The sequence below is a fragment of the Dipteris shenzhenensis genome, chromosome 5, assembly GCF_047967505.1.
Source record: "Dipteris shenzhenensis isolate YYH24624 ecotype China chromosome 5, Dip_SZ_1.0, whole genome shotgun sequence".
Classification (NCBI taxonomy): Eukaryota; Viridiplantae; Streptophyta; class Polypodiopsida; order Gleicheniales; family Dipteridaceae; genus Dipteris; species Dipteris shenzhenensis.
Genome location: NC_141600.1, coordinates 55,828,025 through 55,900,113, shown reverse-complemented (window position 1 = coordinate 55,900,113; position 72,089 = coordinate 55,828,025). Strand labels below are relative to the sequence as shown.

Here is a 72,089-nt window from a genome sequence, read left to right as displayed (position 1 = left end):
GATACATTTACCCATGACTATCAAAATATTCTCAAATAGGTTTGAGAAGCCATTGCAATCACTTAAGAGAAGTACACAAAAAAAGCTAATAACACATGCTTTTTAAAGAAGGTGATTATGTATTTCTTCGGATTGAGAAAAGATTGAAGAGTGTCATGAAATGGCCAGTAATCAAGATGTCCCCTCCTTTTTATGGACCTTTCAAGGTGATTCAAAAAATCAATGATCTAGCTTATAGGCTTGAATTACCTGATAATTGGAAAATACATAATGCTTTTCATATCAGCCTCTTGAAGCCCTTCAAAGGACCTTTACCTATTCATCATAAACCCTTGAACTGCCATGGAGGCGAGAGCCTCCACCCATCGTTGTGATCCATCCCTCGGTCTCACTTACGCAAGTACAAGAGCTACTTTCCATGCTTCCCCCTACACCTCTCACCAAAATGTGATTGGAGGGCCTATGCTACACTTGTGTGCACATATGCTAAAATGAACAACAACATGACCAACACCTGAACTTGGGAGAGACTATGACAACAAAGCAGTGGGAAACAATTGTAGCAAATGGCAAAAAATGATTGCACAACAACTCTAACTCTAAGAGAGAAACTCACATCCCTAGAATTTAATCTTGTCAGCGAGAAGGTTTGAGCTGATGGGCTAGAAAGGTGCTATGTAAAAATTGAAGAAAGCTTCGAGACATACCAGACTAACTTTGGGAGGTCTGATGCTACTCAGCAGGAACAAATTGAATCTCTCTGCATGGACTTGCATGAATAGCATGAGAAATTCCTAGACCTACCTTATTAGCTAGATATGGCTCGCTACTAGCCTCAAGAAGAGCTTAAAATCAAGATCCAAGGGGGGGAGAAATATGAATGAGTCCTCTAGGCATCTATAGACTTAAGCACACATGACTTAAAGCCATGCATAATGGAAGACACCTTCCACTTCCACCTAAATATACTTAGAATCACCTCCGTTCAATACCATTTAGATCTCACTAATGCCCTCTCTCCTAGCTATCTTCTGGATGTTCTTTGCCATAACTCTACTCGCACCCACCCCATTTTGGCAATGGTAGTATTAAACATAGGTTCTACTAGCACTTTGCAATATGCTATTGCACATGGTTAGAAATCATACTATCGTGTCCCAATGATGGGCCGAACCAAGATGCCACTCAAGTATTCATATCATAATCATATAAGTGCCACTTTTTCCTTTACCTATCATTTTGTACCCTTGAATGCAATAGCTCACCCTTGGAGAACCCTCAATCAACAAGTTAGCTTTCATATTTGACAATACTATGTACTATTTGCGTGTTCACATATAACTATTTGCTTTCACCCTTGGAAGGGAAAAACAGGGAAAGAAAGAGAGAAGAAGAGGGAAAGGAAAGAGGGAAAGGAAAGAGGAAAAAAGACGAAAAGAGATAAGAAGAGGGAAAGAAAGAGAGAAGAAGAGGGAAAGGAAAGAGGTAAAAAGAGACATATGCTCATGCTTATGCATGAGCATATGTCTACTTCTCTTATGCTCATGCATAAGCATAAGCATGAGCATAAGAGAAGGGGGAAAGAGAGAAGAAGAGGGAAAGGAAAGAGGGAAAAAGAGGGAAAGAAAGAGAGAAGAAGAGGGAAAGGAAAGAGGGAAAGAGAGAAGAAGAGGGAAAGGAAAGAGGGAAAAAGAGGAAAAGAGAGAAGAAGAGGGAAAGAAAGAGAGAAGAAGAGGGAAAGGAAAGAGGGGAAAAGAGGAGGAAAGAGATTGAAAGACTGAAGGAGAGAAGAAGGAAAGGAGGGAAAGAAGAGGAGAGAAGAGGGAAAGAAGAGGAAAGAGAGGGGAAGAGAGGGTTCCTACGCCCATCACTGTAGCTAGCACTTAAGGTGCTAGCTACATGCCAATGCAAATAACAAAAATAACAAATGGAAAAAAGAGGAAGCACTTACCTGAAATAGTACGTCCCGCTCGATGTTGTGGACTGGCCCTACAAAAGAGAGGAAACATACCATTTTTTAAATAAGATGTTAGAGGAAGGAGGAGATTACAAAAGTAACTTCTTGAAAGGAGGAGATTGAGGAGACAAGGAGAAAGAGAAGGAAGAGAAATACAAAAAAGGGAAAGAAGAGGTGAGTCTTCTTTCTTTCTTGAAATCTCATTTTTTGTTTCAATCCTTTGAAAACAAGCATGAAAACTAGTTTACAGGTTTAGCAATACAAGGAGAAGCACTCACAAAACTAAGGCTAACAAACAAATAACCTACATTGTTGAAATAGACTCACCTCTTGAAAAACTTCCTTTCAAGAAACTAAAGAGGGAGAAGGGTGGAGAGGGGGCACAAGAGCTAGGAGAAGAGTGAGGAGTGGAGAATAGAGTGGGAGGTTGTCAGAAATAGGTGGGAGGTCGTCGGAAATAGGTGGGAGGAGAGATTGCCTTGCTTACTTGAAAGATTAGAGAGTGCTAAAGAAAGCACCGCATGTAGTGTCGGGTTTTGATTTTAACCCACAGTGTCGCTATATAGCGACACTTGTTTGTCACTATATAGCGACGTTTTTAATTAAAAGCATCACTATATAGCAATAGGACAGAGCAAAACGTCGCTATATAGCGATGCTTTAAGACACTTTTTGTTCTAAGTTGAAGGGAAGCTCATAGATGCTATTTTATAACTATTAATATATTTTCTTGTAACTTATGTTGTGATTTTATAAGTGTAGATGGAAGGGATGAGTGGAAGCTCTTTCGATGATGTGCCAATGCCTGGGAGCACAAAGTGGCTTACGGAGAGGTTATACTGTCATTGCACTCATTGCAAGCAAGAAGTACGACATCAATGTCATATTATCATGCGCCACTTGCGGATGTATGGGGAGGCCAGTACCCATCATTGGTGTTGCACGTGTTGATGGACTATCGGTAAGTCAAAGCTATTTAAGTTCACAGTCTTATTGGATACCTGGAAATACAAGATCTTATATTTACACGAAATCTTAAAATAGGATGAGGAGGCTGACAAGGGTACGCATATACCTTCACACTTTGAGGAAGACTATAGTCTCCCGGATGATGACGAGGGTATGGTCGACATGATGGATTCTATTTTTAGGGGCACTACATCCCATCTACATGTGATGTCAGAGTCTGAGGTCAAAATGCGAGAGTTACAATCAACACAATTGTACGTGGGTGCTAGGATGTCTAAACTATGTGCTTGTCTCTCAATCTTGAATCTGCAAGTAAAGTATGGGTGGTCGGATACAAGTGTCTCGGCCTTAATGAGGTTAGCTCTTGCTTTAATTTGACTCATTATTTGGATATTGTTTGTTTTGAGAATCATCATTTCGATAGTGTATACCGAATCATCATTGTTCGAAGCCTATGTATGTTTGAATTGTCATAGGTTGCTCCAGAAGATGTTCCCTACACCAAATACCATGCCCGCATTAAGAGATGAAGTGAAAAAGATGCTAACAATGGTGGGTATGGATTATGATACCATCCATGCTTGCCGTAATGATTGTATTCTCTTTCATCCTGAGCATGGAGATTTGGCTAGTTGTCCAAAGTGTGGGGAAAAATGATATAGAGATGACTTGCAGGGTGAGCGAATACTAGTAAAGGTCTTGAGACACTTTCCCATCATTGCAAGAATACAACACATGTTCCGATGCAAATCCATAGTGGAGTTGATGACATGGCATGCATCTCATCAGTCCAACAATGACACATTAAGGATTCCCGTAGATTGTGCAGCTTGGAAGCACATAGATAATCAGTTTTCGGACTTTGCGAGGGAGCCACACAACTTTAATCTTGGGGTCGGGGTCGCCATGGATGGCGTGAATCCTTTCGGGTTATGCTCGACATCTTGGTCAACATGGCCCATAGTCGTGGTGAATTACAATATCCCACCATGGCTAACAATAAAAAAGGGACACCTCATGCTTGCACTACTTGTGCCAGGAAAGTACAAGGCAAAAAATATGGACGTGTACATGGCACCTTTGATAGAGGAGTTACAGATATTATGGACAGGAGTGCAGGTCTTTGATATTTCCAGAGCTCCTAGATATAACAATGATATTTTGGTCAGGGGTATCTTGTTGATGTGGACCATGCATGACTACCCAGGATATGGAGAGTGTGCAAGTATGTGGTTGTGTCTCTACATGTATAATGAGGGATTGTGCTTTTATGACTCTCTTTCGCATGCATGTCTTATACTAACACATTCATGCACGCCTGCAGGACTTGTTACAAGTGGGTACCATGCTTGTCCTATTTGTGGACCGGGTTTGAAATCGCTTGCACGCTTCTCCAAACATATGAGGAAAAATGTTTATGAAGGTCATGCTCGATACCTTCCGCTCGACCATCTCGCACGTGGAGGTCAACTTGATCCACCACCATCATATTTGAAGGCAAGTGACTGGCAAGCTTGGAGGGTGAATGGAGAGGAACCTCCTCCTGGTATGAAGAGGTTATCGATCTTTCACGAGCTTCCTTATTGGGGTCAGTTACAAATCAATCATCTCTTGGATTCCATGCATATCTTCAAGAATGTGGGGGCTACTATTTGGGAGAACGTGGTTGGTTCCAAAGACTCAAGAGGAGCTAGAAGACTCGCATGCTATGAATAGGATGTCTCATTTGTGGCCCCAAGTGCATGCTTCAGGAAAAGTTGTCCTCCCGAAAGCAACGTGGATCCTCTCTACGAGGGAGGAGGCAGTGATAAAGGTAGACATTGCCTCTTTTCAAACATCGACAAGGTACATGTGTTGCTTGAAAGGAGCATTTTCAAAGGACAATAAGCTTAGTGGGCTCAAGTCCCATGATTGGCACAAGGTCTTACAGGTATTCTAAGTAGAATTAGTGTACCGATAATCGTGATGCGTTAGCGTAATTATGATTATGTTATATTGTTGACATGACTTCTTTGTTGCTTTGATAGTTCATCCTCCCAATTACAATGAAAGAGTGCTTACAAGAAGATGTTAGAAATGCTATATTCAAGATCGGTGGTATTGTGAGGTATGCTTACTATCAAATCGCATTGATTGCATTTTCTTCAATTCAAGCTGATTAATCTGTAGACTGATTATGAAAATATCTTACATGGACATGTGAAATATGTGGATATCTCAAAAAGAGATCTCCATATCGAGCATCAAGAAGGCTAGGGTGGAATCCATCGAAGCCGTATGCTTGCTTGAGAAGCACTTTCCCTCGAGCATTATGACAACTCAAGTCCACTTGCTTGTGCACATAGTTGATGAGGTGGCTATTGCAGGTACCGTTCATAGTCGATGGATGTTTTTTCTCGAGCGGTTTATGAAAACTTTAAAGGGATTTGTAAGATAAAGAGCAAGACCAGAAGCAAGCATGGCAGAGGGATGGCTTGTGCAAGAGTCATTAGTATATATCACAGAGTTTCTTGCATCTACAGATCCTGATATGCTGCAAGCTTGGCATAACAAGGATGATGATCGCATCGTTGGCGAGGCTCCCCAAGGAAAAGGGATTGATAGAAAGATGAGCGAATGGCAAATGGAGAAATTCAATAAGTTTTGTATCCTCAATAGCCCTGAGATGCAGAAGTGGATTTTGAGAGGTATGAAGTGGCCAAAGCAGAAAGAATAAATGCAAGGACGAGATTCAGAGTAATGTATAGGCGATCACAACCATATCCAAGGGATCTGGCTCTTCTCCCCACTCACATGTCACTTGATTGGCTACAACTGGCTCTACATAAAGCCGAACGCGATGGAGAGACAATAAATGAGCATGAGTAAGAGTTATCATTTGGATATATGGTGCATGTAAGTTTCTTACCTTTTGATGTAATTAAGTAATTATTTGTGGCAATATATGCTATAAAATAGATGCATCTTCATTGTTATTTATATTTCAAAAAGTACAGTGCATTATGGTCATATGGAAGACATTTTCACGTGGAACGCATCGATTCAAAGAGAGTCACATATGATTGTGGAGTCATGGCTAACTTCACACAAGATAGCCGAGCAAGTGCTTCGGATACCAATCTTCTCTCCTCACAATTGGATTATTGTGGAACCATACGCGACATCTATGAAGTTGATTTCTCTATATCTCCTATCTCATGATCATCCTCCTCTCTCGTATCACGGTCATCATCACGTCCATGGCCATGATCATCCTCCATATGCTCCATATTAGTAAATGTACTATACATCATTTTGGAATGTGGCATAATAGGTATGACATGCCACCATCTATTATTATCCACCATTGGTTGATAGATAACCTAATTTAAACACAAATACAATCATGTTATTTTCCTTGCATCAAATATTCAAAAGTGAGTATTTTTATATGTGTGCACAATACCTGTTCACATTGTTGCGGTAGTACTAGTGTGTCCTTCCTACTTTGCCAAAATTTTGTGGAGTCAATAGTTACAAAGCCACTTGCATGGCATTTGATTGTTGTATTAGGGCCTCTTTCCACCACGTCCTTAAACCACTTTACATCCAAAACATACACAAAGAAGCATCGAAAGTCAAGCTTAATATCTTGGATTATGCTACAATAATCATCCATGGCTCCATTGGCTCCCTCAAAGCTAGCAATGACGCTGCAATCTTGTGTGTTTCTCTTATCATCAATCCGTTGTGTTTGAAAATGCTTGCCCTCACACCATTTAGCATTGAACATAGTGTACTACACCAAGAAAAAATCAATTAAATAAGCAATCTAAATTATTGAAAGCTCCTAACTTATGCATAACATTCTATATACTGACCTTGCTCATGCATCCCCTAGCATACTCCCATTCTTCTATTGTGATATGCATCCCCTCATCTTTCTCTGCTTTCTCCATTTCATCAAGTAGCCAATCCACATGAATATCCTTTGGAAGTGCTCTTAGATACTGAGTGTATGGCACGGAGATCCATGGTGTGTACGAAAGAGGGCCCTTTCTTCTTGTCTTCTTGCCTTTGCATCCTCGTATCTTGTCATCCATCTTTTCATCACATCACTATTAAGCATGCAATAGAGGTTGATACTATTATGCAACTTCGTGTCTATTACTTTGTTGCGTCCTCTCCCTTGAGGCACAATAGAGGTCATCCTTAGGTCTTCATCATCTCTCCATAGTCGTGGGAGAGAGCTATCCACATCAACAAGAAACTCAGAAATATATACAAGTGATTCTTGTACCAACCAACCCTCGGCCATGCTACCTTCGGGTCTTGCATTTTGTCTCATGAAGCCCTTCAAGGTCTTCATGAAGCACTCGAGGAAGAACAACCATCGTGCACGTATAGTACCGCATATAGCAATCTCATCCACCAAATGCACTATAAGATGTAGTTGGCTTGTGAGAATAGAATGTGGAAATGTCTCCTCCACTAAACAAACCACCTCCACTTACATAACTCGAGCATTCTCAAGCATGGTGGGATCTATTTCCTTTGAGCTCACATACCTAGAAATGAAAAACTACACCATATTAGCAATATGAACACCTCGCATGGAGCATTGATACGCATCATATTTTGTATCATGTAAAGTACCTCACAAGCTCGCCCATCTTGTAAATACAATCTTTCACGTCCTTCGATGCACTATGTGAAATGCTAGTAGGTAGTATGAATTGGACCCATGAGGAGGTGGTTGATTAGTTGCTTATAATTATTCACTCACAAATTTGAAAGGAAAAAGATATTATGCACATAAAATACTTACTTGGAGCATCTTGTGCCAATCATGAGATTTCAAGCCATATAATTGCTCTACACCTCTTTTCTTGCTCTTTGTAAAGGCTCCCTTCAAACACCTCATGCATCCAATAGGAGTACAAATTGTAGTAATAGAGCACTTCACCGCCGCCATCTCTAGCTTTGATAACCTCCACGGTGCACGAGGTAAAAAAACACGCCCATTTGGTCTCTCTTGTGGCCAAGCTTCACGCATCCTCCTTGTGGTACGTAGATCCTCCCTTATGCCTACGGAATCTCATGTCCCATTCAAATGCTCCCAAATGGTAGATGCCACATTCTTGAAGATATGCATGGGATCAAGCAGGTGATTGATCTTGAGGTGGGACCAATATGGTAAACGATAAAAGATGGAGTATCTAAACAAAATAAAGTGTTGGCAAGCAATCTTTATTTTCAGCCAATATAGCACACAATAGTTACAAACCCTTACCAGCTCATGCCAAGTGGTGGAGGAGTCATGGAACCATCCCAAATTCTCATCCAATCTCCCGTGGTGAGTGATTGTGGGAGCACTTCATTCCAAGGGGAAACATATCTAGGATGATCAGGTGGGAGAAATTGATGGTGATTCTCATAGATGACCTTCAATGCATCTGCCCGTGAGGCAACTAACGAAGGACCACAAACAGGACATGCATGGTAACCCGATGTATGAACAATAGATGCAATTAAGAGTTGAAGGTGGGTTTAGGGTGCCACATCCTTTGCCTATTCATAGTTAGAAGTGAAATGCTTACCTGAACACTCGCCATAGCCTGGGAAGTCATGCATCATCCACATCAAGACTACTTTGCAGTTGAAGTCTCGTGACGAGGGAGGCCTGCTCACATCATGCACCTCGATACCTCTCCAAAGTATCTCTAGCTCGTCAATCAAAGACTCCAAATAAACATCAGGATTTTTGACTTTATGTTTTCCTAGAATTAGAAGGGACAGCATAACATGTCCTTTCTTAAAAGCCATAGAGGGTGGAAGATTATAATTCACCAATATCACTGGCCATACACTATAAGAGGTGCTTTTGAGACCAAATGGGTTCACATTGTCCATACCCAATCCAAGTCTCAAGCTCCTAGGTTCTACCTTGAAGCTTGGCCATGTGTCTTCAATATGCTTCCACACAGGAGAGTCTACGGAAGTTCTCCACTTACCATCAATTGATCAATGGGAGGAATGCCATGACATGAGCTCTACAATGTATTTGCACTTGAACATATGTTGGATGTGAGGGATTATGGAAAAATGTCATAGAACCTTATGAGGCACGTCCAAAGTTTTGAGATCTGCTCTATATCTTGCCTCTCCACAAGTAGGGCACTCTTTTGCATCCTTATGTAGTCCACAAAACAAAACGCAATCGTTGACACATGCATGGATGCGCTTGTAATCTAATCCTCCAAGAGAGGTCAGGTGTTGCCTTGCCATATCTCTTGAGGTCGGTAATTTATTCTCCCTTGGAAGCATTTTACACAATAGCCTGCACGTGAAGACCATAAATGAGGAAAAGCATTCGAGTAATTGACCCACTAGCATAATTCACCATGTTTGCAAAATAGACTTTAAAGCTTACTTGAGTAACGCATTCAAACTTGCATTGCTCCATCCATAGATGGTTTGCAAGTTTAGTAACTCAAGGGAGGCACGTAGAACAGAGAATGTGCACCCCTCAAATAGTGGAGTCGATGCTGCAGTAAAAAGATCATCCTGCTCCATGCTATCATCCCTCCCTTGATGGACATATAAATCCCGCACCATATCATTAAACACCTCCTCCTCTAGGGCTTCATGAGGTAATGGCAGAGCACTACTATCACCATCACTCCATGCATCCGTAACGGTCCCTCTTGAAGATCCCACCTCATATCACGGATGCTTCGCCTCCTCGTGGCAAGCATAGGGCAACATATGCACATGTGGCACTGCATCCTGTATATCAAATTAAAACGGAATCATAACTCAAACATATGAACACCCATAGGTATCTCAATCAACCTTAACTCTTTAACATTTACCATCTTTACGGTCGCATCCCATTCTCCATACTTTGAGATGTGATTGAGTGTAATTCTGCGTGCATGATACATGTTTCCTCGACATCGATCACACATACATTTGATTTCTTGCTCCAACCTCATTTCACGATGGTGGATACGGAGGGATTCATCCTCACTAGAGGTACTTGTTGAAGATGAAGACATCCTGCAAACAAACAACCCAAAAAAATTTGCTTTTCTTCAAATATTTAATTTTAAACTCTGTGATGCATCTAAAGGTGCGTCTAAAACCGCGTTTGTCTATTCTGTGGTGCGGGTCTACAAGCATGGCTAAAACCACGTCTGTCTGTTTTGTGGTGCGCGTCTACAAGCGCATCTAAAACCGCATCTGCTCTGTGTATTCAGACGCATGTATAGACGTGCTATTAGATGCGCTTATAGATGCGACTTTTAAATCTGCTTTTAGCATGCTCACTTTGCTTTTCTTCACATTACTTATACTTCGCGTAGCTTGCTTGCTTTGCTATTAGAAGATCCACAGTTTCGATGCTTAAGAGGAAGGCACCCACACTTACTTCCAAGCTTACACTTAAGAGGAAGGCACCCACACTTACTTCCAAGCTTAAAGGAGAAGAGGGTGAACAAGGAAAAGAAGCAACTTTGAAAAAGGAGAAGAACCTTCCATACCTCTATCCAAGGTAAGTATTTTTGCAGTTGATCTTTTTTGGAAGTTTGCTCTCTTTGGATCTGTACTTTCTCGTATCCAAGAAACGCATGATTTTGGTATCAGTGTTATGTTTTTGTGTCAGGCGCATATCCTTTTCTAACTTTTAGAAAAGTCCGTCTGTCAGAGTGCGTCTATAAGCGTGTCTCAGAGCGCATCTAAAACCGCATCTATAGGCACGTCTAGACGCATGTCTAGCCTATGTGCAGACATAGACAGCCGCATGTATAGACACGTTGTTATACGTAAAAATAGACGCACTTCTTTGATGCATCTATAGATGTGCTCCGACAGTAATCTTTTCTTCCCATCCCCTTTCTTCTCAGCTCATCAATAGTCGTCTTTTTTCCTTTCTTCCAGTTCATCATGTGGCCAGGAAGCTCTTCGGGCTCACCTGATCTCCGAGAGTCTATTTTTAGGGACTTATATAACCTTTTAGGGCACCCTCCTAGTCTTGCAGAGTTATATGGGTATATGACGGGTACTCTAAACACCCCAAGGAGTCGGCACTACAGACTCCAAACCACCCCACACCAGCTGAGATTACCCCAACGGAGTCAGCACAGCCCAGCCAGCTACACAGTGTGGGTCCATCTCCCATGCCATCTTATGCCCCTTCCCCCACGCCATCTTATGCCCCTTTTGCCATGCTGTCTTATGCCCCTTCCTCCATGCCGTCAGGAGGTCCTTATGTCTCGCAGAGCCGTTGGTGTACTCTTGTGCAGTCGAGACTCGGTTCTCTAGCTACGAGTGGTCCACATAGTCCTCTGCAGTCTCCAGCTATGAGTGGCCAGCGTACTAGCTTGACACGACACGGTAGCAGGTGTAGTAGTAGGGAGAGCGGTGGGGGATGCATGGCATAGTGCTTTGGGAGGGGTGGTGGTGGGGACGATGATGATTCAGATGATTTAGATGTGCCTTCGGGTGATGGTATGATATTCTATGACATCACTTAGACAGGAGGCATCTTGATGGATGCACGGGGGAAGGACATCATGGCCTTCATGTGCTCTATAATTGCTAACAATTATAGAGATTGCTTTATCCACTACAAAGACCAGCCAAAGAGGTTGGCTGATGAGACCCTCGCTGCTGTTCGCTCTAGGTATCCTAACCCCCCAATCACCAGTTCACAGATAAATGGGCCAAGTCAAAGATTGTTACTATACTTGGCAATAAAAGATCTTCGCTTAAGAGGCAGGCACTAGCGGAGCTTGGCAGGCTCGAGGGAGGTCAACCACCAAGGGGCCCGCCCCACACCACTCACAAGTGTGAGTGGAAGAAAGCAATGAAGTCAGCGAGGGAGGACCCCAGTCTGCAACACGTGGAGGCACGAAGGATCAAAATGGAGCAATATGGAAGCGTGCATTTTGGAGCAGGGGGTGTTGATTCATGGGAGGCCCAATTTGTAAGTATCGATCTCAAATTATATTACTTATGTAGTTTATTAGGAGGTTGTTTCTTTTTACTAACCCCTCCGCAAATTGTATCGTATTGCATCTTGATATCATGGGCAGATACCCTACTCTTGTCAAGACAGCCTACCACCACCACCATTGCAGAGGAGATACATGGAGGCACTTCTATCATGATGGGTTGATTACTAAGGAGCAGTATATCCAGGCTACTGGAGCGGCTTCCGAGGTATTTGAAAGTAATTAAATAATGTCAATATTATAAGTAAAGATTTGATCTTTCATACATTGATATATGTTGTCCCTTGTTTATAGGTCCCTGTACAAGAAGACGAGAAAGAAGACGAGGAAGGAGGCGGAGAAGGGAGCGCAGAAGAGAGCATGGAAGGGAGCGAGGATTAGTCGTAGAAGTAGTGCTAGCTACTCTTTTTTATACTTAAAGCCATTGGCTTGGCGAAGCCTCTTGTATATACACTCCTCTTATTTTTTGTACTTGGAGCCACATGACGTGGCTTAGCTTCGTGCTATATGTACATACAAGCACTTTTTGAGCTTTCAATTTTATTGCGTTTTGGAGTTGTAATATTTTATTTGGAATTGTAATTAAAATGTGGTTGGCTGTAAGAATTGAATTACACAATGTGGAAATGGGATTCTTGTAACCATATAGCATACACAACATAACATTCTGTAAATTTAAAAAAATATATTATATAGCGCGTCTATCAGTGCATCTATATACGCATCTGTCTATTCGAGAAGCGTTTATTTACGCATCTATAAATGCATCTATAAGACCGTTTATAAACACGTCTATACACATTTAACGATGCGTTTGTCTATTTTTAAAAATTTTTAGCAGAGCATCTATTTACGCATCTAAATGCGTGTCTTCACATGCATCTGTCTGCTATATAGATGCAGGTCTCTAGACACAGAAATAGACGCGCAAATAGACACACCCGTAATTTTTTTTTAGTTCAGTAAACGCATCTGTGTGCACATCTGTGGGTGCTTTGTCTTGTTGTGCTACTTCTTTTGGTCATCTTGATATCGCCAATTGGTAGCAATGCCGCTCTTAAAGTGATGGATCATCAATTGCCTCATGGTGGCCATCACTACTTTGCCCTTTCTATCTTCTATTATCTCTCCGCAGCCGTGATTTGATAGGAGAGATTCCCTGATGAGTAAGGAAGACTGATGGTAGCAGAGTCAGAAGGAGTGGAAGCTATGCGAGCGCTTCCGGAGCGAGGATTAGCAGTGGGAGTAGGAGAGGGCAAGGACATGACTGATACTTGTCTCCGGACCAAGTGGAGACCTGTAGGAATGTGAGTGTGTTGACTCGTCTACATCTCCCGAGTCAGCACAACATAAGCTGCCCTTCCTACTCTTCCTTCCCTTATGAGAGGCATGCGCAGGTGATGACCCCTCGGTCGAAAGGGCACGAGGGGATGGCTGGGTAGTATGTCCAGCCTTCAGTGTTGGGGAGGGAATTGCTGAGGTCCTCTGAGATAGCAGAGAGAAGAATCTCACTGCCTCCTCATTGCTCATCTATGCTACAAACTCGTCCGGACTCCCGACAAAGCCATGCGCGGCTGGCAAAGGAGTTCCCTGAGGGGTAGTCGCAGTGCTACATCTGAGAGGAGTCGGTAGTCGCAGTGCTAGGTTTGAGAGGAGTCGGACTAGGGGTAGTCCTCGGGGTAGTCGCCTGAGAGGAATCAAAGTCCTCTGGAGCATATAGATCGTGAGCTCTCCTCCTGCGAGGCTACCCATACTCGTCGGATGTGCGACGTGATCCCATGTCTAACATAGACACAAACACAAAAACAAAAAACAAAAAACAAAAAACAAACATAAGCATAGGCATACGCATAGGCATAGGCAAAGGAAAAGAGGAAGAAGAGGGAAAGGAAAAGAGGAGACATATGCATGATAAGCATAAGCATAAGAGATGGAGACATATGCTCATGCTTATGCTTATGCATGAGCATAAGAGAAGGGGGAAATGAAAGAGACATTGGAAAAGGGGAAATAGGGAAAGAAAGAGAGAAGAAGTCGGAAAGAAAAGAGGGAAAAAGAGACATATGCTCATGCTTATGCATGAGCACATGTCTACTTCTCTTATGCTCATGCATAAGCATAAGCATGAGCATATGCTCATGCTTATGCTTATGCATGAGCATAAGAGAAGGGGGAAAGAGAGAAGAAGAGGGAAAGGAAAGAGGGACAAAGAGGGAAAGAAAGAGAGAAGAAGAGGGAAAGTAAAGAGGGAAAAAGAGACATATGCTCATGCTTATGCATGACCATATGTCTACTTCTCTTATGCTCATGCTTATGCATAAGCATGAGCATATGCTCATGCTTATGCTTACGCATGAGCATACGAGAAGGGGGAAAGAGAGAAGAAGAGAGAAAGAGGGAAAGTAAAGAGGGAAAAAGAGACATATGCTCATGCTTATGCATGAGCATATGTCTACTTCTCTTATGCTCATGCATAAGCATAAGCATGAGCATATGCTCATGCTTATGCTTATGCATGAGCATAAGAGAATGGGGAAAGAGAGAAGAAGAGGTAAAGGAAAGAGGGAAAAAGAGGGAAAGAAAGAGAGAAGAAGAGGGAAAGAGGGAAAGTAAAGAGGGAAAAAGAGACATATGTTGATGCTTATGCATAAGAATATGTCTACTTCTCTTATGCTCATGCATAAGCATAAGCAGGAGCATATGATCGTGCTTATGCTTAAGCATGAGCATAAGAGAAGGGGGAAAGAGGGAAGAAGAGGGAAAGGAAAGAGGGAAAGAAAGAGAGAAGAAGAGGGAAAGTAAAGAGGGAAAAAGAGACATATGCTCATGCTTATGCATGAGCATATGTCTACTTCTCTTATGCTCATGCATAAGCATAAGCATGAGCATATGCTCATGCTTATGCTTATGCATGAGCATAAGAGAAGGCGGAAAGAGAGAAGAAGAGGGAAAGGAAAGAGGGAAAAAGAGGGAAAGAAGGAGAGAAGAAGAGGGAAAGGAAAGAGGGAAAAAGAGGGAAAGGAAAGAGGGAAAAAGAGGAAAAGAGAGAAGAAGAGGGAAAGGAAAGAGAGATTGAAAAATGAGAAAGAGGAAAAGAAAGAGAGAAGAAGAGGGAAAGGAAAGAGGGAAAAAGAGACATATGCTCATGCTTATGCATGAGCATATGTCTACTTCTCTTATGCTCATGTATAAGCATAAGCATGAGCATATGCTCATGCTTATGCTTATGCATGAGCATAAGAGAAGGGGGAAAGAGAGAAGAAGAGGGAAAGAGGGAAAGTAAAGAGGGAAAAAGAGACATATGCTCATGCTTATGCATGAGCATATGTCTACTTCTCTTATGCTCATGCATAAGCATAAGCATGAGCATATGCTCATGCTCATGCTTATGCATGAGCATAAGAAAAGGGGGAAAGAGAGAAGAACAGGGAAACAGGGAAAGTAAAGAGGGAAAAAGAGACATATGCTCATGCTTATGCATGAGCATATGTCTACTTCTCTTATAAAGGAAAGAGGGAAAAAGAGGGAAAGAAAGAGAGAAGAAGAGGGAAAGAGGGAAAGTAAAGAGGGAAAAAGAGACATATGCTCATGCTTATGCATGAGCATATGTCTACTTCTCTTATGCTCATGCATAAGCATAAGCATGAGCATATGATCATGCTTATGCTTATGCATGAGCATAAGAGAAGGGGGAAAGAGAGAAGAAGAGGCGAAGGAAAGAGGGAAAAAGAGGGAAAGAAAGAGAGAAGAACAGGGAAAGTAAAGAGGGAAAAAGAGACATATGCACATCATATGCATGAGCATATGTCTACTTCTCTTATGCTCATGCATAAGCATAAGCATGAGCATATGCTCATGCTTATGCTTATGCATGAGCATAAGAGAAGGGGGAAAGAGAGAAGAAGAGGGAAAGGAAAGAGGGAAAGGAAAGAGGGAAAAAGAGGGAAATAAAGAGAGAAGAAGAGGGAAAGTAAAGAGGGAAAAAGAGACATATGCTCATGCTTATGCATGAGCATATGTCTACTTCTCTTATGCTCATGCATAAGCATAAGCATGAGCATATGCTCATGCTTATGCTCATGCATGAGCATAAGAGAAGTGGGAAAGAGAGAAGCAGAGGGAAAGGAAAGAGGGAAAAAGAGGGAAAGAAAGAGAGAAGAAGAGGGAAAGAGGGAAAGTAAAGAGGGAGAAAGAGACATATGCTCATGCTTATGGATGAGCATATGTCTACTTCTCTTATGCTCATGCATAAGTATAAGAGAAGGGGGAAAGAGAGAAGAAGAGTTGATTTTCTTTTCCAATCTCTCCCTATGCTCACGCTCATCGGCCAATTGTGCCTGAAGTGCATCTAACTGCTCTTGAAGCATGGGTGGTTGTGGCTGATGCGCCATGCTAATGCGATAAATACAAATAAAGCGGAGTGGAGGAAAAATAAGGATAATAAGTCTATGAGAATTAAATGGATGAAAGAAAAGTGTGATTCGAGTGTATGGTAGGAAACGGATGGCATAAGATACTAAGTGTATGAAATATAAAGCAAAATAAAGCACTTATCTCGCTCTTTGATCGGAGGTAGAAAGACTAGAGTGGGAGATATATGACCGATGATATTGCTTCTAGTCATTTTTTAGCTCAACCGATCTCCAATTAATTGCTTGATGATTTCATGGTTCCAATCGCCTTCTTGATTTGAGCTTCTTGAGATTTTGCTTTGATCTTTTTTTTAAAAATAAAAGGAGTAAAATATGGACCTTAGTGTCTTTAACCTTGTATATAGTCAAAGCGACCTTTGACTTGGCAGCAGTCAATAGACACAGGCTCACACAACGTGGTCGCGTAGATGTCAAAATGATGCAGATTCGTGGAATCGAGAACTGCTTTGATGTGCTACTTGAATGCACAGTGGCACTATGCATGGAGTCAAAGGACTAGAGTGGCAGGCCACAGTCTTGAAGAGAGAGGCTCCAAGAGAGTCTGTAGCTGACCCGTAGGCTCCCTTGTTCACTTGACGAAGGACCAATAGCGCTTGTGAGGATGGGACTAGCCACATAGAATCTACTCTTCAATGCTGCAGACTATCTGTGCAAACTGTCACGGTGTGCAAAATCAAAAGAACAAGGCACGCGAGTTGACGCGGCACGTGGGTAGAGAGGAGAGTAATTCATGGCCTTTGTTGTAGCCTATAGGAGGGCAACAGGCTACTGGGAACCTGGTGGCCGAGAAGTCTATGCACATCAAAAGAACAGGATGCAATTGGCTGTAAGAATTGAATTGCACAATCTGGAAGTGGGATTCTTGTAACTACATAGCATACACAACATACACAACATTCTATTCAAGCACACAAAATTCTACTTTTATTAACAAAAAATATTATGTAGAGCATCTATCAGAGCATCTATAAACACATCTATGTACGTGTCTCTCTGTTCAAGAGGGCATCTATTTGTGCATCTATAAATGTGTCTATATACACATCTCTCTATTCTAGTAGAGCATCTATTGGCATGTCTATAGACGCATATGTCTATTATATAGATGCACCTTTAGATGTGGGTCTGTAGATGTGCCAATAGATACACCAATAAGTTTTTTTTTAAGTTATGGAAACACGTCTGTGTGTGCATTTGTAGATGCTTTGTCTTATCATTAATACACAAGCCCTATACAAGGTAATGAATAGATTCAAAAATAGTTGTTACGAAAATTATATTTTTGGTATATCTTGCTTTGGACATTATTACTTTAGTCAAGTGTGACTATGGCAAAGTACTCCATAGGAGCGCACCGGACACGGCAGGGGTCCTAGTGGATATTTTGTGTGGTTAGTTGGGGATGCCTGACTAGCTTGTGTTTTGCAATGCTAGATGGTTGGTATTGTGGGTGATTCCATGTTAATACTAATGTCGCTAGTGTTATTGGTGTTGTGCTTGATTATTGTGCTTTGAGCGCGGTTATGTTGGGATCGGTTGATTCGGCTGCTTCTCTTTCTTCTCTTCCTTGTTCACCCTCTGCTTCTCTTTCTTCTCTTCCTTGTTCACCCTCTTCTCTTGTGTGCTTGGGGATGATTGTGTAAGCCTGGAGATGAGTGTGGGTGCTTGGAGATGAGTGTGGATTCCCGGAGCTATGTTTGTTAATAGCAAATCAAGCTGCGTGACATTAAAAGTATGTGAAGAAAAGCAAGCGCGCTAAAAGTAGGTTTGAAAATCAGCTCACAGTCTGTGCTAAAAGTGCATCTATATGTGTGTCTAAAAGCGTGTCTAAAAGGGCATCTAAACACGCATCTAAACATGCGTCTACAATATGTTTTAGATGTGCCTATAGATGTGCACCACAGTACAGCTGTGCTTTTAGATGCGCCACAGAGTTTTTTAACATTTACAACTCATGCAAGAGCAAAATTTTTGGGTTATTTATTTATAGGATGTCTTCATCTTCAACAAGTAACTCGAGTGAGGATGAATCCCTCTGTATCCACCATCGCGAAATATGGTTGGAGCAAAAAATCAAATGTATGTGTGATCAATGTTAAGGAAACATGTATCGTGCACGCAGAATTACACTCAATCATGTCTCAAAGTATGGAGAATGGGATGCGACCGTAAATATGGTAATTTTTAAAGAGTTAAGGTTGATTGAGATACTTATGGGTGTTCATGTGTTTAAGTTATGATCCCGTTTTAATTTGATATAGGATGCAGTGCCACACCCGCATATGTTGCCCTATGCTCGTTGTAAGTAATTTATGTGCATAATATATTTTTCCTTCCAAATTTGTGAGTGAATTAGAAGCAACTAATCAACCATTCCTTGTGTGTTTAGTTCATACTGCCTACTAGCATTTCTCGCAATGCATTGAAGGACGTGAAGGATTGTATTTTGCAGGATGGGCGAGCTTGTGAGGTACTTTATAGGATACAAAATGTGAATATTGTATTTACAAGATGGGCGAGCTTGTGAGATACTTTATAGGATGCAAGGTGTTCATATTGCTAATATTTCATACTTTTTCCTTTCTAGGTATGTGAGCTCAAAGGAAATAGATCCCACCGCTCTTGAGAATGTTCGAGTTATGTCAATGGAGGTGGTTTGTTTAGTGGAAGAGACATTTCCACATTCTATTCTCACAAGCCAACTACATCTCGTAGTGCATTTGGTGGATGAGATTGCTATATGCGGTAATGTACATGCACAATGGTTCTTCTTCCTCGAGCACTTCATGAAGACCTTGAAGGGTTTCATGAGACAAAATGCAAGACCTAAAGGTAGCATGGCCGAGGGTTGGTTGGTACAAGAATCACTTGTATATATTTCTGAGTTTCTTGTTGATGTGGATATCTCTCTCCCATAACTATGGAGAGATGATGAAGATCTAAGGATGACCTCTATTGTGCCTCAAGGGAAATGATGCAGCAAAGTAATAGACATGGAGTTGCTTAATAATGTCAACCTCTATTGCATGCTTAATAGTGATGTGATGAAAACATGGGTGATAAGATACGAGGATGCAAAGGCAAGAAGACAAGAAGAAAGGGCCCTCTTTCGTACCCACCATAGATCTCATGTGCCATACCCTCAGTATCTAAGAGCACTTCCAAAGGATATTCATGTGGATTGGCTACTTGATGAAATGGAGAGAGCAGAGAGAGACGAGGGGATGCATATCACAATGGAAGAATGGGAGTATGCTAGGGGATGCATGAGCAAGGTCAATATATAGAATGTTATGCATAAGTTAGGAGCTTTCAATAATTTAGATTGCTTATTTAATTGATTTTGTCTTGGTGTAGTGTACTATGTTCAATGCTATATGGTGTAAGGGCAAGCATTTTCGAACACAATGGATTGATGATAAGAGAAACACACAAGATTCCAGCATCATTGCTAGCTTTGAGGGAGCTAATGGAGCCATGGATTATTATTGTGGCATAATCCAAGATATTATTAAGCTTTATTTTCAACGATTCTTTGTGCATTAGGGGAGAATTGGGGTCTCAAAAGGGCCCCCAATTAGTGTTTCCTAATTTCAAGGGATTAGATAGGGATTTGAGGTGTACCAACGAGAGTGCTCAAAGGTGTGGGGTAATGCCATGTTGAGGTCGCATGTGCATTTACTCCATAGGTTGTTTCAATTAAAAAAAGGTGGTTTCAATTTGAAAAAGAGAGAAGAAATACCATGGAATTTGAAAAGAAAACCACTTGGATGGGGAGGGAGAACCGTGTGATGCATGTGTTCAAAAATCCAAAAGGGGGGAGAGGGGGTGTGCATTTAATGTATGTGTAAGTGGGGGTTGCAAGTGGGTTTTAAATGGCGGCTACAAGTGGCGACTGTACACGGGTAGGAGGACCATAATAGCCATGCCTCATGCGCTCTTGATACGTGTCCCGGTGCGCCACTTGATGAAGGAGGCACCCACCAAAACTTTAAGGCCTTGTTTGGTGCCTAGCAAGGGTTGAAACCTCAACCACTTGGCTCAAGGTCCCACACTGTTACCACTATACTATTGAGCTAATAGTGACACTCTATTCTTCCATGTTAAATATATTCTAATACTAAAATTGCATATCCATCATAATTGCATGCAAAACCATGTACAGTCTACCAAAACCACCTTACCCTCCATTATGACCCCTCAACATAGGATTGTATTAGGAGAACTAATCTTTCACTAATCCATTCCTTACGAGGCCCTTTTGAGATGCCAATTCTCCCCTAATGTATGTTTTGGATGTAAAGTGGTTTAAGGACGCAGTGGAAAGAGGCCCTAATGCAACAATCAAATGCCATGTAAGTGGCTTTGTAACTATTGATTCCATAAAGTTTTGGCAAAGTAAGAAGAACACACTAGTACTACTGCAACAATGTGAACAGGTATTGTACACACATATAAAAATACTCACTTTTAAATATTTGATACCTTCGATGCAAGGAAAATAACATGATTGTATTTGTGTTTGAATTAGGTTGTCTATCAACCAATGGTGGATAATAATAGATGGTGGCATGTCATACCTATTACGCCACGTTCCAAAGTGATGTATAGTACATTTACTAATATGGAGCGTATGGAGGATGATCATGGCCATGGAGGTGATGATGACCATGATACGAGAGAGGAGGATGATCATGAGATAGGAGATACAAATATTGAGGCCATTACCCATGAGGACGAGCCTACCATTGGTGATGCTGATTTCGATGAGCACATGAGTAGCACAAGTAGTAGTGGGTTGAATGTATTTGTAGATCTCAACACTGGTTTGGATTTTGAAGTAGATAGTTTGGCAAGGGTTGATCTCATTGAGGATGAGATTGAACCGTAGCCCATCATTAATATTGGCAAAACTATTTTACATATTGTCTCATTCTCCTCACCTCACTTGATTTTTGTATATGTGGCATGGGTTTGCAAAAAAGCATTGATATTTTTGTTAAAATTACGTACTTTGGTAATCATGGGCAATGTTTGGAAAGCATTGATGTACATTTATCAGGCTGCCCCAAAATCTCACTTTTTATATTCTTTGTTTTGTGTCTAAATCTGCATCTAATTAATAGTGCATATGCACTAATAAACGTGCTATTAGATGCACTAATAGACATGCTAGTAGACACGCTATTAGACGCACTATTAGACACGCCCATAATTTCTCTATCCAAATAGTGCCTATAGATGCGCCTGTTATTTTACGCATCTATAGTTGCTTTGTGTTGTTGTGAACTAACCTTTTTTAAGAAAGAAGTTAGTGAAGCTACCAAAAGTAGGGAACTCCAAGCATTCTCTTAAGTGTGGATTTCAATTGAATCAGGTGATGTAATGGCTTAACCTATGGACATGTCAATCACTAATACTAGATGTGGATCAATATAAATAAAGAGGTGGAGTGTTTATATTTGTACTAGATGGTACCAAACTATGCTAAGATTCTAGGAACCATAAGGCTCAAAGGCTCTCTCTCTCTCTCTCTCACTTAATTATTTCTTTATTTAAATTAATATATATTTGTTTGTTTGTTTATAAAGGAGTTGGCATCTCCCATCTCCCTCAAACTCTAATAATAATATATATAAATAAATAAATAAATATTAATATCAACATTAGTATTTATTTATGGGTGTTTGCTAAAAAATTAGAATTGGCTCGAGCTAGGCCTCTTGCAAAAAGGCCATTCAAATATATAACTAGCTGACTAATGATATTGTTTATGAGTTTGCATGTGATGTAAACTCATGGTGTACTTCAAACTTGTAACCTACTAATAACGAAGGAGCATCAAAAGACAAAGAGTAAAGTTGAAAGAGTCGAGATGTTCAGCTGAGATTAGCTGAGATTGGGTGAGCTGAGCTGAGAAAAGAGGCCACCTACTCACCAACCTTCTGAATCCATTGATATAAATAAGAGAGGGGTGGCTGAAGGACTATAGGAACACCATAGCAAACAAAACAATAGCAGAAACCATTTCATTGATTTCTCAGTACCGATATGGACGTAATCGCAGATATGTCGTCTTTCTACTCTCGTCCATTCGCTCATCGCACCTTCTCCAGCACCCCTCCGGTCCCCTGCAGGCCGCTTTGCAATGCCCCCCACGTCCTTCTCAATTGCCCAACACCCTCCTCCCACCTTCGCCAGCTCTCCACCCACCACTCACTGCCATTGATGGCATATTGATATCCCCTCTGCAGCCCCTGAAGCAGCCCAAGCGTCGCATTCCATTGCATTCTTTCGGAGCAAGACGTTTTGTGTGCGTGGACAACACGTTGATCTACCGCCAGAAATTTGTTATCTGCTCCTATGAGATGGGATCTGACTACACAACTTCCATTGAAACGATCACAAATCTTTTCTAGGTAACGACCTCCACCCCTCTTCCACTACATTGAAAGAAAGCCTACTCTAATTCGTTCATCACCAGCATCTAGTTGTACACTGCGTAATCGTGGGGTTCGAGGTGCATCTGTTTCGTTGTGAGAGACTAGCACAAGGAACTTTGAGATGTTATCTGTATAGGAAAAAAAGAGGATTCTCTATATCATTTACTAGTTTGAAATAAACATAACTAGTAAGAGTGCAAACTAGAGAAAATGGAACACTTCGTAGTTACCTTATCCGAGACCTTATCTAGGGAATCAATCAAAAAATTCCCTATGCAAGTCAATGCAGGGAATCATTAGAAAATTTCACCATATAGGAAAATTTTCCTAGATAGTGAAATTCATTAGTAATTCCCTACATAGTCTAACTAGAAAATGTTCCAGTTTCCCTAGTTTGCACACTTCCTAGTTATAGTTTAGTAAATGATATAGAGAATCCTCTTTTTCTTTGTAAGACAAATGAGGAAATGCCCCATTTTTCATAGTTTGCAAACTTCCTGGTTATGAACTAGTAAACAATATTGAGAATCTTCTATTTCCCTATATAGGGAGAACGTGAAATAAGTGATTTTGTCTCAGTTATATCATTTAAGAAATGAAGCACTCATGTTTCACATTTTTATATGTAGCAATTTGAGCTCTTAAAGTAAATAGAGCAATAAGCAATTGTTACTATAATTACCTTAACTCACACTATCTACACTAAGATTCAACAAAACCATCAAAAAGATTATGGAGTTCTCTTTAATATTTTTATAAATAATAAGAAGGTAAAAAGTCCATTCGTTATTACAATATTCAAAAGAAAAAGCAAAAAACTTCTACTATAAGAAATATAAGACAACCAAAGAGAGCTAAAAGAGTTCTACATAACAATTTGAAGACTTATTTGAGTCAAGCTAAATGTCATATCAAAATCTCTATATCTTCTAAACTAAGCACATCAGATTTTTCCATGAATCTAACTTTTTGACTTTTAATAAGCCAATGCACAATGTCCCTTATCATAATGTTACTGGCTGGTTTCTTGATGTCTGTAGAGTACTGTTTGAAGCTACTCTCCATCTTTTTAAGCTTCACATATGTACTTTTTAAGGAAAAGTACATATCATGAATTGTGTGGACTCCCATGTATTTCAAAAGTATCGTCTCCATATTTTCCTTTGAAATGTCATCCACCTGAGGGCATGATAACAAAACAAGTGACAATATATTAACCAAATCGAAGCAAATGATTTAAATAATCAAGCCTAATGTAAAAGGCTATTACATACTCTTTTATACTCGCTTGAAACCGTAGTCACCTCCATGTCTGTACCTTGAATATCTTTTAAGTTCTAATTCAAATAAAAATTTGAGATTAAAATCAAGGTATAAAGACTTCAAATCATAGAAAATAAATTCTAAATATAAGAATACCTTGCATCTCTTTCCTTGGAATTTATCACTTCTTTGCACGGTCTTCTGTTCTAAGTGATCTCTCATTTTTTCACTCACCTATGAATGATAAACAACAAGTAGTGTTAATGCCATTCGAAAGAATTATGTAAAGAATACAAGCATACAAAGTACTTGCTTTACTTTTAAAGGGTATTGCATAAACGAACACATTTACCTTTCTCTTTCGTTCACTTTTTCTAGATATTTCATTCGTAGAATCAATCACATTCGATATTGGATCCTAAAAATATGACAAAATTAAATTAAAACTTGTCTAAAAAGAAGATGCTGATCACAATTGAATCAAAGAAAATAGCTTCAATCATAAGCATATCTAGAAGATAAAGGCAATTCATACCTTATCTTCATTTGTAGTGATGTCACCATGAAGCATCTTAGAAAATGTCATCTCATTCATATCAGCATTCGCTTCACCATAAGAATCCTGATATAAAATATTTAAGATAGATGAATTGTGAATAACTGAATGGTTAATAATACTTTTTCATAATAGAAGAAAACTCATGATTGAAACTTACACACCTGATCAGAGTGATAATACTCAAACCCTTCGAATCTCTTCGTCATGAACTTATCTATCTACACAAAAGAGCATATGATTTTATTAAAGAAAACATTTTATATTCTTTATAAAAGTAAAAACGTATCTTTTATTGGAAATGCTTCAACAGCCTCAGATATTGGACATCCTTGTCCATAAAATTCTCCTCCAATAGAAACTAAATTTCCAATAGACTGCCAATGAATTGAATAATCCAAGTAAGATGTCACATAAATTACATGAAAAAGTATAATTTTTTACTAAAAGTAGAGAACCATTCAAGATATTAATATAAACATACCTTCTCTGAAATTGGATTACGTGGAGACTCGTCAATACAAGGAGTAGTTGCTTGAGGCTCCATATATCTCTAAAAAGTTTCAAATAGACATACAAAATGTTATTAAACTCTTATATATCACTTTAAAATCCAAAGGAATGAGAACTTAGTTCAATTGGTATACGATATTCTTATTTTTTCTTGGAAAAACATATCTTTCAAATGCATCAACAACCTGAGATATTGAATATCCTTGTTCATGAAATTCCCCTCTAATAGAAATAGAATCTCCAATAGACTGCTAAAGAGTTAAATAATCCAAGTAAGAAGTGGCACAAATTATGCAAATAAATACAAAATTTTTACATCATGCTAGAGAACCATTAAATGTATTGAACATACCTTCTCTGAAATTGGATTACGTGGAGACTCGTCAATACAAGTAGTTGCTTGAGGCTCCATATATCTCTAAAAAGTTTCAAATAGACATACAAAATTTTATCAAGCTCTTATATATCACTTTAAAATCCAAAGGAATGAGAACTTAGTTCAATTGGTATACGATATTCTTATTTTTTCTTGGAAAAACATATCTTTCAAATGTGTCAACAACCTGAGATGTTGAATATCCTTGTTCATGAAATTCCCCTCTAATAGAAATAGAATCTCCAATAGACTGCTAAAGAGTTAAATAATCCAAGTAAGAAGTGGCACAAATTATGCAAATAAATACAAAATTTTTACTTCATGCTAGAGAACCATTAAATGTATTGGACATACCTTCTCTGAAATTGGATTACGTGGAGACTCGTCAATACAAGTAGTTGCTTGAGGCTCCATATATCTCTAAAAAGTTTCAAATAGACATACAAAATTTTATCAAGCTCTTATATATCACTTTAAAATCCAAAGGAATGAGAACTTAGTTCAATTGGTATACGATATTCTTATTTTTTCTTGGAAAAACATATCTTTCAAATGTGTCAACAACCTGAGATGTTGAATATCCTTGTTCATGAAATTCCCCTCTAATAGAAATAGAATCTCCAATAGACTGCTAAAGAGTTAAATAATCCAAGTAAGAAGTGGCACAAATTATGCAAATAAATACAAAATTTTTACTTCATGCTAGAGAACCATTAAATGTATTGGACATACCTTCTCTGAAATTGGATTACGTGGAGACTCGTCAATACACGTAGTTGCTTGAGGCTCCATATATCTCTAAAAAGTTTCAAATAGACATACAAAATTTTATCAAACTCTTATATATCACTTTAAAATCCAAAGGAATGAGAACTTAGTTCAATTGGTATACGATATTCTTATTTTTTCTTAGAAAAACATATCTTTCAAATGTGTCAACAACCTGAGATGTTGAATATCCTTGTTCATGAAATTCCCCTCTAATAGAAATAGAATCTCCAATAGACTGCTAAAGAGACTTGTCAATACAAGGACTAGTTGCTTCATGCTCCAGATTTCTTTGAACTTTGCTCATTTCGTCCTTTGAAACACAATAGAATACATTGACTAGATCATATCTATATTACAAATATACAGTTTTATAAAATATCACATAATTGAAAAGCCAACTCACATTATTTACAAGGGTCCTCTTCTTCGAGTATTTCCTGCTAGACTGCTTTAAGGAGATCCACCACTTGTATATATCTTCCTCTCTCCAGCTATATTCAACTCCACTAAACTTTAGAGGCACTATCTCATGATGACGCTCATGGATGATGCCTTTAATATGCTGTTGTTCTTCCTTTTTATGCCGTAGATCTATAACAGTCTCTATTCCCTCGAACCACCTTCGTACACGATGGTCGTTTTCTAACAATAGAGAATGCTGGTCTCTAAAGCACTTTTCTAGGAGCTCTTTCCCATATAGCTTGTTCTTATCCCTACTATTCATTTTGGGTGGTTTAAACACCTCATCATATGTAGGTGTAAAACTTGCCCCTGAGATCGGAGGAACAGAAACTTGAGATTTATCTTGCAAAGAGAGACGCTCCTTGTTCTCTTTGAAGGACACATCCTTTGATGCATCTCCCATAGGCATTTTCCCTATATAAAAAACATACATGCCATATATTCAGCCACCTAGATTCTCCAAGTGCATAACATACATGCTTACAAATCAGCCCCTTCTTTCTCTAAATGCAATGAATACAGCCCATAAATTCATAAAACAGTTCTCTTCACCAAAAAATTCAGCCTTCTCCCTCAAATCCAAATGCGTAAATTCAGCCTTCTCCCTTAAATCCAAGTGCATAAAGTCAGCCCCCTCCCTTACATCCAAAAGCATAACATACATGCTTACAAATGCATAACATACACACTTACAATCAGCCACCTTTTTTCTCCAAATGCATAACATACATGCTTACAAAATCAGCATAACATACATGTTCAACCCCTTCTTTCTCAAAATGCATAACATAAATCCAACAAAAAATGACATACCTTTAATTGAACTAACCATGGAATCCATGAGTCCAAGGAAACTTGCATCTTCACTCATCATTTTCTTTAGTAGCGCCGCCATGTCCATGTTGTTGCTAGCCATCTTGATCCTGCACAACATAAGCATAAAAAAGTATAGTTATTGTTAGTATCAAATAAAAACACACAAAATAGAAATAGATGTAAAAGGAAATCAAATACAAATACGTACCAAATCTGTTTTCGAATTCCTTGAATGATGTTAACTTCATGTATCCTAGCTACATGCCTAAGATTGCCACATGATAGGAACTATCTTGGCTTTGCCTTGAACTACCATGTTCTTTGTCTTGATAACATTCCACGTCTCTTTGACAGACACAGAAAACCAGCAATCCTTCCATTCGTTGTCTTCCATTGAGACCTTCCATCTCAATGGCATACGTGAGATCATTTGGTGAGCATATTGTATCAAGATTAGACTTCAATAAAACAATATCATTCTCCTCTAGCCAAGGAGGAATACATCCAATGCAACCAGGCTGGATTAAACGTGTTCTCAATCCTAAATCTTTTGTATCATATGCAATGATACCACCTCCATGCTGTAGAGGAATAAACTTATGCAATAAAGAACTAATTGGCCTTATACAATTCCAGGTGTATGGCAAATATGCATTTTGTAGGACACTCATGCCAGTGGTGCCATCAACATCTAATCTTTCATATCCTCTTTCAACAACAATGTGTTGCCTATAGTAGTGTGCTCCAAAGAATAGTTGCATGTCACCATTATGCTGAAAGGAAAAAAACGATGCTATACATGCTTTCCAGTGTCCCACACTAGAGACTAATGTTGCATCCTCTTCAAACTTTACGATAACCTTATCTTCAATCTTATAAACCTCACCCTTGAACATAATTTTCTTGTATTCTGTTACTCTCTCAATCCCGAATTGAAGATTTTGCTCTACATACCTTCTTTCCTCACTTGTTGCGTATCTAACTTTTGGCTTCTTTCTTGCTATTACAATACCCTTTTGGCCAATGACTATTTGGCAAGGATAGTCGTTCGCATGCAATGTGGCTAAACTCCATAAATGTTTCTCTTTTTCAATGGATGATACATGTATCAATCCTAATGAATGCCATTGAGGACAGTCATAACATCCATGTTTATCTACTAAATATCCATCTGGGACTGAAAGAACTCCATGAAACTCTTTCAACATCCTTTGATGAGGAAACAACCTATCAGCATCTTCTTGAATATGTAGAAAGACCCATGTGAAAAATTTCCTTCGATGATAGTTTGCATATGAAATCTCATTGTCCTTATTGTTTGTTTTGATGCTAGCATATGTTGAGACCATACGCTCATATATCACAACAACACAAAGCAACTATAGATGCGCTTGGTAGATGCGCAAAATAGCGGGCGCATCTATAGGCGTTGCTTTAGTAGAGAAATTATGGATGCGTGTAAATATGTGTCTAAAAGCTCGTCTATTTGCGCGTAAATTACCGCGTCTACGTGCACGTCTGACCTGAGAAAATACGGGCCCGTCTAACATCCCATTTATTAGCGCATCTATTTGCATGTGTATTTGCGCGTTTACACTAAGAATCAGATGCGCATTTAGACGCGTATATAGACGCAAACCAGAGAATACAGAAAGTGAGATTTTGGTGTACATCATTGCTTTCCAAACATTGCCCATGATTACCAAAGCACATAATTTCTTGCAAGCCCACATATACAAGAATTAAGTGAGATGAGGAGAATGAGACAATATGTAAAATAGTTTTGCCAATATCAATTATGGGGCTACGGTTCAATCCCATCCTCAATGAGATCAACCCTTGCCAAACTATCTACTTCAAAATCCAAACAAGTGTTTAGATCTACAAATACATTCAACCCACTACTACTTGTGCCACTCATGTGCTCATCGAAGTCAGCATCTCGAATGGTAGGCTCGTCCTCACGGGTAATGGCCTCAATATCTATATCTCCTATCTCATGATCATCCTCCTCTCTTGTATCACGGTCATCATCACGTCCATGGCCATGATCATCCTCCATACGCTCCATATTAGTAAATGTACTATACATCACTTTGGAACGTGGCATAATAGGTATGACATGCCACCATCTATTATTATCCACCATTGGTTAATAGACAACCTAATTCAAACACAAATACAATCATGTTACTTTTCTTGCATCAAATATTTAAAAGCGAGTATTTTTATATGTGTGCACAGTACCTGTTCACATTGTTGCGGTAGTACTAGTGTGTCCTTCCTACTTTGCCAAAACTTTGTGGAGTCAATAGTTACAAAGCCACTTGCATGGCATTTGATTGTTGCATTAGGGCCTCTTTCCACCACGTCCTTAAACCACTTTACATTCAAAACATACACAAAGAAGTGTCGAAAGTCAAGCATAATGATATCTTGGATTATGCCACAATAATCATCCATGGCTCCATTGGCTCCCTCAAAGCTAGCAATGATGCCGTAATCTTGTGTGTTTCTCTTATCATCAATCCGTTGTGTTCGAAAATGCTTGCCCTCACACCATATAGCATTGAACATAGTGCACTACACCAAGAAAAAATAAATTAAATAAGCAATCTAAATTATAAAAAGCTCCTAACTTATGCATAACATTCTATATACTGACCTTGCTCATGCATCCCCTTGCATACTCCCATTCTTCCATTGTGATATGCATCCCGTCGTCTTTCTCTGCTTTCTCCATTTCATCAAGTAGCCAATCCACATGAATATCCTTTGGAAGTGCTCTTAGATGCTGAGGGTATGGCACACGAGATCCGTGGTGTGTACGAAAGAGGGCCCTTTCTTCTTGTCTTCTTGCCTTTGCATCCTCGTATCTTGTCACCCATCTTTTCATCACATCACTATTAAGCACGCAAAAGAGGTTGATACTATTATGCAACTCTGCGTCTATTACTTTGTTGCGTCCTTTTCCTTGAGGCACAATAGAGGTCATCCTTAGGTCTTCATTATCTCTCCATAGTCGTGGGAGAGAGCAATCCACATCAACAAGAAACTCAGAAATATATACAAGTGACTCTTGTACCAACCAACCCTCGGCCATGCTACCTTTGGGTCTTGCATTTTGTCCCACGAAGCCCTTCAAGGTCTTCATGAAGTGCTCGAGGAAGAACAACCATCGTGCATGTACAGTACCGCATATAGCAATCTCATCCACCAAATGCACTATGAGATGTAGTTGGCTTGTGAGAATAGAACGTGGAAATGTCTCCTCCACTAAACAAACCGCCTCCACTGACATAACTCGAGCATTCTCAAGCGTGGTGGGATCTATTTCCTTTGAGCTCACATACCTCACAAGCTCACCCATCTTGTAAATACAATCTTTCATGTCCTTCGATGCACTACATGAAATGCTAGTAGGTAGTATGAACTGAACCCACGAGGAGGTGGTTTATTAGTTGCTTATAGCTATTCACTCACAAATTTGAAAGGAAAAAGTTATTATGCATATAAAATACTTACTTGGAGCATCTTGTGCCAATCATGAGATTTCAAGCCATATAATTGCTCTACACCTCTTTTCTTGCTCTTTGTAAAGGCTCCCTTCAAACACCTCATGCATCCAGTGGGAGTACGAATTGTCAAGCTTCACGCATCCTCCCCGTGCTACATAGATCCTCCCTTATGCCTGCTAAATCTTGTGTCCCATTCAAATGCTCCCAAATGGTAGATGCCACATTCTTGAAGATATGCATGGGATCAAGCAGGTGATTGATCTTGAGATGGGACCAATATGGTAAACGATAAAAGATGGAGTATCTAAACAAAATAAAGTGTTAGCGTGCAATCTTTACTTTCAACCAATATAGCAAATCTTTACTTCCAGCCAATAGTTACAAACCCTTACCGGCTCATGCCAAGTGGTGGAGGAGTCGTGGAACCGTCCCAAATTCTCATCCAATCTCCCGCGGTGAGTGATTGTGGGAGGACTTCATTCCAAGGGGCAACATATCTAGGATGATCAGGTGGGAGAAATCGATGGTGATTCTCATAGATGACCTTATTCAATGCGTTTGCCCGTGAGGCAACTAGCGAAGGATCACGACATGCATGGTAACCCGATGTAGTGGGACCTGAACAATAGATGCAATTAAGAGTGGAAGGTGGGTTTAGGGTGCCACATCCTTTGCCTATTCATAATTTAAAAATGCAATGCTTACTTGAACACTCGCCATAGCCTGGGAAGTCATGCATCGTCCACATCAAGACTGCTTTGTAGTTGAAGTCTCGTGATGAGGGAGGCCTACTCACATCATGCACCTCGATACCTCTCCAAAGTATCTCTAGCTCATCAATCAAAGGCTCCAAATAAACATCAGGGTTTTTGACTTTATGTTTCCCTGGAATTAGAATGGACAGCATGACATGTCCTTTCTTAATAGCCATAGAGGGTGGAAGATTGTAATTCACCAATACCATTGGCCATACACTGTAAGACATGCTTTTGAGACCAAATGGGTTCACACCGTCCATACCCAACCCAAGTCTCAAGCTCCTAGGTTCTTTCTTAAAGCTTGGCCATGTGTCTTCAATATGCTTCCACGTAGGAGAGTCCACGGGAGTTCTCCACTTGCCATCAGTTGATCGATGGGAGGAATGCCATGACATGAGCTCTGCAATAATAGATTTGCACTTGAACATATGTTGGATGTGAGGGATTATGGGAAAATGTCGCAATACCTTATGAGACATGTCCAAGGTTTTGAGATCTGCTCTATATCTTGCCTCTCCACAAGTAGGACACTCTCTTGCATCCTTATGTAGTCCACGAAACAAAATGCAATCATTGACACATGCATGGATGCGCTTGTAATCTAATCCTCCAAGAGAGGTCACATGTTGCCTTGCCATATCTCTTGAGGTCGGTATTTTATTCTCCCTTGGAAGCATTTTACACAATAGCCTGCACGTGAAGACCATAAATGAGGGAAAGCGTTCGAGTAATTGACCCACTAGCAAAACTCACCATGTTTGCAAAATCGACTTTAAAGCTTACTTGAGTAATGCATTCAAACTTGCATTGCTCCATCCATAGATGGTTTGCAAGTTTAGTAACTCAAGGGAGGCACGTAGAATAGAGAATGTGCACCCCTCAAACAGTGGAGTCAATGCTGCGGTAAAAAGATCATCCTACTCCATGCTATTATCCCTCCCTTGATGGACATATAAATCCCGCACCATATCATCAAACACCTCCTCCTCCACGGCTTCATGAGGTAATGGCGGAGGGCTACTATCACCATCACTCCATGCATCCGTAATGGTCCCTCCTAAAGATCCCACCTCATATCGCCGACGCTTCGCCTCCTCACGACGGGCATAGGGTAACATATGCGGGTGTGGCACTACATCCTGTATCAAATTAAAACGGGATCATAACTCAAACATATGAACACCCATAGGTATCTCAATCAACCTTAACTTACAAACCCTTACCCTGTTTACGGTCACATCCCATTCTCCATACTTTGAGATATGATTGAGTGTAATCCTGCGTGCACGATACATGTTTCCTCGACATCGATCACACAGAAATTTGATTTTTTGCTCCAACCACATTTTGCGATGGTGGATACGGAGGGATTCATCCTCACTGGAGCTACTTGTTGAAGACGGAGACATCCTACAAACAAACAACCCACCAAATTTGCTCTTCTTCAAATGTTTAATTTAAACTTTGTGTTGCGTCTATCGCCGCGTCTATAGTCGCATCTAACATCGCGTCTAACAGCGCATCTAGATGCGCGTCTACTCATGTATTTAGACGCGCCTATAGACATGCTATTAGACGCGACTATAGACGCGGCTTTTAAACCTGCTTTTCGGCGCGCCGCTCACTTTGCTTTTCTTCACATTACTTAAACTTCGCGCGGCTTGCTTCCTTCTTTATTAGCAGATCCATAGTTTCGAAGCTTAAGAGGGAGCCTCCCATACGTACTTCCAAGCCTACACTCAGGAGAAAGGCACCCACACTTACTTCTAAGCTTAAAGGAGAGGAGGACGAACAAGGAGAAGAAGAAACTTTGAAAAAGAAAGAAGAACCTTCCATACCTTTATCCAAGTAAGTCTTTTTGCAGTTGATCTTGTTTGGAAGTTTGCTCTCTCCAGTTTTGTACTTTCTCGTATCCAAGAAGCACATGATTTGGGTATCAGTGTCACGTTTTTGTGTCTGGCGTAATGTCCTTTTCTACTTTTTAGAAAACTCGTCTGTCGGAGGGCGTCTATAGGCACGTCTCAGGGCGTGTCTAAAAGCGCCTCTACAAGCACATCTAACCGCGCGTCTGGCTTGTTGCAGACACACACAGACACGTCTATAGACGCTCTGTTAGATGCTCTGTTAGACGAGTAGCTAGACGCTCTGTTAGATGCGTCTATAGATGTGCAAATCAGGCGCGTCTATAGACACGCTCTGATAGTAAGCCTCTCTTTTCTTCCCCTTTCTTCTCAGCTCATCAGTAATAGATTGTTTTCCTTTTTTCTAGTTCAACATGTGGCCAGGAAGCGAGAATCTATTTGGAAGGACTTATATAACCTTTTAGGGCACCCTCCTAGTCCTTGGAGTTATACGGGTATATGACGGGTACTCTAAACACTCCCCAGGAGTCGGCACTACAGACTCCAACCCACCCCACACCGCCTGAGATCACCCCAGCAGAGTCAGCACAGCCGTCTTATGCCCCTTCTTATGCCCCTTCCCCCATACCATCTTATGCCCCTTCCCCCATGCCGTCTTATGTCCCTTCTGCCATCCCGTCTTATGCCCCTTCCCCCATGCTGTCAGGAGGTCCTTCTGTCTCAGCGAGCCATCGACATACTCTTGTGCCATCGAGACTCGGTTCTCCAGCTACGAGTGGTCACCGTAGTCCCGTGCAGTCCCCAACTACAAGTGGCCAGCATACGAGCTCGACACGACAGGATAGCAGGCGTAGTAGCAGGGAGAGCGGTGGGGGATGCATGGCACAGTGCTTTGGGCCATGTGGCGGTGAGGAGGATGATGATTCAGATGTTTAGACGTGCCTCTGGGTGATGGTACGATTTATTATGACATCACTCAGACAGGAGGCATCTTGATGGATGTGCGGGGGAAGGACATCATGGCCTTCATGCACTCTATAATTGCTAACAATTATAGAGATTGCTTTATCCACTACAAAGACCACCCAAAGAGGTTGGCTGATGAGACCCTCGCTACTGTTCACTCTAGGTATCCTAACTCCCCCAATCGCCAGCTCACAGATAAATGGGGGAAGTCAAAGATTGTTACGATACTTAGCAATAAAAGATCTTCGCTTAAGAGGCAGGCACTAGCGGAGCTTGCCAGGCTTGAGGCAGGTCAACCACTAAGGGGCCCGCCCCACACCGCTCACAAGCGTGAGTGGAAGAAGGCAATGAAGTCAGCGAGGGAGGACCCCAATCTGCAGCACGTGGAGGCACGGAGGATCCAGATGGAGGAATATGGAAGCGCGCATTTTGGAGCAGGGGGTGTTGAATCATGGGAGGCCCAATTTGTAAGTATCGATCTCAAATTATATTGCTTATGTAGTTTATTAGGAGGTTGGTTGTTTCTTTGTATAAATCCCTCCACAAAGTGTGTCGCGGTCATGTAGCTTGAGATCATGGGCAGATACCCTACTCCAGTGGAGATAGCCTACCACCGCCACCATCGCAAAGGAGATACATGGAGGCACTTCTATGATGACGGGTTGATTACTGAGGAGCAGTATACCCGAGCTACTGGAGCGGCCCCCCAGGTATTTGAAAGTAATTAAATAATGCCAAAATTATAAGTAAATATTTGATTTTTCATACATTGATATATGTTGTCCCTTGTATACAGGGCCATGCACAAGACGATGAGGAAGACGAGGAAGGAGGCACAGAAGGGAGCGCAGAAGGGAGTGCAGAAGGGAGCGTGGAAGGCAGCGAGGATTAGTCGTAGAAGTAGTGCTAGCTACTCTTTTTTGTACTTAAAGCCACTGGCTTGGCTTCGTGCCTCTTGTATATAGACTCCTCTTATGTTTTGTACTTGAAGCCACATGACGTGGCTTAGCTTCCTTATTTTTTGTACTTGAAGCCACATGACGTGGCTTAGCTTCGTGCTATATGTATATACAAGCACTTTTTGAGCTTTCAATTTTATTGCGTTTTGGAGTTGTAATATTTTATTTGGAATTGTAATTAAAATGCGGTTGGCTGTAAGAATTGAATTACACAATGTGGATATGGGATTCTTGTAACTATATAGCATACACAACATACACAGTATTCTGTAAATTTTCGTTTTTTTTTTAAAAGCGCGTCTATCAGTGCGTTTAAAAACGCGTTTATATTTGCGTCTGTCTGTTCGACTTGCATCTATATGTGCATCTATAAACGCGTTTATAAGCGCGTCTATTTAAGCGTCTAACTGCGCATCTATATGCGCGTGAGTCTAATATATGGATGTGCAATTAGACGTGGGTCTCCAGACTCGAAAATAGACGCGCAAATAGATGCACCCGTAAGTTTTTTATTTAGTTCATGAAACGCGTCTGTGCATGCATCTATGGGTGCTTTGTCTTGTTGTGTATGTAGCACCAAAACCCATCGTGGCTGCCATGTCGCAAAATGTCATCAAGAAATTCTCCGAAACCTGCAACATGCTCTAATGGAGCTGAATTTCTTCCAATCCACTCTTCTGATCTTACTCTCCAAGAAGCAAGCAATACCCTCAGAGTGTTTATGTCTTCTTGAGACCAGCCATTACTTCTAGTATAGTTATAAAAGGCATGAGCAATATCTATGATCAAGAGACCCAAATCATAGAATTTCTTAGGAATACCTTGGACTTCACTCAAGACATAAGGAAGACACCATTGTACGAACTTTTGTGTTTCCTCTACCTTGTAATTCTCAAAATACTTGCTAGGAAACCTTGGCCATCGACCATATCGGATGGAATAAGGTGTGGCCAATGTCATTCTATGAGTTGCTTCATCGATTTCTTTCTTCACTCTATTGTCGATGTCTCTCATTAAAGAGCTCATGTACTTTGAAAACATATTCAATGCTAGTATGTGCATAGAATTGTACACAAGATCAAGAGATAAATCGAACCCATAAAGATCATATAATCTCCATAGACATGATCTACCTGAAAGACCAGCCTCTTTGAGAATGTCTTCACGTTGCGTTTGAGTGCTTGCTCACTCTCCAAGAAGCAAGTCTCTCAACATATCTTTTGTGGACCTCTTGGCTGGAGCATATCTGAATTGGAATCTATTTTGGTGATAAAGGTATCGACTTGATCCTTCACATTCTAAAGTAGCTATAGGTTTGTCTCTACAACAAAAAGCTTGGCCACCATCTTTAAAAGCTCTAATCTTACATTGAGCTGGATGATCACCAGTCACCATCATAAGCATAGCACGTGCTTTGAAGGTTTGGGAAAAAGAGCTATCACGCCCAAAAATTAAAGGCATTGGATAATTGAAATCTATATCAATTCCATCTATGAACAAACTTTCTAATTCATCTATCAAAGGTTTCATAAAAACATGAAACAATTTGCTTGAGCTTCCTATAATTTTTTTGCAACTAAATGGAATGAACAAGACTGGTATCATAACATAAAAATGAAACTGCCATACCATAAGCTAATAAAAGAAATATTGCCATACCATAAGCTGATAAAAGAAACAATGGCATTCACATAGGCACAAACACCAATGGAAACATCCATAAAGCATAAAGCATAAAGCATAAAACATGCATAAAGAATTAGGCATATAGGCATTCACATAGGCATATAGACATATAGAAGCATAGACTAAAGAAGCATAGGCAAATAGGCATTCACATAAATCATACACTTAATAGGCATAGAAGCATAAACTAAAGAAGCATAGACTAATAGGCATTCACATAGGCATATAGACATAGAAGCATAGACTAAAGAAGCATAGGCAAATAGGCATTCACATAAAGCATAAACTTAATAGGCATTCACATAAAGCATAGCGATAGGCATTAAGCATAAAGAAGGCATCCATAAATTTAAAGAGTCCATCCCTAAAGCATAAAGCATAAAACAGGCATATAGAAGCATAGACTAAAGAAGCATAGGCAAATAGGCATTCACATAAAGTATAGAAATAGGCATTCACATAAAGCATACACTTAATAGGCATAGAAGCATAGACTAAAGAAGCATAGACTAATAGGCATTCACATAGGCATATAGACATAGAAGCATAAACTAAAGAAGCATAGGCAAATAGGCATTCACATAAAGCATAAACTTAATAGGCATTCACATAAAGCATAGCGATAGGCATTAAGCATAAACAAGGCATCCATAAACATTTAAAGAGTGCATCCATAAAGCATAAAGCATAAAACATGCATATAGAATTAGGCATATAGGCAGTCACATAGGCATATAGACATATAGAAGCATAGACATAGGCATACATAAACATAGATGCATAGACATAGACATTCACATAAAGCATTCATTAAATAGGTATAGAAGCATAAATAAAAGCATAAAGATTTTAAACATGAGCTTTATATTATACATTTAAAAACAAAAGCATTCTAACAATCGTAGACTTAAACACGAGCATTATATTTATATACATTTTAAAAACTAAATTTCTTCCAATCTACTCTTCTGATCTTAGCATACATGCCTATTTTAAAATTACTTTAAAATTAAGGAAAAGTAAAGGCACGCATGTAATTGGAAAGGTTTACTTTAGCATGATAGGCATAGAAGCATAGGCATTCATTAAATAGGCATAGAAGCATAGACTACATAGGCAAATCGGCATTCACATAAAGCATAAACTTAATAGGCATTCACATAAAGCATATACTAGCATTCACAGAAAGCATGTAGAGACATAAGCAAGCATAGACATATAGAAACATAGGCATAGAAACACATAGACATATAGAAACACCCATAGAAACATAGGCATAGACTATAGCATAAATAGCATAGAAGCATATAGAAACATAGGCAAGCATAAACATAGGCATTCATCAATGGCAAAGAAGAATAAATCCATAGAAGCATAGACTAAAGAAGCATAGGCATTTAGAAACATAGGCATAAATTCAGTAGAAACATAGATCCAATAAAACATTGTGAGCTACATCTAAAACCTGGTGGTAACAATGGCATTCGCATAAAGAAGCATAGACTAGAGAAGCATAGACATATAGAAACAAAAACTAAAGAAGTATAGGCATATATGGAAGCACATAGATATGGATATAGATATGGAAGCATATAGATCTATATAGAACATAAAGCATAAATAGCCTAGAAGCAATGAGATATAGAACCATATAGAAACATGCGCAAACATAAACATGTTATCTGTATGCCTCAATTGCTTCGAGAGACAAATGAACTATTTCCAAATAAAACATAGAAGCATAAACAATGGCATCTAGCATAGGCATATTGAAACATAGAAGCAATTGTTTAACTATTAATTGACATAGGCATATAGAAGGATAGGCAATCAAATAGGTATATGGAAACATATATAGAAGCATAAAGAAACATAGAAGATAGGCAATCAAATCTCTCGTTGATTATAGAAACTATGGTTTCTAATGCTGGAAGAATATTGGATTGATGCAGATGAATACCTCGATATACGTTACTACCTTGCACTAGCTATCGATTACCGCGCCATCGCTGGGGAGCTCCACGGTATAATTTCTGCTACTCTGCTCTGGTGCTCTGCCAGTACAAATGCAAGCTAATTCTGTGCACTGTTGCTCTGCTCACGGGCTCGCCGCCACGCACGAAATATGGTTATAATAGGTGCTAGACCAATCGATTAAGGTGCTGCTAAGGCACACAATACCTAGCTGCAAGATATGACGCGGGCCGGGTATACAGTAGCTACGGGACACGGGTCGGGTATACGTACAGTAGCTGCTAGCTATACGTCCTGCAGGTCCATATGACGCGCGATGCGGGCCGACGGGTACAGTAGCTGCTATAGGCTAGGGGATCAATGTCCATTCAAGCGGGGATCGAGCTGAGAGCTACTATCTACCTACAGGTCGTCAAACAGCTGCAGTACATGGCCATGGTCGAGGTTTGGCACGGTACTCACGCGGTACGGTACCGGTGCTGTGATATTGCTTTGCAGCTGCTCCGTCGATCGACGAGTCGACGACGACACTAGTACCAGCGATGACAGCTTTGCAGCAGATCGACTCGATCAAGAGTCACGTACCACGATTAGGGATCAAAGCTGTAGGAGGCCAGGGCGTGCCGTGTGCAGGGAGAGTACAAAGCATGGGTGAGGGCATAGAAAGCTCACAGGCATTAAGCACCGTTTAGGAGCCGTTTGAAGGTGGAGGACCGCTGGCAAGGGAAATATTTGGGGGGTTTTTTTTTCATTTTGGCGCCTTCCCCCTTTAACCCTTCCCCTTCAACCCAAGTACCATCAAACCCACCCTTCCCATGCTCTTTACCCTTTTAACCCCCTTCAACCCAAGTACCAAGGACACCTAACATGTCTAAATATATTAGACATTTCAATGCTACAATTAAGCGAAATTCCAAAAGCTCCCTTTATTTAATCTTGGCCGAATCATATCTGTTGATGACGTCCATATTAATAAGAAAAAAGTACAAGCCATTAGAAAGTACGTGATTCTAAATGGCATGCCATGCAAAGTGGTGTTAGGGATTTGCCGATGAAAAGTTCTTCAAAGATATGCCAGTTTAGTAACTTTCAAAATGGGGTGAAAAGCAAGAAAGGCACATGCCATGCGAAGTGGTGTTTGGGATTTGCCAATGAAAAGTTCATCAAAGATAAATGGCTATCACTCAAATGTGCACACCGATTATATGATGCTAGATGCATTGTAAACATGGACCAACATTCATTAAATATACATTGACCAACTCCCTAACCATAATATTTTTATCCAAAAACGTATTGATATATATACTTACCAAAGCCAATACAAACATCGATCGCATCATTCAAAACAACTACTAGTATAGACAATCCTAGAGCATTTCAAAAGCTTGCTAAATTTGGCATCAATGTTAATTTCAATGTTACTATTTAATGCAAGTATCCTTCCCAGAAGTTAGCAGAAGACCTTCAGATTCAATTCCATTATTCAATTCCATTACATCATGAGTTATGAGCAACCATTTCAGAGGGGTCGGAAACCCATATCAATGAAATGCCTAAAACCATTTTAGTTTCACCAAGTGAAACCTCTGTTTCAGGCCCTTAAAGGTTGACATGGGGGGGAGAAACTTTGAATTGAGGCAGTCTGTTTTGTTATTAAGCAGTAAGAACATTTATAGTTTCTCAATAGAGTTAGTTATGTTCTAACTTCTTGATATAAGGTGTGTACCTTACTCTAAGAAGAAGTTGAAACTTGGATATGCATGGCTTAAACTTTATCATGTCAGGATGGACAAATCTTTTTACAAACCACCTAAAATCACATTGAACATTGAGAGACGGCCATACTTAAATTTGATATTCTCTCCTTTCAAAGTTATTTTATTTTATGAAGATTACCACCAACAAATGGTGAACAATGCATTTAGATGATGAAGATAACAAACAAACAGAAAACCAAAACAACATACAAAGTAGCAATAACTTTTATTGTATCGTAGCTTTGCATGCATCCACCTTAGTGGGATCATTTGATAAGTTCATCGAAGACTTACCTTCATGTCACCGATACATACACCCAAGATTTCCCTTGGATAGACCCACCCTAAATGTCGAATCATTTGATCAGTTCATGTATCCCTTCCATGCATGCATCCACCATAGTGGGATCACTTAATAAGTTCATGGATCCCTTCCTTGCATGCATCCACCATAGTGTGATCATTTAATAAGTTCATGCCAACTTAACTTCATTTCTTAGATGCATACACCACGACTTTCCTTGCATAGACCCACCAAAATGTGGGATCATTTGATAAGTTCATGTATCGCAACTTTCATGCACTCACCATAGTATGATCATAAGCTCTTTTGATAAGTTCATGTACCCACCATAGTAGAATCATTTGTTGAGTTTCATGTATTCCTTCCTTGCATGCATACACCCATCAAAATAGGGGATCATTCATTTATCATCTTGTTGTGCACTTGCCCGAGTTGCTACAGTCCTACAAGAGCATGAACAATGGGTTCAACTGCTCGATGGCACATATCCTCATCATGTAGTCCATCAGAGCAATTGTCATCTTCTAACACATCCCCAGCTACAATAAGCATATCATGCAAAAATGCAATGTCACTATACTCCTTGTGACCAACTTGGGCTTCGGGTTTAGGAAGTTCTTATCGAGGTATTGCCATGTCACCGATCCAGACACCCAGATTTCACTTGCATAGACCCATAACAATGTGGGATCATTTGATAAGTTCATGTATCCCTTCCATGCATGCATCCACCATAGTGGGATCATTTGATAAGTTCACCAATTGCCCCTTCATTGCATGCATCCACCATGATGGGATCATTTGATAAGCTCTTTTGATAAGTTGATGCATCCACAATAGTGAAATCATTTGTCAAGCTGCATGTATTCCTTGTTCTTTGTCTTGATATCTTTCCATGTCTCGTTGACAGACACACAAAACCACCAATCCTTCCATTTAAATAGTTCATTCGATGAGTTCTATTTAATTTGTTTCGTTGGATAACATATTGTGTAATTTATGCAACATGCCACTATACTCCTTGCGACCAACTTGGGCGTCAGATTTAGGAAGTTCTACTGCCATTGGCCTTTCAATCGATCAATTGCACACTACCCAAGGTAGATAGATATATAGTACTTGAACTTATGTTATAGGTCTCTGCTAGGGGTCTCACATGGAGTGATGAACCATGGTCTAAGTGCATGTACACCATCTCCAAGGATGTACTCCCGAATGCAAAAAGCACCATCAATAAAATCAGACTATCTAGCAACATGCCTCACGCAATAGCCAAGCAAAGGAAGGAGTTCTTAAAAATTCGGATGTCGATGTTAGAGCCAAGCCACCATGCAAGAACATCCAAATACCTCATCTCACTAACCACAATGGACTACAAGCACATAGAGAACCACTCATTATGATCATACCAATCTGGACCTGTCTCCCCACTAGGACACTCAATGTGTATATGCATGACATCCACTCCAATCCAACAACTTCGAAAACCTAGTTGCTATTGGAACCCTTGCATATCTTGAGCCTGAGCATCTAAATCCATTGGCCTGCAATGAGGTGGAGAGATGTGAAAGAAGTGCAGTGACAAACTTATGGGTGCGCTTGGTGGACTTGACCAACCTGAAGTGCTAGCTTAGCTCCACCATTTGGTAATGACTAGCAAGACATAGCAATCCCACATCCACTTGCTTCTTTATGGATATCACTTCTAGATGCAACAGGGGAAGGGATGTCACCTTGCTGTAGGTCATCATACAACAGAGCGCACAAATCTTGGAACAAAGAAATGGGCAAATGGAAGTCTCATGGAACCTAGCCTCGTCTCCACATGTGAGTTGAATATAGTGGTTCTACAATTTCCAAGCTCCATGGCTTGATGTAGAAATCAGAGATAGTTTGCAAAGGCTCGTGCTTTATGATGAGGTCCATTAGCGGTAACTTCATGTGGTCGTGGATGAAAGAGAACGACAGAGGAATGGGAAAGGAGAGGTCACAGGTGGGTGTCGACGACGAGCTGTAGATTTTTTGGAAGAGGCTGCACACTCTATATTGCGCAAGGATGCCATGGCAGTGGCTCCTTTTTTAAAGGTCAACAAGTATGGCCAATACTAGAGTGGCCACACCCGTCAATTTGGAAGTTTGAACCATATGGAGTAGACATCTATTGGAATAGAGGCCATACTCTAGTCTATGCCATAGCATGGGTCTATTCTTGCATGTCCTTGCAATAAATGCCCTTCCACTAGTGTAAGACGTCTGTATGACCCTCCTATTCCTAACAATATTACTACGGTGTAAAGTATGTGTGGCTGCATGTACTCCAAGCACAACAAACTATCCGCCAATCCAGCTCGTCCGCGATTACCTAGTTCATCAAACTACTCAGTAGGCATGAGTATGCTCTTAGGAATGCATCATATCACATACATATGCATGGTCATAGTAACATTCTTCATGAATCATAGAAACAATGAAGGACTACATGCCAAAACTGGGCCATTTGGAGAAAATATCACGTCCCTCCATCTTAGCCACAAAGAGAAACTTACAACTTTTGGTCCCAATCACATTGTGCATGTTGCCATTAACAATATTATATTTACTTCAATCTAGAATGTAGGGCCTACTTGCCAAAATTGGGTGGTTCAATCCTTTCAAAATATTGTTATATCAGTATGTGGCTTCAATACTTGCACATGACTCTATCTCATTCACAGAGAGAAGCTTGTAAATTTTGGCATAAATACTTATTTCTACTTGGTGATAGTAATATCCTTATATGTAGGATTGACCTCAAGTAAGTCATCTTTATTACGTCCATGTATTTTGGCTCCATTTAATGTGCACTAAAGCAATCAACCTAAATTTTAGAAATCCCTCAATGATGTTTTCTAATAAGAAAGCCATCTTTTATATTTGTGTTATCTTTTATATGTCAAATTTAATATTGACATTAAAAAAAAGCTTTTATGTATAAGAAATGTGTGTTTGGTTATTTATTGAGTGGCCATTTGTTTTTCTAGATTGACAAGAAGCTTTTCCTATATAGTAGATGTGATAGAACTTGCTAATAGCCCTTTAATTTCTTGATGAAAGAACTTTCCCTATGTAAGGAATGGAATTAAACATGCTATCTTCTAATTTCCTAGGTGACCACCTCTTTTCCTAGATAGGGGTATAAGTTTTTATCTAAAGAATTAGATTTCTAGGTACCACACTTCCTAAATGACCACCTCTTTTCCTAGATAGAGGTTGCATTTTATATAGAGAATGAGATTGCCTAGATACAGAATTAGATTTCCTAGTTACCACACTCGTCTAATTTCCTAGATGACCACCTCTTTTCCTAGATAGAGGTTGCATTTTATGTAGAGAATGAGATTGCCTAGATAGACATACCAGAATGCATACTTCTATCTAGGAAATTTCTCTATTTTACCTAGTTTGAGAGGTTTCCCCTATATGGGAAACAGTTACAAGTCCCTTGTGAATATATAGTGTGTGTGACAAATTCATGAACAGTGACACTTGGAGCTACATTGCTCGCAGCCGATGCTCATCCCTTTATGCTTTTTGTTGGATTTGTTTGCAGGAAACGTCGCTGAACCATGTTGGCATGCTGGATTTCGTGGGAGATGGAATGGGAAGGACGCATGCAATGATGAAGAACGGACTTATCTGGATTGTCACTAGAATGCACATCCAAGTGACGCGATATCCTGTCTGGTATGAGAAATATATTTTAAATTGTCGAGGATTCAAAATGTAGTTCTTCAGAGAGGAGCAATGAGAATGGAATTGTGCAGGGGGGATGCTGTTGAGATCGACTCGTGGGTTAGCGGCTCTGGCAAGCATGGTATGCGGCGAGACTTCTTAGTTCGTGATGAGTCCAATGGTCAGATTATTGCACGAGCAACCAGGTAACGTACTGAGGCTGCAGCATGCGGGGGTCCTCTGTGCTCAGCACTCATATGATCGTGCACTTTGATCGGAAAACTAATTATGCGTCTTTCAATTTGCTTGACAATCTGGATCTTGGCGTATACGTATACAGCAATTGGGCCATGATGAATCAAGAAGTGAGAAGATTGTCCAAGATGCCGGATACTGTTAGAGATGAGATTTCTACCGTCTTTGTGGATAGATCTGTTTTGCAAGACCAACCTTGTAGGAAGATACCGATGCTGGACGACTCTGCTCCCTATATCAAGAGTGGCCTGGTGGTAAGTGGGTTCACGTCTCAATCTCGTGGTTCTTTAGCTAGTGCTACGATGATCTACCTGAGCAACTAACTGTCTTCGCCTACGTGAACCGCGCAGCCACGGCTTCAGGACCTGGATATGAATCAACACGTAAATCACGTCAAGTACATAGGTTGGCTACTGGAGGTAAAGCCCGGCCTTTCTTTTCTCGCAAAATAATACCGTAAAGCTCTCCACAATTAGAAGAGACCATGAATACGATTGAGAGCAATGCCCTGTGCGATCGCGATAAGGAACTTTATGGCAAAAGAATTATATACGAGGCAATGGGTGGGATGGAATCTAGAAGTGAGGACGTGTGTGTGTGTGTGTGTGTTTTTTCACATGTGTGTGTGTGTGAGAGAGAGAGAGAGAGAGAGATTTCACCGTGTGGGTGTGTCCATCACATGTTTTCTTAATTCACACCATCACACGTTGGCTAAACGCCTCATAGAGGGGGCATGTGACTTCAATTATATCTCATACACATTAACATATTTTCCCCATATTTTGCTATCTATCCCCCCCTTTTGCAAGGGCGATGTGTGAGAAAATTACCATATATCACATAAATCTAATCACATTTATAGATTAAAAGATAATAAATTTATTTTTTAGACCATTTATGCAAATCTATCAAATGAAAGATGTTATACTCATCTTCTTTTTCATTCACATAACTCATTGACTACTAGCTTATTGGTGTGGGTTAACAATGACTTGCATGAATGTAGAGTGTTCCAAAATGGTTGCAGGAGTCGTGTGAGCTTACAGGCATAATGCTAGAGTATAGGAAGGAGTGTAGTTGTGAAGATGTTGTGACCTCTTTGATGAGCCCAGAGTTTCCACTTGACACTTCACTTAGCATGTATCACCACCAACAAGAACCAACCACAATGACTCCTCATACGTCCAACACCATTGCCACAGGAGGACCAAAGACGTTAATGCCACTGTAATTCATACACCTCTTGAACTTGCAAGGTGCTGGGCCGGAAGTCTTGCATGGTAGGACAAAGTGGAGGCCCAAGAATTTTCAATGAATCTAAATGTGGCCCTTGACACTACACATGTAGCATATACATAACCGAAGTAGCCTATGAATAATTGTAACTTTGAAAGTCGATTTCCATCTCAGTTTTGTGGGGGTTCATCACTACAACATGTAGCAAATACATACCCCAGGTAGCCTATGAACAATATAATGTTGAAAGTTGATGTTCGTTTGATTTTTGGGAAAAGGATCAACATGTCCACATCAAAGGATGTGTGTGAGCTCATGTAAGAAAATTTGTGGTGTGAATAAAATCAAAGAATCATGAATCCTCTTTTTAATATTTATGAAGGTGGTGCTTAGTCTTTTGGGGGGGAAAGCTTAGTGTGGGAAAATGTAATTGTGTAAATTAAACAAATCAATTGAAATGCATTGCATCCATAAATCACTCAAATAAACACTTAATAATATATATGTATAATATAATCTTGTAAAATGTTTGTTCATGTAAGTAAACCATTCAGTTGAAAGTCATTTCATCCTTCTAACATTCACACAAATATTTATATCATAACACAATTGTATGCATCATGCAAGTTCACCATAGGTTCACACAAACATTTGACAAATGCATTTCATAATTAAACATAAACATCCATAAACAAAAAAAAACTTGAGCATCCATAAACAAGCATTTGGGCTAGACTCTGTGAATGTACAACCTTGCAACATCTAAAGAATGACTCGATAAAAATTTATATATATTGTAATTGTACAAATTTAAAACATTCAATTATGACACATTTATATTGATTCACATTAATAACAACAAATTTGCAACAAATGTGTTGCAATACATTTATATCCATAGATTACACAATTTTGCAAACATTTAAGATACAAACATCCACGAGACCTTGTTTTATTGAATATGAAATGTTGAAATTAGGTGCTAGTCCAAGTCCCAATGGGTGCCAAGTTTAGTCAAGTCCTCTTCAAAGTGCAAGAATTAGACATAAAGGGTGCACTAGGAATCTAGACTTTTGGAGTCCCCTTTTTCCCCTTCATTTTATCAAAAAGTCAAAAACTCACTACAAGGTATTGGATGATTTTCGACACTAATACCGATGGGAATAACACTAATTTTGGTTTTTACCATGGGCACAAAGCATCAGAAAATCATTGATATATGTGTTAGTAAAGGAGTGTCGATATATATCGACATTAACAAGTGTCGATATATACCGACAGGGTCAACGTTTGCTTAGGTGTAGCCAATCGCGAAACTATTTTGGAGGCCATTTTGGGGCCACAATGCGATGTGGTCCTCGGTGAATATTTGAATTTTGCACGGACCCGCGCTCTTGTAAAAATTTTTCCGATGTCATGAAGGCGCACTGGCGTAATAATGAGATGCAATCTATTTGTTCTGAACACCACATAGCTTGACACATAGCATCTCTATAGTGCTTCACGCAGTAGAGTCTCTGGCCTATGCCACATGATCACTTATCATGGCGAAGCCTTTTGCCGCAACTTTACCACATGTCACTAGGCACCGAACACATGCATATCATTAAAATTTAAGGTTGGCTTGAAGAAACCATCGTGCTAATTCGTGGCATAATAATTAGACACAATCTATGATTCTGAACATCGCCGCAGCGCCTGACCACCTATCATTGTGTAGTCTTTTGCTACATCTTTGCCCGCAACCCATGCAAATCATAGGTTGTCTTGGAGAGACCACCGCGTTGGTTTTTGGCATAATAATGAGATGCAATCTATCATTATGAGCATCACCTTAGCGCAGTCTCTAGCCTGACGATCTGTCATTGCCCAAAATTCAAGATTGTCTTAGAGAGACCACTGCATTGGTTCTTGGAGTTATAGCTCCGTTACCTATTTTTACAGATTACAGAAGGAGGTCTATGACAACCAGTGCACTGGCAAACAGAAGAAGATCTATGAAAGCCACCATGCTGGTTCTTTCAGTTATATATTTGTGTACTTAGGAAGATGTATTCCATTGTGCAACCAAGCAAAATGCAATTCATGATATGGCCCTTGAGGGGTTCCATTTAGGGGCAAGGGCCATATTGATATGCCATTTCTGTCCAATGGCATCCTGGATATTATATAATGCACGTTGATATGGCCCTTGCTCCTAGAGGGGACCCCTCAAGGGCCATATCCTCAATTGCATTTTCCTCGGGGGGGTCACTCATCATATGTAACCCTATCACGTGAGTTCGACAGAAGGATATTTTTTATTCCTAAAATTTACAGAAATAAATGTACATAAGGGTCTATTTAAAATAGTTTTGGAAAACATTTACAGATTTGTATAGAAAAGGGGTGCATTTTATTAATGAAAAAATTTACAGATAAGGGATTTGACATATAGGCCTTGAACGCACGTGATATAGAGGGTTTATACATAGTGACCCCCCCGAGGCATTTTTTAAAAGCTTAATTGTATTTTTCTAGATGTATCTCTATGCCATTTTGGTCATAAACAAAGGAAATTATAGTCCTTCTTTCTTGGTATTTTAGTTCGTGTTGCAGGAAAATTGAGCAAAAGAGATTACAATGAACATCTACGTCCAATAATAGGTTATATAAAAATTATCAACTTATATCGAGAAAAAATTAAAGAGAGGATCTTACATTTATAAAAACTTGACAATTGTTGAGAGCCTTAAAGGCCAAAAGATTACAGGTAGCGGCCATAACCATTCAAATATAAAAGTTAACGGCAATGCATACTGAGAGCCAAATTGAACAAAAAGAGATTGCATAAATGCCTTAGAGACCAAAACATTACATCGAGTGAGCCAAAAGATTGTTGAGAGCCCAAAAGATTACATCCAGCCATTGCTGAGAGCCTCATCTGAGTAAGAGGGAATTTATACAACTCAATTTTCCACCAGTCTAGCTTGTTGCATTAAAAAATTTTAGGGAGCCCAAGGAGGATACGATGAAGAGGCCGAAGACCATGCACATTGCCAAGACTCAGATTACACCACTACACACGGGCCTCGTTTTGACGCTTAAGCACTAACATTTAGCGCGCGCGAGATGCTAATCATTGATAATCAAAGCGGGATTAGTTAAGTGTCACTATATAGCAACTTTAGACAAGTTTCAATATACAGCGACCTTTAAAGAGAGTCGCTATATAGCGACACTTACTAGACTTGTGAATGGTCATTATATAGCAACACTGAGATAGTTTCCTATAGCGACGCTTTACAGAGAGTGTTTTTTCCCATACCGACCTTTAAAGATAGTTTTTCCCAATGACAAATTTTTTTTCCTTTTCATACATGTTTGATCCTTTGAGAGAATAAAAGTAGAAGAGCATGTACATCAAGTTTGAAGCTCATATATTCATGTCCAAGTTTAAGATGAAAAAAATCAATGAAGAGCATTTACATCAACGGCTTCATATTGAGCCAAGTCTAACATGCCAAACAAGTCTTTTTCTAGCTCTATACCGAGTTGATTTCCTATATCATCATCATACTCTAGCATCGTACGTTCACCTAAGATGACTTGATCATCTTCTTCAATAAAGTGTGGTGATTCTTGATGATCGTCATCTTCTTCCTCAATATCATGATCTCCATGTTCCTCCCATACGATGTCATTATGTGCATCTTCCTCTTGGCTCATATTGTGATCTTCATCTTCTTCGCTAGATCCATCTGGATCAATTGGATCCGGCATTGGTAGTGGCATCTCCATATCCACATCTCTATCTTCAAAAATTTGCTTACTTCGTGGTGCAACTTGGATCACGTACCACCATCTTGGATCAAAATGACCCAAATGAAAAACCACCTATATTGAAGATGGGTGCCAAATGCCATCAATTATATATATGAAATTATGCTCAAGTACATGTATCAATGGATCTTGAAAAATGAAATCTTCAATTAATTAAATCATTAGTATGCACCTGCTCACAATGCTTGGGAAGAACAAAAGTATCACTTTCATTGGTCCAAAGTTTGGTGGTCTATTGCAAAGAAATTGCTACTACCTTTTCTCACTCTCGCGCGCATGGGGACCATTGTAAATAGTTCTAAACCATTTTACATAAAAAATATATATGCCTATGCCTATGCTTATGCTTATGCATGAGCATATGCTTATGCTCATATGCTCATGCATCGGCCACCCATGCAGCCCAGCCCTCACACGGTGTCATCTTTGACTGCTCCCAAATCCCTACCATGACCTGCTGGATCTCCTCCTCCTGTAGGTTGTCCTCTGGAATGCAGACCCCCTTCTGGGGGAGACCTCAGCGGGGCTGATTCAAGTGAAGTACCACTGGAGAGTGGTCTGACATCGTGGTACCTACCAGAATCCTAGTAGATCTGCCTCTGTGTAGCTGCCTCTGTGTAGTGCCTAGTCCCCAACATAGAAATGGTCTAGTCTCTCTAGCAATCCATCATGTCTCCTTTATCCAAAGGAGAAGAGAAGGCTGCTAGGTGTCCTACTGAAATTTGGCTCTCTCCACGGGTCTCTGCCACTGATCATGAAAATGAACTGCTCCCAAGTGCTATGCTCTGCTACTGACATCTCAAAGAACAAGGCGCTGCCCTGCTTGTCTCCCCCAAACTCCAGGTTGTTGATGTCACCTCCAACAATCCACGAGTCTACATCTGGAAGACACTCTAATAGCCTCCTCCAAAAGGTTGAGCGGTGATGTCTACACACTGGGGCATACATGTTCAAGATCCCAATCCTGGACTCTCCTGTCCGAACTGCCATCCAAACTGCCCATCTAGCTCGCCTTGATCATAGACCTCTGGATCCAAAGTTTGTGAAACTGAGATGCATACCACTCCACTCCGTCCTACTACAAGGGACCACTCCTCTGCACCTCTTCCTGGGAGAAGGTGATGATGTGGCCTGATGTCCGCGGTTGAAACCATGTGCTCTTGAATCATAAGGATGCCCACTGCCCACCCTACCACTGCCCTCTACAACTCCTTCTAGAGTATCAGGTATTGTGGCTGCCTACGAACACAGTCGTGGAGCCCATGTACGTTCCAACTCACTATGGTCCAACCCATGAGGATGGGGGTGTTAGGAACAAGGCTCTCTAAAGATGTTTTTGAGCAACTTAAGCAGCTTCAACAAATGCTGAGGGATTCAAATGAAGCTATTGCACAGAGTGAGCAAAAAGTGGAGGAGATCTCTTATGCTTCTCTTCTTTTCCCCTCTTCTTATTCTTTTTTCACATGCTCCTTAGCCGTGTTTGGTTCTTTTTTCAAACATATTCTAAATGGAACAACCACACCCTCACCCATGGGTGTCCTCCCTAAACCCCAACCCATAAACCCCAACCCAAAACCCCAACTCAGTTCCCCACATCGCAGGAATTATAGACATAGCTTCTCTGCTAGCTCATGTAAAAGAGAAGATTACGCAAGAGAGTGACTGGGTGAAGCACAATGTGGGGGTGCATGCTTCTGGGCCAAAGGGTAGTGGAGCAAGGGCGACTGAGGAATGCACGACACAACCTACAGGATCTTCATAGGTTATGGAGAGACTGCCACGACTGGTGGAGCCTCAAATATGATTGTATAAAGGACATAATGGATTGTGTGGAGGCATTCATGGATTGCGAGTACATAATCATTGAAGAGCATGATTGCATATTACAAGAGGTGGAGGATGAGGTCCTCCATGACCCGCCTAGCAATGCAAAGGAGGAAAGTACCTCAGACAGTAACGAGACAGTAACACAGACTAGTAGACCTCCTCCATCATTTTGGCATTTTTGGAGAATGTCTCTTTTGGAGACAAATTTTGCTTAAGGATACTTTTGAAGACATATATTTTTTATATACATAATTTTAGAGACATACTTTTGGTCTCTATTTTATATATATATATATGAAAATCTTATTGGATTCCACTTATCTTTCATAAGTATTTATCATTTCAAAACTGGCTTTTCATAATTGTCTTAAGTAAATAATTGTCCTTTCATATTTATCCTTTATGCATTGATGTCATTTCATAATTTTCCCAAGTGATTAATTGCCTTTTCATAATTTTCATAATTGTCTTAAGTAATTAATTGTCTATCCACTTCTTACCCGCTCTTGTTTTTTGTTTTTTATTTTTTGTCTTCGTGTTTGTGTCTACGTTTGTCCAATCCCCCCAAATTAGACATGGGATCACATCACACATTCGACGAGTACAAAAACCCTTGTAGGAGGAGACATCATGATCTCTATGCTCCAGATGACTTTGATTTTGCTCAGGCAACATCTCAAGGGCCGACTTCTCTTGGATGTAGCACTGTGAGACTACCCCTTCTGGAACTCCTTTGCTAGTAGCAGCCCATGGCTTTGTCGAGAGTCCCAACAAGTTTGTTGCACAGATGACCGATGCGGAGGCAACGAGATTCTTGTTGCTGCTGTCCTAAAGGACCTCAGCAAATCCCTCTCCTACACTGATGACTGGACCTACTATCCAACCGTCCCCTCTAGCCCCTTCGACTGAGGGGTCATCACCTAGGCATGCCCATCATAAGGGAAGGAAGAGGAGAAAGGGTCACTTATGGTGTGCTGACTCGGGAGATGTAGATGAGTTAGCACACTCACATCCCTATAGGCCTCCACTTGGTCATGACACCCAATACCAATTAGGTCCCTTGACCTCTCCTACTCCCACTGCTACTCCTCGCTCCGTAAGCACTTGCAGTAACACCTTTCACTCTAACTCTACCACTACCTTGAGTCCTCCTTACCTGGTCGAGAAACTGTCCTATGAAATCATGGTTGCTAGAGAGATAATACAAAATAAAAAGGGCTCAGCAGTGATGGCCACCATGAGGCAGTTGATGAGCCACCACTTTAGGAGCAGCATAGCTTCTATTGACTAGCGGTACCAAGATGACCAAAAGAAGCATGCAATCATCGATGAATTGAAAAGACAATATCCTAAACCCCCAAATTGGGAGTTCAATTCGGATTACATGAAAGAGCGCATAGGGGTCCTCTTGAGGCATCGTAGGTCAACCTTGCATACTTCCATCATCGCAATGGGGAAGGCTAAACCCAACTGGGCAGACAAAGTTGACTGGAAGTTTTTCAAGAAGTAGTACAGGGGCCATCTCGAACTGTTTGAGGGTCAAAGGAGGGCTGCGAGGAGACGGCTGGACTCCGTAGGTACTTCACACTTTGGTGCAGGATGACGGTTGGCATTCGAGGCAACCGTGGTTGTCTACTTCTTCTCATTTAATATTCTATTTGTTTTACTACATATTGCATGCACTTTAAGTAACTTTCGTAAATTGGGCCCACAGTAGCAAGCTGCGATGGCTCGCCTTCCCACAGACACAGAGACAAGACACAGGTTTCACATAGGAACAAAGCTGTGGTTTATTGAGCATGAGGTACTGGGAGCGACGGTCGATTGGGCTAAGGTGGCTACTCGCACGGTATAAGTCTACTCCTACTTGTAATCTCACTTTTTAAACTGTTTTATTCTTTAAGTTTCAAGCTAATTTCCAATTAATATGGTTTCACTCTTAGAGTCAAAGCTCAAACGTCCCATCAATGGAGGTGAGTGGTGATGATGAGGGATTAGGCTTACACGACTTTGACAAGGGCCAAGGATGATGATTCAGATGAGCACTAGTAGTAGTAGTTTGCATATACTTCACCATGTATATGCTTCTATATGTCAGCTCGTTTACAAGATTTTGTATCACCCTTTTTGAAAGGGTAATTTTGTAACAAACAATGTTGTATATGTTCGACATGTATATGCTTCTGTCGCTTGGCTTGTTTGAGTGATTTTGTATCACCCTTTTCACAAGGGAAATTTTGTAACAAAAAACATTCTTTTGTAATTCGAGGACCTTCGGAGCTACTGAAGTGCAAGGCACTATCGCGCGCTATCGGATACTCCAACATTACTCGAAATGCCGACAAAGTCATTTTGGTGTGTTACAACTTTGTGATACAACTTTGTGTTACAACTTCTACATGTAGAGAGAGAATGTGTCACAACTTTGTGTTACAACTTTGTGATACAACTTCTATATGTAGAGAGAGAATGTGTTACAACTTTGTGATACAACTTTGTGTTACAACTTTGTGATACAACTTTGTGTTACAACTTTGTGTTATAACTTCTACATGTAGAGAGAGAATGTGTTACAACTTTGTGAATACAACTTTGTGTTACAACTTTGTTATACAACTTTGTGTTACAACTTTGTGATACAACTTTGTGTTACATGCAGAGAGAGAAGCTCTCCAACTTGTATAAATACCCCATAATGGAATGAACCCCACACTCTTTGGGGCATTGTGTTGAGTCTACTTTGGTATTCCAAGCATTTGTCTCAAGTGTCCATGCTTCCTTGCACTGTACGTCCAAAAGCATGCCCTAACCTTGCAACTCCCCCTCCCCTCTCCTCCAACTTTGCAACCCACCCTCTCCCTCTCCTCCTGGCTCCTCCTCCTTCCTCTTCCTCCCCCCTCCTCCTCCTCCTCCTCCCTCCTCCTCCTCTCTCCTCCTCCTCCCTCCTTCTCCTCCCTCCTTTCTCTTCTTTCCCCCATGCTCTTACACCTTCTTCCTCTCCCACTCCTATGCTCCCCTAAACCCTTTGTTCCTTAACCCTTATACTCCATGATCTACGAGGGACACGAGTTCTCTACCATGTACTCTACCCTGACCTTGGACCTCCTTTTGAACCTTGGAACCTCCTTCTGGACCCTGGAACCTCCTTCTAAACCCTGGACCTCCTTCTAAACCCTGGATCCTCCTTCTAACCCTGGACTCCTTCTAAACCCTGGAACCTCCTTCTGAACCTTGGAACCTCCTTCTGAACCCTGGAACCTCCTTCTGAACCCTGGAACCTCTTTCTAACCCTTAAACTCCTCCTAAACCCTACAACCCCCAATGAAGGTGAAAGCCTTCATTACCTCAACAAAGATCATTTACATTCCTTTTACAAATGCATGCACTTTGTTTGCTTACCACACTTAAGCCTACGTCTCTCATCGGAACATGACTCGAGGTCCTAAGCTACACATATACTATAAATTTTTTCAAGGTTGTGACCAATTAGAGTATGGTTTGGCCACAGCTTTGAGAAGCATGGCAATTTCATCCTCCTTGTTAATGGTAGCTTTTTTTGGAAAACACCAAGGTAGAATCACTCACCCTCAACATTCTTTGAGAATAAAACTTAGCTCTGATAGTCACATTCACGTGAATCAACTCATTGATGAAAGATAGAAAGGAGAGAGAGAGAGAGAGAGAGAAAGAGAGATTATTCTTCCACAAACTGTGGCCAAACCAAGCTTAGTGTGAGCACAAAAAAAACACCACCAATGGTGAGGCAAAATCTATGCTGAGGCCTCTCCTCTTGGGACTCCTAGTGTGCTTTCTGTTGAAGAATTCAGTGCAAGAGTGATTGCAAAATGAGGGGCCAAGGACCCCCATTTATAAGGGGCATGGCAAAACCCCTTATAAAATTGACCTCACAGTTGATTGTTGGTGGGTTGGTTGGATGATCCACCAACCCTGGCTTGGCCCTATAAATAGGCCTACCATGCTCTTCACTTCATGCTACCCCCCTAGGACATTCATTGCCACTCTTCTAGGGATCCTTCCTACTGCTATCCTTGTGCCATATCCTACGCAATCATGTGTTGAGTTCCCCTCTAGCACCCTAAGATCTAATTCCCCCTTGCCCCTTCAAATCAAGGGCTCATAGGTGGGGACATTGATCTCTAACACCTCCTCCAAATGATGCAACTGTGTCCCAAACCCCATATGTTGAATGAGGTATTCCATCTGCTTTCGTGGGAGTGCCTTTGTGAAGACATCTAATAATTTGTCGTGGTTGGACAATACATAAGCTCGTGGTGGTGATGAGCTCTTGAACAACCTGGCAATAGACCTCGATGTGCTTTGTTCATGCATGGAACACATGTGTTCTTGGCAACAATGACACTCTAGTTGTCACACATGACCATCGTTGCCTCCTCTTGAAGTACATCCATATCCTCCAAAATCCATCTGATCCACAATGTCTGGCATGTTACTCTGCATACAGCTTTATACCTTGCCTTTGTAGATGATATTAATTCTTGCTTATTGATGAGATGGACTCTGATGCAAGCACAAAATAGTAGCCCATGGTCAATTGCCTAGAGTCTCTTTTATAGCCTACTCCTCCTCTTCTCTCTCTCTCTCTCTCTCTATCAAAAGCCTTGAAATCTAATGTGTGTATTAGATCTCTAAGAGTATTTATGCAAAGTATTAATCTTGTAGGATAATCTTGATGCTACACAAGTCATTAATAAAAGAGTTTAGGGTTAGGTTCTCTCACACCTTGAAGCATAGGCCTCTACTTTTCTACTAGGAGAGGTTCCATCACCTTCATACACTATACTCTAGCAATAAGTCGGAGGGGTTGATTTTTTTTCCCAACAACTAGTAATCAAACTTGTTTTCTTAGTATGGCCTTACATGAAGTGTCAGGTGTTCTATGCATAGTGGATTCTTTTAATTAATGTCCTTATAGAGTTAAGGCTTTCCACAATTTGATTACTTTGCTTTCTAGTAAACTTTGTTTTCTAGTATGTCCAAGCGTGAAGTGACACAAGTTCTATTCATGGTAGATTCTTTAGTTATTTTTTATTTCAATGTCCTTAAACAGCTAGCACATTCATACATAATTCATGCACCTATCTTTACCTTGTTTACTAGCACATCCTTTCATGAAAACCATGGTTTTTTAATGGGGTGGGTTATTCACTAGTTTAGAGTCCGATGTCTTAGAAGACCTAATAGTTTTAAAACATGTGCAATGGGTCATTCACTTAATTTAGATTTCAATGTCTTTGAAGACCCAACACTTTCAAAGATAACTCATGTAATTACCTTGTTTTTTGAATTCTGTACTCCTCCATTAGCGGTTGCATCAAAATCATGGCATCATGGAGATGAGAAGATAGAATGGATTTATGTCAATAATACATGATGCCAACCACACACAATTGAATTGCAAATATTTCCATGAACTACTAGTTTTGTAAGAATTTCCTAGGTGAATTTTCAAAGAAAATTAGAAGGTATCGAGGTTTAGGAGTTGAGCCCTAAATAGCACCAAAAGGCATTGCATGGAAAGCACTATCAATGATCCTAGGTCAATTTATTAGCTCTTAGGGAGAGAGAAAGTGTGCTTGTGTTGATGATGTGTATCTCACTCTAAGGAGGCTAGAGCTTGTTCATCCATTATGATGCCAATTGGATGCTCTTGTGACTCATGATGTGCAAGTCACACCTCATGAGGCTAGAGCTTCGACGTCATCCATTCTCATGTAGAAGTGCATGCAAAATGATGTTTTGCAAACTGATCATGTATGAATCATGTACAAATCACACCTAATGAGGGAAGAGCTTGTTCATCCATAGTCATGCATTTGAATGCTCCATGGATCCATGTTAACATATGTTGGCTACAAATTACGACTAATGCATGCATTTGTTTACTTGAATGTGCATCTGGTTTGTCACACTGGTCTCGGCTCCATGAAGGCAAAGTGCCTTTGCTAGACAATTTAATGAAGCATTCATTTAAGGTAGGATGTGAATCAATGTGATAATGAATAGCAATAGACAAATGTGAATTGAACATGAAATGGAAAGATGCAATCCATCCTCAAGACTACACTTGAAACTAGAAATGAAGTGATGTATGTTACACATTTCAAAGAATTAAATCCACACTTCGATTACATCTCTCTCTCTCTCAATGGGACATTTAATTAACTAATAACATAGCCTATGACCAAGCTTATTGCTATGTACAATGGCCCTCATGTGTATCAAAGAGATTGAAAACCAAACCATTGTGCATGGGAAAAAGACCTCAATCATCAACTCGATAAATCATGAAACCTCCATGATTGGATTCGTTGGCCACGTTTGAGTTGCTCTAGCGATGCCAAAGCCATGCATAGTGGACTACCATGCTATGGGCAAACATGTACTGTGAATAGAGACAAGTAGGTGTTCCACAATGGTTAGCCTAGTAGCATAGGTTGGCCCATCATCCAATTCAAGATTGTGATCCTACCTTTATACACAGGGCTCTTATGACATTAGTGTTACGAAAATTATATTTCTGGTATATCTTGCCTTAGACATTATTATTTTAGTCATGTGACTATGGCAAAGTACTTCATAGGAGCGCACCGGATGCGGCGGGGGTCCTAGTGGATACTTTGTGTGGTTAGTTGGGGTTGGTATTGTGGGTGATTCTAGGTTAATGCTGATGTCGCTAGTGTTATTCATGTTGTGCTTGATTATTGTGCTTTGAGTGCGATTATGTTGGGATCGGTTGATTCAGTGATTTGTTCAATCGATTGTTAATAGCTAATGTAATTGGTGGCTTGAGTACAAGTGATGGAACTCAAAGTGAGGATTGGAGTTAGTGCGAGGGTACCGATCGAGGTGTTGCACAGTGCATTATATATGGCCATGGGCCAATTTTGTATTTGCTTTATTATTGCAAGTTTGAGCAATATATTTTGGAGTGGACATAATTAATTTCTAGGCCCTAAGATGGCTATGAAAAGCAAATCGCTCATTTTGGAAGAGAGGGATAATTTTGGATCCTTGGTACCTTTACGAAATATCATAATACTCTAGATGAGGAAGCATGAACCACTCATCTAGGGGGGGAGATTGTACCCAGTCTGTTGTCATTTTTGTGGTGTGATTGTGTTCTTCTTCTCCAATTGATTCAGTGGTGAATTTGTGTGGAAGATAATTAACTTTAAGGTTTCAGTGGTTATCAGATGAGTTCTTTACTCAACCACACACAAGCCAAGAGAGCAATTAGGAAATGTGAGAAGACATATCTGATTTTGGTGAATATGGTAACGGCTACTAAGCCTACACACCAAAAGTTTCTTTCTCAAATTTTTGATTGTTTCTTAGAGGATTTACTGCCTGGACTACCATGTTCTTGATTTGAAGATCATAGGATAGAAATCCTACTGGGAAATACTCCACCTTGCAAAGCTCCTTATAGAATCAACCAGCTAGAGCAAAAAGAAATTCAAAAGCAAGTGGAGGAACTGAGAGAGAGGATTCATAAGACCCAGTAGTTCTCCTTATGGAGCACCTGTCTTATTAGTCAAAAAGAAAAATGGAACCTATCTAATGTGCATAGACTATCGTGTACTAAACAAAATCACAGTGAAGAACAAATACTGAATCCCTAGGATTGATGATCTTCTGGACAAATTGAAAGGGGCCAAGGACTTTAGTAAGATTGACCTTAAATTCGGATATCATGAAGTTTGTATGGTAGAGGAGGATATATACAAGACTTCCTACTCAAATGGGACATTATGAATTCCTAGTTATGCCTTTTGGGCTAACTAATGCTCTAGCTACTTTTAGTAGAATGATGAACTGAATCTTTCTTGAACTCCAGGATTGTGTGGTAGTATTTTTTGATGATATTCTAGTGTTAAGCAAAGATGTTGAGGAGCATAAGGAACATATGAAGCTAGTCTTTTCACTCTTGAAAGAAAATCAATTGTACATAAATCTTGAAAAGAGTAGTTTCTTTCAAGATCAAATAGAGTATTGGGGTCACATTGTATCTACCAATGGGATTCGAGTGGATCCAAAGAGGATTCAATGCTTAGTCACATGGCCTAAACCCCGAGATATACATGAATTAAGATCATTCTTGGGATTGTGTAGCTTTTACAAAAAGTTTGTCAAGAATTTCACGTACATTGCACATCCATTAATAGACCTTCTTAGAAAAGCTAAGCATTTCTTATGGACTGAGCATCAAGATAAATCTCTTACAACTTTGAAATAAGCTCTCACACAAGCTCCTATGTTGCAACTACTCGATTTCTCTAGACCATTCTTTGTATTTGTAACCGATGCTAGTGGATATGGAATTGGAGCCGTGCTTATGCAGGATGGACATCCTATAGCATATGAGAGCCAAAAATTAAAACCAATGGAATGCAGTTATAGTACATATGATAAAGAAGTAATCACTTTTGTGCATGCCTTACAAATGTAGAAACATTATTTGATGGGAGTTGAGTTTCTTATCAAAATCGATCAACAAAGTATCAAGCATTTGTTGACTTAGGCACGAATATCCGATAGGCACATCAAGTGGGCATCATTTATATAGAGTTTTCAGCCCATGATTCAGCATCAGTCGAGAAAATAAAATGTAGTTGTTGATGCTCTTAGCAAAAATCCAACTATTAAATCACATCACTGCTATAGAGACCTAGCCTTTCGAAGGTATGAAGAATTCTTATCAAGAGGATCCAGACTTTTTCGATATATGGAACAAATTAGAGAATAATAATTGGAATCCTATGTTGGACTATTCATGCAATCATAAATGCCTCTTTTATCAAAAGAAATTATGCATCACTCGACCCTTTAGACAAATTGTAATGGAAGAAATGCACCAACCACCATGTATGGGACATAGGGGAGTGACTGCCACTTTACAAGTGATAGAAAAAGAATTTCATTGGCCTACTATAAGAAAATATGTGGCTAAGTTTGTAGCCGAATGCATCACTTATCAAAAGATCAAGAGTTTTAAAGGAAAGACCCTAGGATTGCTAATGCCTTTGCCTATTCCTATGCAACCTTGGGAACAAATATCCATGGATTTCATAACAGGTTTTCCTACTATAGTGAATCAAAATGATATGATTTGGACGATAGTAGATTGCTTTAGTAAGAAAGCTTATTTCATCCCATGCAAGAAGACTTTAATAGCTCAACAAGCAGCACATTTATACATCAAGCATATCTTTATTCATCATGGCTTGCCAAAGATTATAGTGTCTGATAAAGATTCGAAGTTTTGCAATAATTTTTGGAGTGCATTATTTCATAATCTATGCACTAGGTTAGATTCCTCATCAGCTTTCTCAGGGGGGTCACTCATCATATGTAACCCTATCACGTGAGTTCAACAGAAGGATTTTTTTAATTTCTAGAATTTACAGAAATAAATATACATAAGGGACTATTTAAAATAGTTTTGGAAAAAATTTACAGATTTGTATAGAAAAGGGGTACATTTTATTAATGAAATTTTTTACAGATAAGGGACTTTAAATATAGGCCTTGAACGCACGTGATATAGAGGGTTTTTACATAGTGACCCCCCTGAGTCAGCTTTTCATCCAGAATCGATAGGACAAACTGAAGTTACAAATAGTATTGTTCTGGACATAATAAGAGCTTATGTGGGAACTCAACCAAAGACTTGGGACAAATATCTTCACCTCTAACAATTTGCTTATAATAATACTCCTCATTCTGCAACTAGAAGAGCACCCTTTGAGATCATCTATGGGAAGGTTTTACCTATTCCTATCACACAATTGACCCATAGAGTGGAGGTAGTAGATACATTTACCCATGACTATCAAAACATTCTCAAATAGGTTTGAGAAGCCATTGCAATCACTTAAGAGAAGTACACAAAACAAGCTAATAACACATGCTTTTTAAAGAAGGTGATTATGTATTTCTTCGGATTGAGAAAAGATTGAAGAGTGTTGCAAAATGGCCAGTAATCAAGATGTCCCCTCGTTTTTATGGACCTTTCAAGGTGATTCAAAGAATCAATGATCTAGCTTATAGGCTTGAATTACCTGATAATTGGAAAATACATAATGCTTTTCATATCAGCCTCTTAAAGCCCTTCAAAGGACCTTTACCTATTCATCATAAACCCTTGAACTGCCATGGAGGCGAGAACCTCCACCCATCGTTGTGATCCATCCCTCGTTCTCACTTACGCAAGTACAAGAGCTACTTTCCATGCTTCCCCCTACACCTCTCACCAAAATGTGACTGGAGGGCCTATGCTACACTTGTGCGCACATATGCTAAAATGAACAACAACATGACCAACACCTGAACTTGGGAGAGACTATGACAACAAAGCAGTGGGGAAACAATTGTAGCAAATGGCAAAAAATGATTGCACAACAACTCTAACTCTAAGAGAGAAACTCACATCCCTAGAATTTAATCTTGTCAGCGAGAAGGTTTGAGCTGATGGGCTAGAAAGGTGCTGTGTAAAAATTGAAGAAAGCTTCGAGACATACCAGACTAACTTTGGGAGGTCTGATGCTACTCAGCAGGAACAAATTGAATCTCTCTGCATTGACTTGCATGAATAGCATGAGAAATTCCTAGACCTACCTTATTAGCTAGATATGGCTCACTACCAGCCTCAAGAAGAGCCTAAAATCAAGATCCAAGGGGAGGAGAAATATGATTGAGTCCTCTAGGCATCTATAGACTTAAGCACGTGTACACGACTTAAAGCCATGCATAATGGAAGACACCTTCCACTTCCACCTAAATATACTTAGAATCACCTCCGTTCAATACCATTTCAATCTCACTAATGCCCTCTCTCCTAGCTATCTTCTAGATGTTCTTTGCCATAACTCTACTTGCACCCACCCCATTTTGGCAATGGCATTTTTTAGCAAAGGTCTCCAATTTCAAAATGATCTCAAAATCAAGCTCCTCCTTGACATCTGATAATACTCAATTTTAGGAGTTGGTGCTGAATACAATAACCTTTCATTAATCCCACACCAAAAAAATATTGGAACTAATAAGGAACCCACCCTCACAATGTGGTCCTACAGTCCACGTTTCATGACCAAAGGACTTGGGTGGCTATAGGAATGTGGTCAGGAGGAGGCTAATTGGATGAGCGCTTGCCTCATCCATAATAATGTCATGCAATACCATTGCTCAAGAATCTTGTCTCTATATAATAAAGTGTCAGCGGCTATGCACTGTATGCTCAAAGAATTCTTTAGCCATTTTGAAACCAAGCATGTGGCATACCCCACACACCTAAATGAGGAGGAATCTAATACATTTATCGCTATATTTAATTCTACTACACATCTTGATACCACCCATCTACCACATCCCTCCTCCAAGATTAAATGCACTCCTGCTTCTTCACTATAAACCTATCTAAAATTTTCCATCCCATCTGTTCACTGCACTTCCACCCTGCCCACTTCTTTCACCTCCACATAGCCATCTAGTTCACATATGTCCATGAGCACTCACATAGGGTCCATAGATACCCCCACAAGACAAGGAGATGATCAAAACCCTAGCAAATTATACTCTCAAGTCGGTCCAAAATATTTTACCCCACCAGCCTTATTTTTAGCTGAGCCTCTTCCATAGCAACAATCACTAAATGAATTAGACCACTTTTCCACCAATGGGGAGGACCAAACCACAGAAGAAATTCCTATTGTAGACTCCCAATCACTACCAAGTCCTACACAATGCAGGACATTTGAGGATATTATGGATCTAGGTCTATGGATAGGAAAGTCTTAAAGCTTTGACCAAAGGGGGTCAATTTAATGGAGGTCTGTCCCCTAACGACATTTGTTGAGAAGACCTTTCAGCCTTGCCAATCTTCCCACAAGAAGGAGACAAGAGGTGGTTATAAAGATCGATCCCCAAGCTATTCTTGTCACTGATGCAGATGCTGGCATCCAACTAGCTTGGTGATTCCCATTTTTGAAATATCCCAAAATTTTGAGGATGTGTTGCAATGCTATTCCATGTACATGCCGCCCCTCCCTCAACAGTGGAAGTGGAGTTTCTTCCCGTAGTTGCGAGTGAGTGGCCCCAATGTCATGCACAATTTTCCTTGCTACCTCTTCAAGACACTTGGGTTCTTCAGCATGGATCACCTCTGTCATCAAAGCGTAGCTGACAAGTGTTCCTGCGCCCTTATTTGCTCCTCTAATCTCTTGGACCGGCACTGTTTGGATGGTTCCTCCTCAATGGCTGGAGGTTCTCTGCCATCCAAAAGCTGCTTTACCCACTTTGGGAATGGCCGTTTCCATTGTGGTTCTACAGGCTCTTCTTCCTCTTCTTTATCTTGAATCCTCCCAAGCACCATTGGGGGAGTTCGGTCTGTTGTTGGTGGTTGTATAGGATGGATATCCTGGTCCTGGTTGTCTATGGGGGAAGCATCCTCCTCCAATTGATGCGGCTGTTCTAAGAAGACCACATTGCAACTTACTATTACCTTCTTGGTAATAGGATTATAGAGACAGTAACCCTTCGCCTCTTCACTGTAGCCCAAGAAAATACACTTTTGGCTCTTTGGTTCCCATTTGGTCCTGTTAGCATCAGGGACATGCACAAAACAATCACATCCAAAAACTCTGAAATGTGCAGCTGACGGTTTCTTACCAGAAAAGGCCTGCAGTGGAGTCATCCCGTTCACAGCCTTTGTGTAGCTATGATTCAGAATGTAAACTGCCGTGTTACATGCTTCAGACCAGAAAGTCTTTGGCAAATCTTTCCCTTTCATCATACTCCTTCCCATTTTGCAGATGATGCACATCTTACGCTCTGCTACTCCATTTTGCTATTGTGTATGTGGTGGGGGTTTCTGCCTCTTGATACCGTGACTTTTGCAGTAACTTTCGAATTCACTTGATGTAAACTCACCTCCTCTGTCTGATCTCAACTTCTTCACCTTCCTCCCCGTTTCTTCCTCAACCATTACATGCCATTCTTTGAACTTACTAAAAGTCTCATCTTTAGTCTTCAGGAAGTATATCCATATCCTTCTACTGTAGTCGTCGATCAGTGTCATGAAGTAGTAGGAACCACCCAAAGCTTCCATATCCATCTTTCCACAGAGGTCTATGTGAACGACCTCTAGAGGAGCCTTTGCCCTGCTGGCCTCTTTAGGAAAGGGCTACCGATGTTGCTTTCCCATCATGCAAGCTTCAGATACATCAGGCAGATATGTAATTCCTGGTAGGTCTGCAATCATTCCACTTTTATGCATCTCCTTTAAAGAACTAAGGTTTAGATGACCAAACCTCTCATGCCATAGCTTAGTGTTGCTCACATCAGCTCAAGCACTAAAAGCTGAGAGTTCGTAGATGTTGTTGCACCATGTAGCTTTACCAACAACCTTCCCTTGAAGATCCAAATTCTGTGCGCCATTCTTATCGAATTGAACTTTGAGGTCCCGATCTGTGATTACAGAAATGGACAACAAGTTCCTCGATATATAGCACATAAAGAACATCGGACAACTGTTTTACAACTCCATCTGACTTGAGAGAAATCGTACCTTTTCCTTTTGCTTGACATTTTGCATCATTGTTGACTGCTACCAGGATGTCCTTCCCTATCGGATGTAGAGAGGTATACCAATCCTTCTGACTAGTCATGTGGCATGATGCACCACTGTCAATAATCCAAGGTCCATTCACAGGTACATGAACTGCGTCCATGCAAATCTCCTCAATTGCTATGAACAGCTCTACTGGTATTGCCTGTGCATTGTTGTTGGACTCTTTCTTTACTTCGTTCTTCTCATTTGCAATCTTCTTATGACACTCATTCTGCTTGTGCCCTGCCTTGTTGCAATAGAAGCACTTGATCTTCTTCTTTCTCTTTTTATCATCAGAAGAAGATGGGTTACCAGAGTCCTTACCCTTACCTGAATCTTCTCCAGTCCTCGTCTTTTGATGCATCTCCTCCTCCAGAAGCATTGCGCCAAAATCCTCAAAGTTGAGGGGCGGATTTCTGTTCTGCATATTCAACACCATAACAAGACCGTTGTACTTTGGTGGGAGAATCCGTATGCACCTTCGTGCTAGATTCTCGCTGGTGATGGTGATGCCAATCACAGTCATCTAATCGCGTAGATTCTTCACCCTGGTGATGAACTTCTCTACCATTTCAGACTCAAACAATTTCTCATTCGCAAGTTGAGTCTCCAGATTCTGAATCCGCATTTGATTCGTGGTCTCATACTGATTTTACAAGACCGTCCATGCCTCCTCCGTTGTGGTGACATGTGAAATGAATGCCATGACAGAATCACTTACACTGCAGACAATAGAACACAGCGCATCTGCATTTCTTCTTGTCCACACGAGAATCTCATCCGCAGTTGGTACTATCTGTTGTGCTGCATTGGCTAGATTTGGTCGTCCACCCCAGTAGTAGTATCCCAAAGCTCATATACACTTAGGATGGTCTTCATCTTGAACTTCTAGAGTGGATAGTTAGTGTCATCCAACTTTTCGCTTTCGCCAAATGGTGGGATTTGCAGTCTTGTAGGCTGGGCCATCTCTCACAATCTGCCCGCAAACAAAAACACAAACTACTACACATGGATCCTATTGCAACATTTAGCGTGCATGGGGCACTAATCGTCGGTATGAAAAGCATGTCCCGTAAAGCATCGCTATATAGAGATGCTAGATAAATGTCGCTATATAGCGACTATTAAAAAAGTTGCTATATAGCGACTTATGAGTGTCGCTATATAGCGACACTGAGATACTATTTTATAGCGACGTTTTCTAGAGAGGTTTTTTACTCATATAGGCCTTAAACGTTAGTTTTTTCCAATGACAAAATTTTTTTAATTTTCATACATGTTTGATCTCATAGAGAATAAAAATATGAGAGCATGTACATCAAGCCTTTGAAGCTCATATATGTCCAAGTTTGAGATGAAAAAAATCAATTAAAAGCATTTACATCAACTGTTTCATCTTGAGCTAAGTTTAAGGCGCCAAGAAGTCTATCTCCAACTCTATACCGAGTTGATTTCCTATATCATCATCATACTCTAGCATCGTACGTTCACCTAAAAGTACTTGATCATCTTGTTCAATAAAGTGTGGTAATTCATGATGATCATTGTCTTCTTCCTCAATATCGTGATCTCCATCTTCCTCTCGTGTGATGTCATTATGCGCATCTTCCTCTTTACTCATATTGTGATCTTTATCTTCTTCGCTAGATTCATCGGGATCAATTGGATCCGACATTGGTAGTGGCATCTCCATATCCACACCTCGATCTTCAAAATTTTGCTTACTTTGTGGTGCAACTTGGACCACATGCCACCATCTTCAATCAGAACGATCCAGATGAAAAACCACCTATATTGAAGATGGGTGCCAAATGTCGTCAAATATATATATGAAATTATGCTCAAGCGCATGTATCAATGGATCTTTAAAAAGAAAGCTTCGATTAATTAAATCATTAGTATGCACCTGCTCTTAGTGCTCGGGAAGAACAAAAGTATCACTTTCATCGGTCCATTGTTTGGTGGAATCTATTGCAAAGAAACCGCTACTATCTTTTCTCACTGTCGCATGGGGACTGTTGTAAATAGTTCTAAACCATTTTACATCAAGAATGAAAATACTAAATCATCTGAAATCAACTTCATAGATGTCGCATATGGTTCCACAATAATCCAACTGTGAGGAGATAAGATTGGTATCTGAAGCACTTGCTCAGCTATCTTGTGTGAAGTTAGCCATGACTCCACAATCATACGTGACTCTCTTTGAATCGATGCGTTTCACGTGAAAATGTCATCCATATGACCATAATGCACTGTACTTTTTGTACTGTAAATAACAATGAAGATGCATCTATTTTATAGCATATATTGCCACAAATAATTACTTAATTACGTCAAAAGGTAAGAAACTTACATGCACCATATATCTAGATGATAACTCTCGCTCATGCTCGTTTATTGTCTCTCCATCGCGTTCGGCTTTATGTAGAGCCAATTGTAGCCAATCAAGTGACATGTGAGTGGGGAGAAGAGCCAGATCCCTTGGATATGGTTGTGATCGCCTATACATTACTCTGAATCTCGTCCTTGCATTTATTCTTTCTGCTTTGGCCACTTCATACCTCTCAAAATCCACTTCTGCATCTCAGGGCTATTGAGGATACAAAACTTATTGAATTTCTCCATTTTCTATTCGCTCATCTTTCTATCAATCCCTTTTCCTTGGGGAGCCTCGCCAACGATGCGATCATCATCCTTGTTATGCCAAGCTTGCGGCATATCAGGATCTGTAGATGCAAGAAACTCTGTGATATATACTAATGACTCTTGCACAAGCCATCCCTCTACCATGCTTGCTTTTGGTCTTGCTCTTTGTCTTACAAATCCCTTTAAAGTTTTCATAAACTGCTCAAGAAAAAACATCCATCGACTATGAACGGTACCTGCAATAGCCACCTCATTAACTATGTGCACAAGCAAGTGGACTTGAGTTGTCATAATGCTCGAGGGAAAGTGCTTCTCAAGCAAGCATATGACTTCGATGGATTCCACCCTAGCCTTCTCGATGCTCGATATGGAGATCTCTTTTTAAGATATCCACATATTTTACATGTCCATGTAAGATATTTTCATAATCAGTCTACAGATTAATCAGCTTGAATTGAAGAAAATGCAATCAATGCGATTTGATAGTAAGCATACCTCACAATACCACCGATCTTGAATATAGCATTTCTAACATCTTCTTGTAAGCACCCTTTTATTGTAATTGGGAGGATGAACTATCAAAGCAACAAAGAAGTCATGTCAACAATATAACATAATCATAATTATGTTAATGCATCACGATTATCGATACACTAATTCTACTTAGCATACTTGTAAGACCTTGTGCCAATCATGGGACTTGAGCCCACTAAGCTTATTGTCCTTTGAAAATGCTCCTTTCAAGCAACGCATGTACCTTGTCGATGTTTGAAAAGAGGCAATGTCTACCTTGATCACTGCCTCCTCCCTCGTAGAGAGGATCCATGTTGCTTTTGGGAGGACAACTTTTCCTGAAGCATGCACTTGGGGCCACAAACGAGACATTCTATTCATAGCATGCAAGTCTTCTAGCACTCCTCTCGAGTCTTTGGAACCAACCAAGTGTGCCCAAATAGTAGCCCCCACATTTTTGAAGATATGCATGGGATCCAAGAGATGATTGATTTGTAACTGACCCCAATAAGGAAGCTCGTAAAAGATCGATAGCCTCTTCATACCAGGAGGAGGTTCCTCTCCATTCGCCCTCCAAGCTTGAATCCAGTCACTTGCCTTCAAATATGATGGTGGTGGATCAAGCTGACCTCCACGTGCGAGATGGTCGAGCGGAAGGTATCGAGCATGACCTTCATAAACATTTTTCCTCATATGTTTGGAGTAGCGTGCAAGCGATTTCAAACCCGGTCCAAAAACAGGACAAGCATGGTACCCACTTGTAACAAGTCTTGCACGCGTGCATGAATGTGTTAGTATAAGACATGCATGCGAAAGAGAGTCATAAAAGCATAATCCCTCATTATACATGTAGAGACACAACCACATACTTGCGCACTCTCAATATCTTGGGTAGTCATGCATGGTCCACATCAAGATACCCCTGACCAAAATATCATTGGTATGTCTAGGAGCTCTGGAAATATCAAAGACGTGCACTCCTCTCCATAATATCTGTAACTCCTCTATCAAAGGTGCCATGTACATGTCCATATTTTTTGCCTTGTACTTTCCTGGCACAAGTAGTGCAAGCATGAGGTGTCCCTTTTTTATTGTTAGCCATTGTGGGATATTGTAATTCACCACGACTATGGGCCATGTCAACCAAGATGTTGAGCATAACCAAAAAGGATTCACGCCATCCATGGCGACCCCAAGATGTAAGTTGTGTGGCTCCCTCGTAAAGTCTGGCAACTGATTATCTATGTGCTTCCAAGCTGCACAATCTGCGGGGATCCTTAATGTGTCATTATTGGACTGATGAGATGCATGCCACGTCATCAACTCCACTATGGATTTACATCGGAATATGTGTTGTATTCTTGCAATGATGGGAAAGTGTCTCAAGACCTTTACCGGTATTCGCTCACCCTGCAAGTCATCTCTATATCGTTGTTCCCCACACTTTGGACAACTAGCCAAATCTTCATGCTCACGACGAAAGAGAATACAATGATTATGGCAAGCATGGATGATATCATAATCCATACCCACCATTGTTAGCATCTTTTTCGCTTCATCTCTTGATGCGGGCATGGTACTTGGTGTAGGCAACATCTTCTGGAGCAACCTATGACAATTCAAACATACATAGGCTTCGAACAATGATGATTCGGTATACACTATCCAAATGATGATACTCAAAACAAACATGATGATTCTCAAAACAAACAATATCCAAATAATGAGTCAAATTAAAGCAAGAGCTAACCTCATTAAGGCCGAGACACTTGTATCCGACCACCCATACTTTACTTGCAGATTCAAGATTGAGAGACAAGCATGTAGTTTAGACATCCTAGCACCCTCGTACAATTGTGTTGATTGCAACTCTCGCATTTTGACCTCAGACTCTGACATCACGTGTAGATGGGATGTAGTGCCCCTAAAAATAGAATCCATCATGTTGATCATACCCTCGTCATCATCCGGGAGACTATAGTCTTGCTGAAAGTGTGAAGGTATATGCAAACCCTTGTCAGCCTCCTCATCTTGTTTTAAGATTTCGTGTAAATATAAGATCTTGTATTTCCTGGTATCCAATAAGACTGTGAGCTTGAATAGCTTTGACATACCAATAGTCCATCAACACGTGCAACACCAATGATGGGTACTGGTTCGGGCTCCTCCCCATACATCCACAAGTGGTGCATGATAATATGATTTTGACATCGTACTTCTCGCTTGCAATGAGTGCAATGACAGTATAACCTCTCCGTAAGCCACTTTGTGCTCCCAGGCATTGGTGCATCATTGGAAGAGCTTCCACTTGTCCCTTCCATCTACACTTATAAAATCACAACATAAGTTGCAAGAAAATATATTAATAGTTATAAAATAGCATCTATGAGCTTCCCTTCAACTTAGAATAAAAAGTGTCTTAAAGTGTCGCTATATAGCGACGTTTTGCTCTGTTCTGTCGCTATATAGTGATGCTTTTAATTAAAAACATCGCTATATAGTGACGAAAAAGCTCAGGGGGGTCACTCATTATATGTAACCCTATCACGTGAGTTCAAAAGAAGGATATTTTTTATTCCTAAAATTTACAGAAATAAATATACATAAGGGACTATTTAAAGTAGTTTTGGAAAAAATTTACAGATTTGTATAGAAAAGGGGTACATTTTATTAATGAAAAATTTTACAGATAAGGGATTTTAAATATAGGCCTTGAACGCACGTGATATAGAGGGTTTATACATAGTGACCCCCCCGAGCGAAAAAGTGTCGCTATATAGTGACACTGTGGGTTAAAACCAAAACCCGACACTACATGCGGCGCTTTCTTTAGCACTCTCTAATCTTTCAAGTAAGCAAGGCAATCTCTCCTCCCACCTATTTCTGACGACCTCCCACACAACCTCCACCTCTATTCTCCACTCCTCACCCTTCTCCTAGCTCTTGTGCCCCCTCTCCACCCTTCTCCCTCTTTAGTTTCTTGAAAGGAAGTTTTTCAAGAGGTGAGTCTGTTTCAACAATGTAGGTTATTTGTTTATTAGCCTTAGTTTTATGAGTGCTTCTCCTTGTATTGCTAAACTTGTAAA

At 40.3% G+C, this 72,089-nt stretch overlaps 1 protein-coding gene and 1 pseudogene across 1 annotated transcript; one reads left to right on the top strand and one right to left on the bottom strand.

The window, feature by feature from the left end:
• The first annotated feature begins 22,678 nt into the window (after positions 1-22,678).
• LOC147902223 (palmitoyl-acyl carrier protein thioesterase, chloroplastic-like) lies at positions 22,679-46,790 on the top strand. The gene is made up of 6 exons (XM_087375327.1): positions 22,679-22,774; positions 44,932-45,065; positions 45,146-45,259; positions 45,394-45,562; positions 45,659-45,727; positions 46,315-46,790. The coding sequence occupies exons 2-6, from the start codon at positions 44,956-44,958 to the stop codon at positions 46,537-46,539; spliced, it is 687 nt and encodes a 228-aa protein (XP_087231453.1). The 5' UTR covers positions 22,679-22,774; positions 44,932-44,955; the 3' UTR covers positions 46,540-46,790.
• On the bottom strand, positions 23,705-27,949 carry LOC147902224 (uncharacterized; annotated as a pseudogene).
• Positions 46,791-72,089: the final 25,299 nt, after the last annotated feature.

Coding starts and splice junctions, on each gene's coding strand:
- LOC147902223 (XM_087375327.1), top strand. CDS start 44,956: ATGCTGGATTTCGTGGGAGATGGAATGGGAAGGACGCATGCAATGATG. Junction 45,066..45,145: donor GTGACGCGATATCCTGTCTG/GTATGAGAAATA, acceptor GGAATTGTGCAG/GGGGGATGCTGTTGAGATCG. Junction 45,260..45,393: donor ATTATTGCACGAGCAACCAG/GTAACGTACTGA, acceptor ATACGTATACAG/CAATTGGGCCATGATGAATC.